Source organism: Sorex fumeus, unplaced genomic scaffold (assembly GCF_029834395.1).
Source record: "Sorex fumeus unplaced genomic scaffold, SorFum_2.1 ptg000058l, whole genome shotgun sequence".
In the NCBI taxonomy this organism is placed as follows: domain Eukaryota; kingdom Metazoa; phylum Chordata; class Mammalia; order Eulipotyphla; family Soricidae; genus Sorex; species Sorex fumeus.
Window position 1 is genome coordinate 23,011,753 of NW_026606115.1, and position 72,089 is coordinate 23,083,841.

Consider the following 72,089-nt stretch of genomic DNA (forward strand, 5'->3'; position numbering starts at 1 on the left):
GCTCGTTCACGGAACACAAAAAGCCTCAAACGAATGGTTCAGGGTCTTGATGAAGAAGTCTGACCATCTCATAGGTGGGCTGCCACGCAATCTTTTGACATCCTGTGGAATCCAGTTGATAATGGCTCTAGTCCAGGGGTTGTCTCCAAATCTCATTACGTGTCCAGTCCATCTGAATTTTCGATGCCTTGGCAAAGGAGACAGCATCCCTGATTCTCAATCGTTGATGGAGGTCAGGACTCTGGATTCCTTCTCTCACTTGAGTGAAGCATGATGCTCCAAGCACAGCTCTTTCAATTCCTCTTTGGGAGACCCAAATAGCATTCTCATCCTGTTTTTATAGGGCCCAGGTCTAAGGCATATGTTAATGCAGGAAGAACAGTGGAATCGAAGAGATGTGCCCAGAGCTGGAGGTTCTTTGTCCTCTTAGCTATTTCCTTGTCACTCTTGAAGGCGTTCCAAGCCGCTCTCTTCCTCCTGTGCAACTCAGGTGCCAGGTCATTCGTCATGTTGACTTCTCGACCTAGGTATAAATAACTGTTGCATTCTGAGATGTTTGTTCCAGTAAAAGCGAATGGAAAGTCAGGAATGAGACCATTTCTCATAAGCATTGTCTTCATGAGATTCAACTGAAGTACGACCTTTCCACACTTGCGGTCGAAGTCGACCAGCATTTGTGCTGCTTGGCTAATGTTTGGTGTTATTAGAACGATGTCATCAGCGAAGAGGAGATGGTGTAGTTGCTGACCATCTATCTTCACTCCCATTACTTCCCATTCCAATCATTGCATGACGTTTTCAAAGGTGGCACTAAAGAGTTTTGGTGAAATGGTATCACCTTGCCGAACCCCTCTCTTGACATGGATGATCACTTCCTTGTAGAACTGTGAGCTCCTGGTAGTGAATTCGTAATACTGCTCATGGAGGATCCTGATGTATTGAGTTTGAACGCCCTGATTGGCTAGGGCTTCAATGACCACTTCAGTCTCAACAGAATCAAAGGACTTCTTTAAATCAATGAACGTTAGACAGAGCAGCATCTTGAACTCCTGAGAAACCTCAATGAGCTTGGTTATCATGTTGATATGGTTGATCATGCTGAATCCTTTTCAGAACCCGGCTTGCTCACATGGTTGTCCTTCATCTAGTGTTCTGCCAATCCTATTCAGGATGACTCAAGTGAACAGTTTGTAGATGACAGACAACAGGCAGATCAGGCGATACTTGCCAATGTCGCCAATGTCATGTATTTCTCCCTTCTTATATAGTAGTACAGTCCTGCTGCTTTTCCACTGAATGGAACCTTGCATTCAGACAGGTAGCGTGTGAAGAGCTGAGCCAATATATTGATGAGTACTGACGGCAGGTTCTTCAGGTGTTCGGATCTGACCTTTTCTGGTCCATATACTGTGTGCTTCTTTACCGATTAAATGGTGTGTTGGATTTCAGAAGGGAGAACGTTGGAAACAATATATTCATCCTACGGAATTTGGTATGTGGACAGGTAGACGTGGCTATTAAAGAGATCCAAGTAGAAGTCATGGACAATCTTCTCCATTGCCCTTCTGGAAGATGTAATAGATCCATCAGGACATTGGAGGGCAGTCATTTTGGTCTTGTAGTTGGCAGGGGGCCATTGTGAATACTTTTCCTGGCTTCTGCTGCATCTGCCAGTACTGCTGCTCTTGTCTTTGAGGTCTTCCTTGATCGCTTCTCTGCACTGCTTTGTGAGTTGTGGTTGCCTTGTGAATGAGCTCAAGAGTTTTCGAAGACAGGCATCTTTTTGTGGCTATCTCTCTCGGCGTTCCTCACACAATCATAGAGGTGCTGAACCAGTCGATCGTATTCTTTGTCAATGTTGTCAACAACGGCATCTTCCCATGTTGCGTCAATAGTGCCAAAGAGCTCCCAGTTGGTGGTTGTTCTGGGAGTTCTCTTCTTAAATTTTGCAGCCCTTTCGCCCTGCTCCTTGACGTTGAATTTTGCACAAAGGAGACAGTGGTCCAATCCCGTTTGGAATTTTGGGACAACAGCGACATAGGTCAGGCAAAACTGTTGATTGAAACTGATGTGGTCAATTTTGTTGTGGAACCATCCACCAGGAGACTCTCATGTCCAACATTTAGATTCGGCCTTTTGGAGCTGTGAGTTACCATGAATGGTCTTAGTTGACATGATGAACTCAGTCTCTCACCCTGTTTGTTCAATTCTAGGCCATGGGTCCCGATGTGGAGTTATTTGGATGATCTTCCCATTCCTATCTTGGCATTAAAATCACTGACAGTGATCTTCTAGAAGGTGTTGTCTTCTTTATAGAACTTCTCCAGCTCCATGTAGAACTTCTCAATATCTCCTTCATCATAATTGGATATTGGTGCATTGACAATGAAGATAGAAACTGCTGACAGTGAGCCACATCTATTCAAGTGTAATCATCCGATTCGGGTTGTTAGGCATTCAAATGAATCAATTGCTCATGGCCAAGTTCATGTTGACAAGGACACCGACACAACTGACGCCTCTTTGGTCACATGTTCCAAAGAAGAGTTCTTCCCCAGTGTCGAAAACGGCGTAATGTGATTGATGCCTTCTCATCTCATTCAGACCAATGATGTCGTACTTGATCTTTTGTGCTTGTACCATCAGGTCCTCCATGCATGCATCTGATGCCAGCGTACATGCATTGAAAGTACAGACAGTCATTTTTGTCATTCTTTGTTTTGGCCGCCTAGTTCGGCCTTTTAATTTAATTACCATTTTAATTACAACAAAATGTTAATAATTAAAGCAGCATAGTATTGGAATAAAGACAGGCCCTCAGGTCGAATGACCTGAATATCCTGAGACAGACCCACAGGAATATTATCAGTTAATCTTCAGTAAACAATACCCAAAGACAGCAGAAACAAGGGCTGGGAGGATGATCGATGGTAGCAAGATTCTCACAAAAGGGTGGTTTGGGTGGAGAGTGCAGTTAGGACAGAGATTGGGCCACTATGACAATATAGCTGGAAATAATTACTCTGGACAAGAACTGAGTTTTGAAGGAGATAAAGTAATTTTATGATACCTTTGAGTAACAGTATTGGAAATCACAGTACCTAAAAGAATAAAGGAAAATGAGCGATTCCTCCAACCATCATTGACTTAGTGATTCCCTTTCCATTCCAGCTGTCTTCTCCACAGCAAATGACTGGACCCACCCCTCGAGTTTCTGATTCAAATATGAGTTGGACCTCAGAATTTATGCCTTTCATCAGTTCTCAGTGATGCTGATTTTACTTCTGCTCTCTGCCAAAATATGAAGGTGTTTTCTCCCAAAGCACTGTGAAAAGTAGTAGCACAATACAAAGTAATGTGATGCAGCAGAAAAAAACCTATAGCTTAAGGAACTTCAGGCTCTTAGTCATCATTCAGTCACTGGACCTGCATAAAAGACTTTATTTCTCTTATCCTTTCTCATCTGAAAAAAATTAAGAGACCAGTTTATGGTTCTTAGATATAAGTCTTTCAGGTTTTCAGATAAGAATCTAATTCTGTTATCTCTGATTTGAAAATCAATTACAGCAAATGTAATCAAATTATTTCTAAAACATTAGTGCAATCTCATTTGTGAAATATAAAGTAACAGAATGGGAGACTAACACCCAAGAATAGTAGAGGTAAGTACCAGGAGGATTACTCCTCAGCTTAGAAGCCATCCTCACATGCTGGGGGAAAAGGCAGCTCAGAGAAGAGACCACAAGTAAAGGGTGCTAGGAGAGCCCACTTGGGATGGGAAATGCGGGCTGAAAGTGGACTATGGACCAAATATGATGGCCACTTGGTACCTCTATTGCAAGCCACAACACCCAAAAGGAGAGAGAGCGCAAAAGGGAATGCCCTGCCACAGGGTGGGGTGGGGTGGAAGGGACAGAGTGGGGGTGGTGGGAGGGATGCTGGGACCATTGCTGGTGGAGAATGGGCACTAGTGGAGGGATTTACTCAATCATTGTATGACTAAGTCACAAGCACAAGTTTGTAAGTGTAACTGTAACTCACGGTGATTCACTAATAAAAAATGTTTAAAAAGTAGTGCAAGACTTTTTCTCTAGAATGCATTTGATGATTATGAAGAATGAAGAGTACAATAATCAGTACATACCCAGCAGTTAACATCTCCATTTTTTTCTTTTTGGGTCATACCCAGCGATGTACAGGGGTTACTCCTGGTTCGGCACTCAGGAATTATCCCTGGCAGTGCTCGGGAGACCATATGGGATCCTGAGAATCGAACCCGGGTCGGCCGTGTGCAAGGCAAATGCCCTACCCGCTGTGTTATTGCTCCAGCCCCCACATTTCCATTTCATGCCATCACCTTACACCTACTCCAATGATGCTGTCAATCCCCAAAACATTTCTGGAATACTTCTAAGACATAGCAATACAAGTTTTAAGATCACACAAGAAAATCAGATTCATTACTTTTAAATCACACCTCTTTGGCCAAATGTAACAATTCCCAGTTTCGTCACCCAATTTAACCACCGGTCTTGAAATAATCCATGGTTATTTCCAAAACCAAACTTGCCCTAGAAGTACAGAGCACCATCTTAGCAATTAGAAGGAAGAAAACTGACTTGAGGACTTGATAAAAGATATGGAATTTTCCCCAGAAAAATATAACCTACAACAACAAAACTGTATTTGCTTTTGGGGCCACACTCAGCAGTGCTAAGGGCTTATTCCTAGATCTGTGTTCAAGGATCATTCTTTGCAGGGCTTGAGAGACCATACTAGGGTGATGGGGAACAAACCTGGGTTGGCCACATGCAAGACAAGGGCCCTGCCCACTGTACTATCACAACAACAAAATTTTTTTGCCAACAACTGCAATTCCTAGATGCTAATTTAGCAACTCCTACTTTAAGAAAACAGATTTGCTATTGCCAAAGAAATTTAAAAATCCATTTATACGACTTAAAGAAGGCAATTACTCTAAAATAAATGTACAGTAGGATTTTGATGTTAATAAGGACCTCTGTATTTTGAATATATTTTTAATTGAATAACTGAAATAGACCCTCACAAAGCTATCATTAGGTTTTAATCATACACTGTTCCAACACCCATCCCTCCACCAGTGTACATTTCCCAGCACCAATGTCCCCAGTTTACCTCCTATCACCCCCAACCATCTCCCCTGCAGACTGCTTCTATGGCAGGCACTTTTCTTCTCTCTCTTTCACCCCTCTTTTGGGCATTTGTAATACAGATACTAAAACGTTATTATGTATATACTTTTACCTACTTTTAACACAGTTCTTGTCCACCTTGATCACTTACAACTATTACTGTCATACTGTAGCACTGTCCTCCCGATCTTCGATTTGCTCAATCAGACACCAGTAGCGTTTCCATTTTGAGACTTGTTGTTACTGTCTGGCATATCGAATATGCAATGAGGAGTTTGCCAGGCTCTGCCGTGCAGGCGGGATACGCTCGGTAGCTTGCTGGGCTCTCTGAGAGGGACAGAGAAATAGAAACAGGGTCAGCTGTGTGCAAGGCAAATGCCCTACCCACTGTGCTACTGGACCTCCATATTTTTAATTGACATGTCACTAAAGTTTTGAACAAGAAGTCACTTCCATCTTAATGAAAATTTCATTTTATAAATGGAGAGGCCTGGTGGATAGTGCTAAGGTTAGTATTTGACCCTCAGCATCACATGAAGTCCAAAGTATCTGTATGAAGAGAGGGACAGACATAGAAAGATGGCATTCATCTGGGGAACACAGAGTAATAAAATAGGAGACTAACACCCAAGAATAGCCTAGATAAGTACCAGGAGGATTACTCCATGGCTCTGAGGCCAGCTGCACACGCTAGGGGAAAAGGCAGCTCAGATAGAGAAGGGAGCACCAAATAAAGGGTGTTGGGAGGTTCCTCTCAGGATGGGAGATGTGTGATGAGAGTAGACTATAAACTGAACATGATTGCTACTCAATGTCTCTTTTGTAAACCACAGCACTCAAAAGGAGAGAGAGAACAAAAGGGAATGGCCTGCCACAGAGGTAGGGTGGGATGGAGGTGGGTGGGGGTGGGATTGATACTGGGATCAGTGGTGGTAGAGAATGGATACTGGTGGAGGGATGGGTATTCAATCATTGTATAACTGAAACCCAAGCACAAATATTTGTAAGTCTACAACTGTACCTCAGGGTGATTCACTAATAAAAATTTAAGGAAAAAATAAATAGGTAAAAAAGAAAATAAATCATCTAGCAACTGCTTATGGCAGGCAGGCTTGAATGCTGGTGAGAAAATTCGAAATAATGGTAGTGGGAAAGATTGAATGTAATAAATTAATGTGAACAACCTTGTGAAAATAAAATTTTAAAATTAGAAAAAAAAAACCCAAAGTATCTGTACGTGGCCCTTGAGACATCCCGCCATCACCTCTGTTAGAGGCCCGATGGACCAGAGCACCATTGACCACTCACCAGATGAGTACAAGTCATTGCACTGAGTTGCCTGTCTACCATGGATATAAATCCTGAACACTTCTTGCGAACCCACATTACATGCAAAAAATAGTAAACGGAGGCAAGGGAGCAAAAACATTGAGCTTCAGCTCTAGCAAAGGTTCCATGTGTTCACTGGACAGCAACATCAATATTATCTTGCAATTTGTTAAAAATGCAAATCCTAAAAAAAAATTTTTAAAAAAAGCAAATCCTGAGGCCCTACCCCAGACCTACTAAATTCGAAATTCCAGGTGTCAGACTCATCCACATGTGTTAACAAGCTTTGCAGGGGATTCTGATGTATACTCAGATCAGTAAACCACGAAACTAAATTGATGTAAGACATTCCAAATCCCTAAGTTCTATAATTTGTAAGGTATAAACTTCAGAAAATTAGAATATAAAACCAAAACAAATAGTCTAGTATTCGTTTTAAATGTTCTAATTTTTTGTGAGAAATTAAAAGAGAATTTATTTTTCCTTATATCTGGAGCGATAGCACAGCGGGTAGGGCGTTCGCCTTACAAGCGGCCAACATGGCCGACCCGAGTTCGATTCCTCCGCCCCTCTCGGAGAGCCCGGCAAGCTACCGAGAGTATTCGATATGCCAAACACAGTAACAACAAAGTCTCCAATGGAGACGTTACTGGGCCCGCTCGAGCAAATCGACGATCAACAGGAGGGCCTTTACCTTTACCTATATCCCCATAACGCTGGAGTGACAGCACAGTCATTTGGGCATTTGCCTTGCATGCGGCCAACCCGGGTTTGATACCTCCGTCCCTCTCAGAGAGCCTAGCAAGCTACCGAGAGTATCCCGCCCACAGAGCAGAGCCTGGCAAGCTCCCCGTGGCATATTCGATATGCCAAAAACAGTAACAAGTCTCACAATGGAGACGTTACTGGTGCCTGCTCAAGCAAATCAATGAACAACGGGAGGACAGTGCTACAGTGCTATTATCCCCATAGTAACCTAACGCTTTATAAGCACTAGGTACTATCTCTCCAGCCCACTAATTCTATTATTATGCTAACAAAACACATGGATTTTGAAATAAAACCAATGGCTATGGGTCTGATATTAAATAGATCAGATATTTGATATTAAGGCCATTATTACTTCTGGAGTTATGTCATATATATGTACCAAGCACTATTCTTATCTTTTAAATTTTTTTAAATTTTTATTAGTGAGACACCATGAGGTACAGTTGTAGACTTACAAATTTTTGTGCTTGGGTTTCAATTATACAATTATCAAATACCCATCCCTCCACCAGTTCCCATTTCCCACCACGGATCCCAGTATCCCTCCCACCCCCCCCCCCCCCATCTCCCCTCCCACCCTGCCTCTGTGCCAGGGCATTCCCTTTTGTTCTCTCTCTCCTTTTGGGTGTTGTGGTATGCAAAAGGGGCACTGAGTGGCAATCATGTTTGGTCTATAGTCTACTTTCAGCATGCTTCTCCCATCCTGGGAGGATCCTCCCAACACCTGTTATTTGGTGCTCCCTTCTCTATCTGAGCTCCCTTTTCCCCTAGCATGTGTGGCTGGCCTTGGTAGTACTTTTCATTGTTTTGGAGCCACAGCCAGGGGTACTCAGCGATTACTCCCAGCTCTCTTCTCAGGGATCACTCCCGTTGGTGTTTTGCGGACAATATTCAGTGTCAAGGATTAAATCAGTCAGCTCCATGCACGGCAAGTGCCTTATCCACCTAAAATATTTTTAAGTATTATTACCAAGGGTAGTATCATAAGGGCTGAGGTAAGATGAAGGAAAACAGGATTAGCAATTAGAGAAGTATAAAATATGTGTGAATGTATGAATTCACTGTGCTGCAATACTTAAGTTTTATAAGATGGGGAATGGAAAGACAGCACAGGAGTTAAGCTGCATTCCTAGAAGGCAGTCAACCTTGGTTCAATCCTCAGCACCACATATAGTTCCTGAGCAATATCAGGAGTAACTCCTGCACAAATAGCCAGGTGTAAGCCCTGAGCATTACCAGGTGTGGCCCAAAACACAATTAAAGTGTTTATAAAACTGGCATGGATGTGGCAAGAAAGGGACTCTCCTTCACCGCTGGTGGGAATGCCGACTGGTTCAGCCCCTTTGGAAAACAGTATGGACGACTCTCAAAAAATTAGAAATTGAGCTCCCATTTGACCCAGCAATGCCACTCCTTGGAATATATCCCGGAGAGGCAAAAAAGTATAGTCAAAATGACATCTGCACTTCTATGTTCATTGTGGCACTGTTCACAATAGCCAAAATTTGGAGAAAAACCGAGTGCCAGAGAACAGATGACTGGTTAAAGAAACCTTGGTACATCTAACAGTGGAATACTAAGCAGCTGTTAGAAAAGATGAAGTCATGAAACTTACATACAAGTGGTTCTACATGGAAAATATCATGCTAAGTGAAATGAGCCAGAAAGAGAGGGACATAGAAAGACTGTACTCATCTGGGAAATATAAAGTAACAGAATGGGAGTCGAACACCCAACAATAGTTGAGATAAGTACCAAGAGGTCTGCTCCAGGGCTTGGAAGCTGGCCTCACATGCTGGGGGAAAAGGCAGCTCAGATAGAGAAGGGAACACCAAGTAAATGATGTTTGGAGGACTCACTCGGGATGCGAGATGCATGCTGAATGTAGACTATAGACCGAACACGATAGCCACTCAATACCTCTATTGCAAACTACAACACCCTAAAGGAAAGAGTGAGCAAAAGGGAATGCCCTGCCACAGAGGCGGGGTGGGGTGGGGGAATGAGGTGTGCAGGTGGGAGGGCTACTAGGATCATTGGTGGTGGAGAATGGGCACTGGTGGAGGAATGAGTACTCGATCATTGTATAACTGAAACCCAAGCATGAAAGTTTGTAAGTCTACAACTGTACCTCATGGTGTTTTGCTAATAAAAAAAATTTTAAATAAGTACAAAATAATAAAGTTTTTAAAAAAAAGCTGTTGCCACTTTTCAAGAGAAAAATTGGCATTAAATGGGATCATGACAACCAAACAAGGATGTTATTACAAAGGGAAATAACATTGTACCTAAGACCTATTATCAACCTATTACTGAGAAAAACGGTCAATGTACTATATCATGACATATATGAAATCCAAACTGTTACAAAGAAAGTAGAATATCTTATCTAGTAACAGTGACCCCAAGGTTCTCGCAATACAAAAATACTATAACTTCACGCTAATTTCATAAGCATGCTTTTGTAAAGATTTTTAAATGGATTCTTTAAAAATGTCTGTTACAGCATTTCCACATAAGGTTGTTTTGTATCACATAAGGAAGAACTGAGAAAGCTGCATGTGGCCACTTTTTGCAAAAAGAAAAACTGAAGAGAAACTGGCATCAAATTTTTCACATTATTCAAACACTAAATATTATTCATAAAAAAGAATCTTACTCATAGTGAAATTAGATCATTATTTTTAAAAGTTCTCCATTAAATCGCCAAGTTCCCACCTTTAGTAGACTTTAATGAAACAGAAAATTAAATACAACTTGGTCTCCCTCTCACATCAATCACAAACAAATTAACTATGGGCTAAAGTTTTGAGTCATTGAGTACTACTCACTGGCAAAATGAGGATATCTATATAATCCATCAAATTGCCTGATCAACACTGTCTTGCAAAAGTTTCTATGCTAAAGAAAATGGAGGGCTCACTCAGGACAGTAGATGCGTGCTGAAAGTAGACTATGGACCAAACATAATGGCCACTTAGTACCTGTATTGCAAACTATAACACCCAAAAGGAGAGAGAAGAAGAGGGAATGTGCCTGCCACAGAGGCAGGGGTTGGGAAAGGGTGGGGGTGGCGGGAGGGATACTGGAAATATTGGTAGTGGAGAGATGGGTACTTGAACATTGTATGACTGGAACGTAATCACAAAAATTTGTAAGTAACTGTCTCTCAAGATGATTCATTAACATTAAAAAAAAGAAAATGAAGGCAGATTAAAATAAATGTTCCACATCGTGTGGTCTTCAATGTAGATGCTACTCATGATATGTGGTTAGTTACTGAGTATGTCAAATGTTGCTAATGAGTCAAGGGACTAAATTTTATTTAACTTTAACTCATTTAAATAGCCCATAATAACCATTAGGTACAACAATGAGCAGCAAAGAAAAACACACACATTTTACTTCATATCTAACATTTATTACAAATAGATTACATAAAACCATAAACAAGCTAGACTTGTTTACCAAACAAGTCTAATTAAATTATCTTAGACTAGCAAATGACAGCACTTAATATCACAAAAGGCATTTTGAGAATGAGGTTGATTCCAACTTTGGAAATTAAAAACAAAAGCAGCTGACATTTCCCAAAGGAGAGAGAGCAACCACAGACCTCCCTCTAGTGGCAAGAGAGAGAATTGCTGCTGTAAAGCTTAATTGCTTCTCTCTAAAACTGTTCACAAGACCAGACATTTCTTTTACATAATTATCACTTTAAGATTTTTGATAATATATAAGGAAAATAAAATTGATTTTTGTAAACAAAAGCAGAACTTATTTTCACATATATGACTGCTAATACTTCTAGAAATATCACACAAGAAAAGAAACAATTTGTTAATGACATTTGGGAAATTGGGGTTTTCATTAAACAAACATTTATGGAGGCCTAACCAAACTGTGAGCAAAGGAGAGGAACTTTTCTCTCTTTACAAATGTTCCTAGGTATATGTATGTTCCTTAAAAGATAGATTCAGAAGTATACAGTAGTAATAATAAGCAGCAGTGGGGTTTGTAAAAAATCAAGATACATCAAAAGAATCAATGCAAATTAGCGGTCTCATAACCAAAACAATACTTTCATTCAGATAGTCAGTTTCATAAGACAGCTCTGCCACATCGCCAGTTTTAATTACAACCATTTCGTTTAGATGCAAGTACTGAACTACTAGTTTCTAGTACAAGAAGAAACTCAAAGTAGAAACATGTCATAGCTTTTGTTTTTCTCTCACAGATTCAAGAAAAGCAGCTTGTATAAACACTAGTAAGTGCAGAATATACAGAAGTTATCTTTACAAAAGTGCATTAATGTAGTAATACATTTAGCAGAAATACAGGAAAAATTCCTTGTTAACAATCTAATACATTACAGTGTTGAAGACTACTTGAAGATTCTCCAAACTAGTCAACTTCCTACTTGCTTTGGTTATGATACTGATGCCATATAATTACATTCTGAAACTAAAAAAATAATTAAAATTTTAACCACCTATGAAATCTCTTACATATAGTTTAGTTTATGTTTAGTAGCTTTTGACAAGTCCATTAAACTTCCAACACAAAGAAGTAGAATGGATAATACCTACAATCTAAATTACTCAAAGAGGAAATTAAATTGATCCAGTATAGTAACAAACATGGTCTGCTCCATTCCTAAAAACCTCATAGAGACACCCTAATGCCAAAGTCTCAACTTAAATTCAATCAGTTACAATTAAAGAACAAGCAGCTCCACAAATCAGCATAGTTTCAGGCCACTGTCCCTTAGAACAATTCAAACAGTGTCAACTTTCATTTATACATATTTATTCTATATCTACCTTTACTTAGTCAAAATGCATTATGTATAATTAGAGCAATTTTCCCCTTTTCTACCCCCATCCCTCACCACACATACACACACAAAAAGATCAAAGATTTCCACAGGTTCCATTGACAACAAAGATTAAGAAATTTTGACAAGAAAAAGTACTATATATTGAAATTAGAGAAAACCAATTGGTTCTGAGTTCAGCAGCCAAAATTTTAAATTAAAAATTAATTCTTGGGCTAGAGAGATAATACAACAGGGAAGGTGCTCATGCTGCACACGGCTGACTGGGTTTGATCCCCAGCATCCCATATGGTTCTTACTAGCACTGTCAGGAGTGATTCCTGAGTTGCAGAGCCAGGAGTAACCCCTGAGCATCACTGGGTGTTCCCCCCCCCCCGAAAATAATTACTACCATGTGATTTAGGTAATTAAAAATCATCGTTATGTTTTATGTTATCTACTTAACTTAAAAGCAGTTACCATCATGTCACCTATGTTAGCCTTAACTTAAAATACGAGGGGACTCAAGAACAAATATTAGAAAAAAAATTTAAAAGTTTTAGTAAACTCTTAATAGCCAGTTGATCAGAAGAAATTTCTGAGTTCCTCTTAAGCCTTTCAAGTAAGTAAATTATCATACAAAGAAATTAAAAATGAGCATTTTAATAAGCGATGTTCCAGACACTATATTGACAGAGATGCCTAGGCCTAAATCTCCAGTGGTTATCACCCACTTAGCATAATCTGATTATTAAGATAAATTTTATCTTACTCTGTCAGACTTAAAATGAATCCAAAGTTACCATGGTAATATATATGTGTGTGTGTGTATATATATACATATATATATACACAAATACTTATTTTCTAACTCAAGTCCATTTAAGGATTAAATAAACCTCCAAGTTTAGACATACTGAATGTCAGTGTACTCTACATCAATACTATTGTCTGAATGAAACCGGGAATTTTCCTATCAACCCTTTCAAACTATAAACTAACTTTAGGTATCCTCCTATTCCAAGCAAATATTTTTCTTGTAGCTACAAGTGCTAGAAGGTAATTTGTTAAAGGAGAGTGTTCCAGCTATTACTAAAAATGAATTTGAATAATCCCTAAAGTTAACAAGAGAATTAACTTGTTATATATCTCTGTTCTTGAAGTCTTTTTGCCTTGAAACTTATCCTTCAAGTTCTTCATGGTTACCTGGTTTTCACAATCCTTCTGATTTATAACATTTTCTGGGGCAGGGGGTGGTGGAAAGAGGAATAATACATTAAGCTATATTTTAGAAATGTTTCATTGTTATTCAATGACCTTTCATGCTAAAAATAAAGTTATGTAAATTAAATTTAAGATCTGAAGATTTCTGCTTTGTTATATACTCTACTAATATTAATTGGCTCAACCTTGATGGCCTTATTTACTGATATCCAATATCCAGGGCATTTCATAAAATGAATGATAACATCTAAATTATCTGTTTTGGAAAAGTCTAAAATTGACAAAAACTACGGCATTTATCTTTAAGGCACATGAGGCTATATAGAGTTAAGTGACAAACAAATAGTTTCTGCTAGAGAATCCAGAAACAAGATAAAACTTCTATATTTGTCATATACTAACATTTTTCGCTTAAATATAAAGATGTTTTGATAAATTTCACAATTTTTAAAGCTCACTATATTTCTTGAAAGGTTTCTTCTTTGAGGTGGTTTAACACTTTGAAGAGCTAAATGAGATGTACACCTACTCCATACAGTCATTAAATTACGAGTCAGTTTCCTGGATTAATTTGTAATACCTAGTTAACCCAAAGAACTAAGAAAATGACAAAACTGCCACCACCTAACAAAAATAAGACAAATATCATTTTTACAAAAACATTTTATTCAAAGCTGTCTTTGTCTTGTTAGGACAGTCTAAATTCATTATACTCACTGAATACAATACTGCATTCATTCAGTTGTGAAACTGTAGATGTACCTTTTTAATTATAGGTTCATACTTTAAGAATTGTGGTGGTGACTGACAGGTTCCAAAAAATGTAATTTTTCTACTTTTGAGATATAAAATGACCTACACATAAAACTCTAATAATGTGTGTATGGATAAACCTGAGTGCACTTTATTATGCCCTCAGTTAACAACGTTATTTCTGGGACCAGAGATATAGTTCAGAGGGTAAAATATTTGCCCTGCATGCCAACAAACAGGGTTTGATCCTCAGCACTGCATATGGTCCCCCAACACTGCTAGGAATGATCCCTGAGCACAGATGCGTGCTGCCCAAAAACAAAATTAAAAAAACAAACCAAAAAAGAAGCGAGACAAAACCAAAGATAGTTCTGAAGGGAAGATTTATCTGCTCCAATGTCAATTCAATGTATATTAAAACACTGAAAAAAATTTCACATTTTAACTTGCTTATATTTAAAATGAGGCCTAGTTGGGGAGGGGTCGGCCACTCCAGAAAAGGCTGGAGTGATAGCACAGCGATAGGGTGTTTGCCTTGCACACAGCTGGCCGGCCGACCTGGGTTCGATTCCTCCATCCCTCTCGAAGAGACCCGCAAGCTACTGAGAGTATCTCGCCTGCATGGCAAAGCCTGGCAAGCTACCCATGATGTATTCGGTATGCCAAACACAGTAACAACAAGTCTCATGATGGAGACGATACTGGGCCTGCTCGAGCAAATCAATGAACAACGGGAAGACAGTGCTACGGACGGTGCTATATTTAAAAAGAAAAAATTAAGCTGGATTGCTTTAAAATTAACTGAGGGGTGGTAGAAACAGTATAGCGGGTAGAGTGCTCACCTTAAATGAAGCGGACCCAAGTTCAATCCCTGGCATCCCATATGATCCTGAAGCACTGCCAGGAGTAATTCCTCAGTGTAGCCAGGAGTAGCCCCTGAGCATTGCCGGGTTGGCAAAAAAAATGTACTCAGATATACAACAAATTACTTATTTTAAGAAGTCACAAAAAACTTGATCTGCATGAGGCATTGAGACAGAAAAAAAGTATACAATACATTAAGGGCAAGAGCTTTATCTCTTTTGTGCTATTTGAGGGGTTTTAAACTCTGTCTTTGATCATTAGCAAATGAAAATTAATGTTTTTCTTTCAGAGGAATAATTTTCAATCTCCAAAACAATTTTATGTACTATCTCTAATATATAATACTGTAAAAATATTTCATTCAGACTTACACAATTTTTTATGGAACACTTTCTTATAACCATTCAAATCTTTATAATCCTTAAAAACTGGCTTTATGGTACTTTGGTAAGCTCATTTATTGATGAATAAGGTCAAATCTAAGGTTTGGGTGTGGCGTTGGAATGATGCATCTATGAAAAGGATAATTAACAGTACATAAACCTGGTACCAAAATAAATCGTTTTTTAAAAAGTTAAATCTAAAGTAATAAGACTGTGTAACTTTTAGGAGGAATTGGCTTTATTATATCATGTCCATATTTAAGATTTTATTTTACTGGTTCCATGTATGTAACAGTTAACTTGCTTTAAGTATCCAAAGGTTGCCTAATTTCACTTAAGAGTGGATCAAGAAGAATCAATCTTTGAGAGTTTATTTTTGCTAAGAACAAGCAGAGAAGTCAGCTGTCTTTGCTCTTCTCTGCATTTATTCTTTTGCAAATTTACTCTTCTTATATGTAGAAGGAAAATACAAAGATGACCATTTCCCCATGCTTAAAGGATTCTGAGAACTACCAATGAATGTAGCAGTCTTAAAAATGTTACAACCCCATGGTGGTGGAAAATGGGCACTGGTGGAGGGATGGGTATCTGATCATTGTATAATTGAAACCAAAGCACAAAAAATTGTAAATCTACAACTGTAAAAAAAAATAAAATAAAATAAAGGGGAAAAAAAATGTTACAACCGTACCACAGAAATCAACTAATTGATCTATAGATCACTCTTCAATGGATCTATTTTTATTGGTTTCAATTCTTTAACATTCAGGATCTAAAATTAAATTTAAAAATTTTAAGTATGCAATGGTTAATATTAAGACTTGTGTCAACTGAGAATTAAGAATTTAATTGCTAATCTTTTCTCTAATGATAAAAGTATATAAAAATGAAATGAAATCCTATTATTCTCTAATTCTAGTTTAACTAATACTATAACTTCTACAGAACCATTCCAAAGGTTGTCCACAATATAAAAACTGTGAAACTCAGAAAGCAGCTTGATTGTCAGTAGTATCAGCTCCCATATTCTTTAACCCATGTGAATCTTTAAACACATAATAAAAGGAATCATCCTACTTCTTATGTTGGTAACAAATTCTACATTAAAACATTTAAACTCTATGATTTCAAAACTTGAAATCAGAATTCTATTAATAGTCAAAAAATTAAGATGTCTTCTATCTTTCTGCTCCATGTATTTCTAGCAGTTTAGAGAAATTTAGAAGAACTGTAAGGTTTTCTTTTAGTTATTTTTGAGCATAAGCTGTTCATATGTCAGAAATTTTTATTCCAAATCATTTAAAAATTTAGATCAGTACTGGGAAAAAAACATACCAGAAAGTAAGAGACTTTCTGCTTTTGAGATAGCCTAAAATTTTAGAGAACACTGCAAAAGCTGATTTGGTTGTTTTTCTTAATTGCTTCCTGTTAATACAGCATCAAGTCTAATAGTTCACCTACAAGTAACTATTTCCTCAGTAGTTATCACTTACGTAAAGGATTCTGAATTTACATAAAGTGAAAAATTAAAGTCAAACAGTAAAGACATTAGGGCCTGTTTTTATACCTGTTAATAATGAAGGGAAACAGGTAGAAATAAACCCAATGAAGGCACTACTGTAAACAGCAAACCACATCCCACTTCCACCACCTGAAAAACATTTCCACTAAGAATTTTTAATGATCCTAAGGCCCTCTAGAAAATGTAAACCAAGAAACTGCAACATAAAAAAGAACTGAACTATAATCTCTACACAAATTGTCAGCAGTACTTACACACCTTCTAAACTGTCAGAATATACTACTAGTCTTTGAAAAAAGTCCATTCAACCATGCTGAAATTTAAATAGTCAAAACATTTACCTAAATCAGTGGTTCTTAAAACAAGTGTGCCATAGAATAACCTCGTGCTCATTAAAAGACAATGGGGGTATCTGGTTACCCTGGGGTATCTGATTCACTAGAACTAGGATGGGACCCAATTCTAACTATTTCTCATAATGGTGTAGCTGTTGGCCCAGGGACCACCCATTGAGAATCACTGGCCTAAATTATTAATGGCACATTAGCAGATCCCTAACCAAAAAGTTTGGTCAAGATGCATGTAAACAAATCAAAACAGAATACATAAAAGCTTAGAAAGAACACAGATAAAGCCACCCTGATTACATCAAAACATCTACATCTGCATCATGGTCTTCCTCAGTCACTTTCAAGGACAACACTTCTTCATTCAGGAAGAGGCCACTGAGCCTCTCTTTCCGAGCCTGCCTTTGCTCTTTCAGCTGTCTTTTGCGTAAGGCCTTCTGCTGTAACTTCCGCTGTTTGGATCGCTTCTGTCAAAATGAAAAAAATCTAAATCAGTAAGGGTCAGTTATGTTCTATTCACTGAAAAACCTGAATCAAATTCAGTAATTTTTACAAATGAAACTCCATTTTCCCAATTTTAAAGAGTATGTTCAAACTCCTCTTCAGTATGATCTCAGTTGCAGTGAGTTGCACTTGAAAATGATTCTTTAAGATTTTATATTAATGGTATCTCATTGGTAAATATTCTGATAAGGAATGGTACAGATTACCAATCATTTTAGACTTTTTTTAAAAAATCAGTGTCGGTGCAGAAATCAAACTGTGTCAGTGCAGAATGAACATGTACTAAGGAACTCTGAACACAATATAGACAATACTGTCAAAATTTCTAATACTTATTATTTTAAGGTGACTTTTATCCAAATGCACTAGAAATTTTACAACAGAAGGGAATCACATTTTTATTACTCATTTTAGACAAATACCATCTTTATAGCCCATTAGATACTCTCTACCCCTTGTCACTAGTGAACTGATGCCACATAGGAACCGCCACACATCTAGAGGAATCTCTTGCAATCTACAAGACTGATTATGTTTCTGCTACTTTGGTAAGAGCTAGAAAACAGTGTATATCCTAGTCAGCACTGAGTTGCAGAGAAACCCTTACCATCCTTAAGTGAGCTCCAGACTGTTCCACTCCAAGGATCTGAACTACCCTGAGGTGGCAGAACCCATTTTATATATACTTACACCTCCTATTCTTTATGCAACCAATAGCATTATACAAAATATTTTCAAGTGTGAAGGCTAAACAGAAATTAGAGAAGACATTATTACATTTAAAAAGAGCTCAAAAAAACAGACAAGATGAAAACATTTACGAAAATACTAAACACACACAAAAGACATATACAACATTCCTGGGAGCTCATAGACAGCAACATTAGCAACATTATGCTATGTTTTCAGTAGTGAGTTGCAGTCAACATTGCAATCTTGAGACTCACTCATTATTTTCATCAATTCAATTTACTTAAAACAGAAATAAAAATCATATAAGATTTCATATAACTGTAGGCACAATAGTCCTACAAAGCACTTAGCCCACAGGGGTTTTGTTCAATAGCAGGAATCCTGCTTGTTCAATTAAAACCAAAACCCACGGCATAAATTTATGGCAAAACTTATCCATGGGAATAGGATAAGTTTAACTCTTCAAGAAAAATCTAGGATGGAGTATTAATGTTAATATTGAAAGGTAAAGTTTTGTATCGATTAGTCATTTTACTTTTGAATCCCGAATCCGTTCTGCTGCACTTGCAGACAAGTTGCTGTCACTGTGTGCTCGACTCATGTTGGCACTGGAGTTTGAAGCAGAGTTTCCAACACTGGACCCACTGCTGCTTGCAGAACTGACCATGCTGGCGCTGCTGCTGCTGACACTGGCACTGGCACCGCTCACTCCACTGATGCTGGCACAACTAAAGTTGCTTCTCTTCCAGGCCTCTCGTGTGGGCCGCTGGCGAGGGCTATGCTCCTTTATATAGTTTCTAACCTTGGAATCCACAAACACACACTATTTAGTTTTGTACCCTGAATACCTATCCTCAAAATACTGGATGAAAGAAGAAACGACATGGATTACCCCAAAATGTTAAAGAAAAAGAGGAGGGAAATTGACACTGATGGTAGGATTGGTGCTAGATGGATGATGAAAATTCAACTACAAATTTTATTGTGTTTGCATAAAATTAAAAAATAGAGTCACTGAAGAGGAAAAAAGGTGAAGAAAGATTAAATCATTATGTGTAGAAACAAGTACCAAAAATGACAATGTTATACAATTTAGTATGTATATTATGGAGATAGACTTTAAAAGCATATTATGTTAATAAGAGTCATTTACTAGTCTCCAGAATTTAGAGTTATAAGAAACTTACACTAAAAAAAAAAACAGAAAAAAGAATATAGATAAAATTCGGCCTTTTTAGAACTCTACTTGAGATGCTTCAAGTGAGTTGCTGATTATACCTAAAATTCAGGTGTCTACCAAGATAAATAAAACACAGACAGAACTCTACAAGAAAAAAATAATCCAACACTATCAAAAAATAGGGAGAAGAAATGAACAGGAACTTCTTCAAAGAAGAAATACAAATGGCCAAAATGCATATGAAAAAAATGTGTTATGTCACTAATAATCAGGGAAATGTAAATCAAAACAACAACAAGATATCACCTCACATCACAAAGACTGGCACTCATCAAAAAGAACAACCACCAGTGTTAGTGAGAATGTGTTGAAAAGGGGACCCTCATTCACTACTGGTGGGAATGTTTGCTGGTCCAGTTTTTTTTGAAGACAATATGGACATCCTTCAAAAAACTAGGAATTGAACTTCCATAAGACCCAGCAATTCCATTCCAGGGAATATATCCCAGTGCGCAAATGCACAAATCAGGAAACACATCTGTTCTCCTATGTTCATTGCAGCACTATAAACAACAGCCAAAATATGGAAACAACCCAAATGCCCAAGAACAGAAGAGTAGATTTGATCATTGTATGACCGAAACTCAAGCACAAAGATTTGTAAATCTATAACTGTACCTCATGGTGCTTCACTAATAAAAAAAAAAAGAAGCTATGGTACATATACACGATGTAATACTACGCGGCCTTAAGAAAAGATAAAGTCATGCGATTTGCTACTACATGGATGGATCTGGAGAGTATTATGTTGACTGAAATTAGCAAGAGGGAGACTAACAGACTCAGAATGATCTCTCTCTTATGTGGGATATAAAGAAACCTCACAGGAGCCACTCAATACCTCTATTGCAAACCACAACACCCAAAGGGAGAGAGAGAACAAAAGGGAATGCCCTGCCGCACAGTCAGGGTGGATGAGGGGGGAAGGGGGGGAGGGTGGGGGCAATGCTGGAATTGTCGGTGGTGAAGAGTGGGCACTGGCGGATGGATGGGTACTCGATCATTATATAACTGAAACACAAGCATGAAAATAATGTAAATCTGTAACTGTACCTCACGGTGATTCACTAATAAAAAGAAATTTAAAAAATTAAAAACATAAGTATATAAAAAAAGAAACCTCATAGGGGAATATCAAATGCACAATGGCAATAGAAACAAAGAGCAGGAGAACTGATCTTCATTACGAAGCTTAGCTCTGGTGCAAGGGTGAGGGGGATAAGTCAGAGAAGGGAACACTAGGCCAATGGGGGAAGGGAAAAGTGCCTGCCTCAGAAGGAGTAGGAGAGAAACTGAGGAGATTGGTGGAGGGTAGTGGGCACGGGTGAAGGGATTGGTGTTGGAACAATATACACCTGAAACTCAATTATAAATATCTTTTTAATTTTGTAATACATAGTGATTTAATAAAGGCCCTCCCGTTGATCGTCGATTTGCTCGAGCGGGCCCAGTAACGTCTCCATTGGAGACTTTGTTGTTACTGTGTTTGGCATATCGAATACTCTCGGTAGCTTGCCGGGCTCTCCGAGAGGGGCGGAGGAATCGAACTCGGGTCAGCCATGTTGGCTGCTTGTAAGACGAACGCCCTACCCGCTGTGCTATCGCTCCAGCCCAGTGATTTAATAAAAAAGACAAAAGAAAAATAAAATTAGTGTGTCTCTATATACACACAACAAAATACTATGCAGCTCTAAGAAAGAAATAGATCACACAATTTGCAGCAACATGGATGGAGCTAGAGGATATAATGCTGAGGGAAGTCTATCAGAAGAAAATTGATGGACACAGAATGGTCTCTCTCATATGTGGGACTGAAAGATACAAAGCAAGGTAGCAACAATGGTCCAAAGACAACATAACTGAGGACCTGATCCGCACAATTAAACTGGAGGTAGGGAGTTGGGAAAAAGGGGTTTGGAGATGACTGCTTAAAGAAACTTTGGTACATCTACACAATGGAATACTATGCAGCTGTCAGAAAAGATGAAGTCATGAAACTTGCATATAAATGGATCAATATGGAAAGTATCATGTTAAGTGAAATGAGTCAGAAGGAGAGGGAGAGACATAGAAAGATTGCACTCATCTGTGTTATACAAAGTAACAAAATGGGAGACTGACACCCAAGAATAGTAGAGATAAGGACCAGGAGGTTTACTCCATGGCTTGGAAGCCAATCTCAAATGCTGGGGAAAAGGCAGCTCAGAGAGAGAAGGGAACACCAAGTAAAGGGTATTTGGAGGACCAGCCCAGGTCAGATAGGACATGCAAGCTGAATGTAGACTATAAATCGAACACAATGGCCACTCAATGCCTCTACTGCGAACTGTAACACCCAAAGGAAAGAGAGAACAAAAGGGAATGCCCTGTCACAGAGGCGGGGTGGGGTGGGGTGGGGGGATGGGATGGGAGTGGTAGGAGGGATACTGGGATCATTGCTGGTGGTGAATGGGCACTAGTGGAGGGATAGGTACTCAATCATTGCAAGCACAAAAGTTTATAAGTCTGTAACTGTATCCCACGGTGATTCACTAATAAAAAATTGCTGAAAAAAGGAAAAATTCCAGAAAAAAATGTTTAAAAAAAAGAAAAACTCCAATTCCAGAGCTGGAGAGTTAGCACAGTAGGTAGGGCATTTGCCTTGCATGCACGCGGCCAACCCTAGTTCTATTCCCAGCATCCCATATGGTCCCCTGAGCACCGCCAGGAGTAATTCCTGAGTGCAGAGCCAGAAGTAATCCCTGTCTATGGCCAGGTGTGACCCAAAAAGGAAAACAAACAAACAAACAAAAACAAAAAAAACTACTCTAATTCCTCAGTTAAGATGTGCACTCAAGTACAGCAATCAGGGAGAGGGTTCGATTTTCAGCATCCCATATGGTCCCCTGAGCACCACCAGGAGTAATTCCTGAGTGCAGAGTCAGGAATAACCCCTGTGCATCACCAGGTGTCACCCCAAAAGAAAAAAAAACTGTACAGCTACCAATAAAGTACTCTGATTGTCAATAAATCTTTTGTAAGATGATTTAGAATAAATCTTTATCTTAGCTTAACAAATCGATAAGTAATAAAACTGCTTCAGCGCCTACATGGTTAAAAAGCAGGTTCTAAACTCACTTGATCCCATAAAGGATAGCTACATATAAAATCCTCTAAAACCATGTATTATCACATATTAACATCTTTTTTTCAAAAAATACATTCAAAGTAGTTTCTGACCTAAATTATCCATATATTAAAAATTATACAAATCTGTGTTTTATCAACCAATTACATTTTCAATAGCTGTACATTTATTCTTTTCTTTACATACCTGTTTCAGTTTTTCATCTGTGAGACAGTTAAGTTCAATAATAAACTCACTGTCTGTAGGCGAGATTTGAGCAGAAGGATCAATTATTTTAATAATATCCAGTTGCTCCCGAAGACCCATCTCAGTACTGACTTTACGACTTAGATATTCAATATATTCAACCTATGTGATGAAAATAATTACAATAAACAAGATCAGTGTCAAAACCTATAATCTTTTAGTGTTATTTATAATGTGCTTTAAATATCAAAAGCAAGAAAAGGACAGGGAGGTAGCTCAGTGATACCTGAGGTATTGCATATGTGAGGCCCTGGGTTTGATTCCCAGCACCACTCCAAAAAAGAACTTAATATATTTGTTCCCTACAAAATTTTTAATATTCAAACTCAGATTCACTAAGAAATTCATATTTACCTAGCAGTTTTATACAGGCAACAAACTGGGTATCACATATTCTCCACACATACGAATGAAAAAAAAACAGTCAAGATCTCTACCTGCTCATCATTTGTCATAGCACTCCAAGGAAGTTCATCTAAATTCTGGTGCTTGTTTTTCTTTTTAGGAAGCAGGCAAGGTGAACTTGGAATACTGGGTATGACATCAGAAAACACATCACTCCCACTGGCAATGTCACTGCCTGGTAACTTCATTAAAATAAGAAGAGTTAGTGAAAGCAAAATTTCTTAAATATATTTAACATTGTATAAAGTCAAAGTGATTAACATTTTATTTAATAAGACAAAGAGAGCATAAAAATATTCTGACTGACTCATGTTTAGACAAAGCAGCAACACTTCTTTTAAACAGCAATGTTCATATAGTCACTTGTCCAATGAAGAAACAGTTTCCAAAAACTTAAAAATGTAACAAAGACTTGATAAAATGCTAAGAGCCAGTCATCAATAAGATTTTAAATTCATAACACAAATAGAGGCTAGGTTCCATACAGTTATATGGCCAATATCAACACAAATCATGACCTTTGACTTCATGTCTATACTAACAAACTAGAAAATTAAAATAATTTAAAATATGTTGATAATATAAAACAAATCACTTTCAAACCCTGAAGCACTGTTTGTGTTTTGGTTTTCACGCCACACACAGTGATGCTCAAGGCTTTCTTCTGGCTCTGCAGTCAGAATTACTCCTGGTGGCGCTGGGGACACCATTTGGGATGCCAAGGATCAAAATAGGGTTGCCACATGCAAGGCAAATGCCTACCCACTGACTATCTCTCTGGCCCCAAGACTAGAAGCATTATTTTTTTTAAAAAGAAACAAGAAACATGCTAGGGTATTATGTATAAAAAGAAAAAAATGCAAAGTCTCAAGTAATTTAGAACGAGATGAATAGGGGTTGAAGACACAGCTCAAGTGAGAGAACGTCAGATAGCTGTTACCATATGTCCCATTCCCACGATCAAGTGCGTCCTGGTGGCCCCCAGACACCACTGCGTGTGGCCCATATGGCCACCCAATCCAACCACCCTAACTCCAACACGACTTGGTAGCCCAGGCAGAGCTCTGCTAGGCATAATACCTGGAAAAAATGTTAATAAGGTGAGATGAACAGCGAACTAAAAAGTGCCCTAATTTTAATTGCCTATTAAATGCCAGTTGGATGTATTTTATTTTTTTAGCAACTTTGTTGAGATATAAGTCACAAACTACATTTACAATTTGATAAGTACACAATTTGATGAGTCTGGACATATCCCAGAGAAAAATAGCACAATCAAGGTTATTAACATATCCATCACCTCCAAAAATCCCAAATATTATATTTCTATGACTTAATTTTCCCCTTTCCTTTCCCTCATTGATGATGTCTCAATGACTGGGAGTGGCACTGTAGTACTGTCCTCCCATTGTTCATCGATTTGCTCGAGCGGGCCCAGTAACATCTCCATTGTGAGACTTCCTGTTACTGTGTTTGGCATATTGAATACATCACTGGTAGCTTGCCAGGCTTTACCGTGCGGGCAAGATACTCTCGGTAGCTTGCTGGGCTCTCCAAGAGGGGCAGAGGAATCGAACCTGGCTCAGCCAGACCAGCCGCACACAAGGCAAAATCCCTACCGCTGTGCTATGGCTCTGTCAGGAGTGGAACATGTTATTGTTTACTTTTTGCGCACACACGCTTATCAGATTTGTGGTGCCACTAGGGGTCACTGTCCTTTAGTTGTGATGCTCACATACATTCTGGTTGTAGTGATCAAGGAGTCACTGTAGGGCTCATGCCTGTACTTGCTGAGGGTCGCACTCCTGGCAACAGATCTCGCATATTATTTATCTCGCATATTGTTTTTAACTGCAGTAATCACTGGGAGTTGCACCCTTTAGCTGAAGTACTCCCACACTCTTGGCTTCAGTATGGTCAGAAATTGCCCATGGCACCAAGAATCTCAGACAGCAGGACTGTCAGGCACAAACTGTAAAGGATCACGTGTGGTACATACTGTGGATCAAACTGTAGATCAATCAGTAACGGCACACGTGATTGCACTCTGGATCAAATTCAAAGCCTCACACTTGAAAGCAAGCACTTCAACACTAAATCAACTACTGAACCCCCAAAACAGATTTGAAATAAATGTGTTAATTAAGTCACTGTTCAAAAAGATAAAATACTTTATTCTATGAATTCATGATATAATGCTTTCATTTTTACAAAGTACAAAATAGTACCCTGTGGGGAGGTAGTGTTCTATAAAGACAGTAGTGTATTAAGTATAGACTTTGTAATTAAGCAATTATATCTGATTTTAGATTATTTCTAGGCTTCTAAAGTTATCACCAGAAATACTATTTTAGGCACAAAGATTACTACAATCACAAGTATATTTGGTTTCCTGTCATACCGACAGTATAGAGGATTCAAAAGAGTGTAAGTCATGATCCTTACACAAGAATCTTGTACATGGGAATAATAGCACTGTAGCATTGTCCTCCAGTTGTTCATCGATTTGCTCAAGTGGGCACCAGTAACATCTCCATTGTGAGACTTGTTACTTTTTTTGGCATATCGAGTATGTCATGGGTAGCTTGGCAGGCTCTGCCGTGTAGGTGGAATACTCTCAGTAGCTTGTCAGGCTCTCTGAGAGGGGTGGAGGAATCGAACCCGAGTCAGCCGCTTCCAAGGCAAACGTCCTACCCGCTATGCTATCGCTCCAGCCCATGGGAATAAATACCACATAGTACATGACAGATGCTAAGTTTGGTATGACAGGTCACAAATGAGATGACAGGTCATAAATGGAAATATCTATCAATGAACTGAAACTGCAGGGTTACTGCTTAGAAAACAAAGAGGCACAGGCATTAGGGAGTCAACTGAGTCATAAAACAGAGGTGATCACTATGTAAAGTAACAGCACATTTTCACTTTAATGAATGACACTGGTCAATCCAGCACATAAATTATTTCTAACAATTTGCATGACTGTCTTTAAAATCTCAGTTGCTAACACCAAACTCTTCATCCTTGGCTCTAATGTTATCTTTGGTATAATTAGAGAATTACTGCTGAATATACAAAGGCCATCTCTTTTTCAGCTTTATATAAAAGAGAATGCTTTTGTATTTTTTTTTTTTTTTGCTTTTTTGGATCACACCCGGCGATGCACAGGAGTTACTCCTGGTTCATGCACTCAGGAATCGCTCCTGGCAGTACTTGGGGGACCATATGGGATGCTGGGAATCAAACCTCGGTCAGCCGCATGCAAGGCAAACACCCTACCTGCTATACTATTGCTCCAGCCCCTGTTTTTGTAATTTTTACCTTAAAAACTTCCAACATTACTAAAAATCTTCTGTGAAAATAATAATTTTGTTTAAATAAAAAAATAGATGAAAGGCCTCTCCTACTCCAAATTCCTTTAATAAATTTGTTATTGAAAAGAACTCTAAAAATACGTGTATCCTCAAAAATTTAAGATCAACTGTTATAAAAAAAGTCTCCAGTGAATACTTACTAGGTACCAGATTATCTGTCTTTATCACTGGTTAAATGCTAATAGGAAAATCAGCAACTTTGTGGAAAAAAAGGTTCTTTCACTCAGGGAGAAATGAAACAATCCCCAAATGTACTCAAATCCAAGCTCCAGTGTAACTAGCCCTATAATCTTATAAAGGTCATTGTCACTGTTCTCCCGTTGTTCATCAATTTGCTCAAGCGAGCCCAGTAACATTGTGAGACTTGGTGTTACTATGTTTGACATATCGAATACGTAACAGGTAGCTTACCAGTCTTTGCCGTGTGGGTGAGATACTCTCGGTAGCTTGCCTGGCTCTCCGAGAGGAGTGAAGGAATCAAACTTGGGTCGGCTGGGTCAGCCGCGTGCAAGGCAAATGCCCTACCTGCTGTGCTATCACTCCAACCCCTTTATAAAGGTAAACTTGCTTATTTGCGCCTCAGAGATTTGGGCAGTTAGGACTAATGCCATCGATCTCAAAGTAAAAAGTTTAAATGAGGTAATATGCCTACAAGTAAGGTTACATTTAATAATAAATTAGTGTACTTTTCTTTTCTCATATGTTGTCAGGGTTTTGAACTCTTACAAATGATAGTACAAACTCTCAAAAAGTGTCACATGTTGTTAAAGTGGCTGTGTTCTATTTCACAAGGTAGTCTCTAAAAATGTTGGGAGAAAGGTAAAGGCATTTGGTAGGAAGTATAATTTAATAAAAGCATAAACAAAAAACACAGAGTGGGAATGATATCACTGTCACTGTCCTCCCGTTGTTCATCGATTTGCTCGAGTGGGCCCAGTAACGTCTCCATTGGAGACTTTGTTGTTACTGTGTTTGGCATATCAAATGCATCACAGGTAGCTTGCCAGGCTCTGCCGTGCGGGTGAGATACTCTCGGTAGCTTGCCGGGCTCTCCGAGAGGGACGGAGGAATCGAACTCGGGTCGGCCATGTTGGCTGCGTGCAAGGCAAACGCCCTACTGCTGTGCTATCACTCCAGCCTCGGGAATGATATCAATATAATTAAAATATAAAGGAAAGACTAGGGATTTGAAAGCTCAATGAAAGAACCAGAAAGCTGTTCTAGAAAATGTAGAAGTAGGCCAATTATATTTTCTTACATGTAACTTAATGAAACTGAGGTTGAGGGAAGATGAATAAAAAGCAGCATGTGGACAAAAAAGAAAAAGCAAAGATAGGAATGAAGACAGGAAATTCTTCTGATGTGGGGCTAGATTAAGATTTTTAAAACGGGAAGAAAAAAATAGAAATTTTCCCAGTGAAATAACTGGGAAACAGAGAGACAGTACAGAGGTTAAAGCATAAGACTTGAATTTTATCTAAAGCACCATATGGTCCCTGAAGCATCACAAGGAGTATCTCCAGAGTCTCCTAGACACCACCAGGGGGGTCAGAATAATCCCTGGCACCAAAAGGCCACAGCAACCCTGCATCATTGTTCCTAGAACTGAACCATCAGCCTGGTCGGTAAAATATCACCAGTAGGGGCCCTGGAGCTACCTCAGCACTTTTTGGGTAGCTGGGAAAAAGTCAAATAAACACCAAAGATGACTTACAAGATCAATTTCTAAAAAACAGGATAACTGAAAACTGATGACATTTCACTGTTATATAACCCATCCAACATGATGCATGTAAAGACCTCGATTTTTTATAGCAAGATACTTGAAGCAACTAGATCTTCTTGTCCAATACCCTCATTTTATAAATATGGAAAACTTATGAGCAGGTATGCTCATTTAATTAGTGGCAGTACTTAAAGTAGCACACTAGAGGGTTGGGGAAAAACTTTTGTGGTAAAATACTTGTCTTGCATGTTTGAGGTCCTGGGTTCAATTCCCAGCACAGTCAAAAGAAACACAATAAAGTTTTGGGGAACAAATTTAGTGTTTTCAAGTATATCAGGGTATTTTCAAATGCAAGTAATTTGGAATGAGCAAATAATACCACTTTGGAATAAAGAGTAGAGTGATACTGAGAGAAGCAAATGTCCTTTTAAATAATAGGTCATTTTCACTACACTGTAAGACATGTCACAGAGCAGTCTATATTTTTCCTATGGAAATGTTATAACTGGAAGATGCACTGCTGATCAGATAATAGGTTAGCATTAAATAATAAGGTTATCCAAGTGGAAATGTCAAATAGTCATTATTGGAGACACTGTATTAGAGTAACAGATGTTCAGCAAAATTTTATGAGCTCCTGTATATTATTAGACCAGCAATTTTCTATTTTGTAACTGATAACATATTTCAAGATAAAAATGCTTAATAATTCTTACCCCAGTATTTTCCATGGGCAATAGTATTTGGTAGGGCTTACAATCAGTAACTGTGACAAGCAGGGAAAATTAAATCAAACCTCTGCCATATTTTCTGCAGTATGCGACAAAATTTTATGAGTTAGCTCATTTATGCAACAATTGATGTGTAATTTCAGATTGTAGCTCTAAGGTTTCAAGTGTGACAGCTAAATTACTCTCTCTTTAAATTTTCTATGCTTAAATTTCCTGTGCTTTCCGGCTCAACAATAAAATAACTTCTCAAATTCTAAGAGTAGTCAAATATATTTTGATAATAAAAGAACGGCCAATAAAATTATCAGCAAAGCAAAATTATTTTAAAAAGCAGTTCTATTTCTGTTTTTCTTTAGTGTCTTTGTTGGGCTATACCTGATTGTGTTCCGGTATTACTCCCGGCTCTATGTTCAGGAGTCACTCCTAGCACACTCTGGGACTATATTTGATGCTAGAGATGTAATCCAGGTTGGCAACGTGCAAGGTAAACACCCTACCCACTGTACTATCTCTCTGACCCCACATTTCTACTTTTCTAAAGTGAAAATCTGCCTTACAAATAACAAATCATTACTGTCCCAGAAAATATACAGATCATTTATATTTACTTTAGTAGTACCTGAAATATGTGTTTAAAAAGAAAGATATAAATTAAGAAGGTTCTCAATCTAAAAGTAATAGAAAATTTTAAACTATAGTAAAATATTTTAGTACGTATTAATACTAACATAATTTCTAATATCTTCTCAAATAATTTTTCATCATCATAAAGTTCCAGTAGGACAAAAGAGCATTTTAAACCTTTCACCATATTTAAACAGCAAATCTCCATGGTAACAGAGTATCCACACTATAAGTTTACAACGGGGAAACCACATTATTATTACCTTAGGCCTTATTTTTGTCTAAATACTGCAGTAAATCAAGTACATCAATACAGCGGGGCAAGGGGGATAGATTGTAGAGACCACTCTTGATGTGCATGCTGCCAAATTGGTTCGATCCCTGAGTTTCATCAGGAGTGATCCCTGAGCACAAAGCTAGGAGTAACACCCTGTGCATTGCCAGGTGAGACCCCAGATGAAAATAATAGGAGGAGGAGGAGGAGGAGGAGGAGGAGGAGGAGGAGGAGTAAGGATACTGAATGATTAGGAATTGTCTTTACTCATGAAATCAGTGAGGAAGTCAGCAATTCAATTTAAAGCATCTGTAACTTGCAAATTGTGGCTTACAGGAACTCTAAATCACATCTAATAGGAGAAAATACATTTCTTATAATTTTTTATTTTATTATTTTTGGCTTTTTGGGTCGCACCGGGCAATGCTCAGGGGGTCACTCCCGGCTCTGCACTCAGGAATTACCCCTGGTGGTGCTCAAGGAACCATATGGGATGCTGGGAATTGAACCCGGGTCAGCAGCGTGCAAGGCAAACACCCTACCATCGCTCCAGCCCCTCTTAGAAATTTTTAAACTCCATATAATTGAACTTAAGAATCCTTCACCCACACCCAACTTTTTCTAGCATATAAATGGCCCAGCTCCATAATTAATCTTAAAGATACAGGAAAGTTCTGAATCACCCCAGCTCCACAGCTCCTAGGGCAAGCATCCACATAAGCAGCTGCACAACAACTCCAAATTTCATAGTACTGACAGCCCAGTAGGATGAGAGCAAATAAGATGGAAAATTGGGTAGCAGCGCACTAAGTCAATGAGAGAAAACAACACAGAAGGTTCAACTAGCACCTAATAGCTCAGTAAATCCTCAGAAAATGACCTTCACAATACCATATGAGACAAATGTTGCAACAAGCTATATCAAGTAAATTCTTTTGTGTCTGCTAAGGAAAAGGCATGGCAAGTGAGGTGGGAAATAACTAGGGACACTGGTGGAGGGAATGCCAGACTGTTGGTGGGACTGGTGTTGGAACACTGAATACCTGAAACAGCTGTATTATGAACAATTTTGCAAATCATGGTATTTAACTAAAGTTCAAATATTAAAAAAACAAGTTCTTACAATGTGGTTTTAAATATAAAAGTTACTTAAAATTGAAACAGGGCTGGAGAAATAGTATAATAGGCACTGCACTTGCCTTGCACGTGGCTGACCTGGGGTCATTCCCCAGCACCCTATATGGTCCTCCAAACACCACCAGGAGTAATTTCTGAGTGCAGAGCCAGAAGTAAACCCTGAGCATTGCCAGGTATGACACAAAACCGAAACAGAAAAAGATGAAATAAAAAATGAAATAAAATATTAAAAAAATAGGAAAAAAATGAAAGGTACTAGACGTAAGAACTCACTACTATATTATTCGTAAATATAAAATAAAATGAAGCACATAGTTATGGAAATGACTTCACAATCTCTGGCACAAATACTACCAATAATGTAATTATTAAAAATTTGTTACAAATTTCATGATAACGTTTGTAAATTAAATGATAAAAATCTTATAATATTCAAAAAAGAACTTTTGCTAATTCATTCTATCAAGGTTAAAGTCATACAAAGATATGACAAGGAAACCACAGAACACTATCTCTTATAGATCCTCAAAAAATACTAGCAAACAAATTGATCAGATTATTCTTAAACATATAACATGATATGATCATTTAGAATTTATTTCAGGACTGTGGTGCTCCTTCAATACACAAAAACAACTGCCATACTGTGTCATTTTAAAAAATATTGGGGCCACACCCAGCTGTATTCAAGGCTTAATCCTCACTCTGTGCTCAGGGATTCCCTCCTGCCAGTGTTCGGGGAACCAAATGGGGCGCCAGGGTTGAACCCTTTTGGCTACCTACAAGGCAAGCACCTTACCTACTGTACTATCTCCTCAGTTTCCTGTAATATATCTTATTAATAAAGGAAAGACACTGCATCATCATCTCAATGAATATAGGAAAAGTACTTGAAAAACAATGCAAGGCCCTCTTGGAAATGACCAAATTTAGAATACAACAGGAATCCCCAAATATGACAAAGGAAAATTACGGAAAAACAGCTAACATTATTCTCAATGGGGAAAAGTAGAAATCACCTCTCCAAGATTACTAAAGAATGCCTGATTTTTTCCACTTATATTCAATAATATATCAGAAATGTAACCAGGGTCAGTAGAGTCAGAAGAGGAGGAACAGGTGGAGGAGGAGAAAGAAGGGAGGATGAGGAGGAGGGAAGGAAGAAGCTATCAATGTTGGAAAGGTAGAAGGAAAATAATACGTATAGACAACATAATCCCAAATATAGAAAATCAAAAGAAATCCATATAGAAAAAAATCAAAGTTAACTAGTTCAGCAAACTGCAGGATAAAAATTAAACATACAAAAATGAGTTGTATTTCTATATACTAACAGTGAACAATCCAAAAATAAAGAAAACAATTTCACTTACAATAGCATAAAAAAGTAAAATATTTAGGAATGAACTGAAGTAAAGGAAGACTTTGACACTGAAAACTTAAAACTAATTTTAAGAAAAAGTGAAAAAAAAAGATATTCCATCTTATGTTTGTGAAATGGTACACTTAATATTATTAAGATGGTAACATTCTCCAAGTTGTTTTTCAGATTCAATATAATCCCTACCAAAATTCCAATTATGTTTTTTGTGGGAACTGGCAACATGATCCTAAAATTCACGTAGAATTTTTAAAAATCGCCCTATCCAGCCAAAACAATCTTGATAAAGACCTACAAAGTAGAGCACTAAGATATTTTTATTTCAAAACTTACTACAAAAGTTAAAGTAATTAAAAGTGTGCCACTGACATAAAATATAAAGAATGAGGCTTGGCAATATAGTGCATGCTTTTTTGCATGATGCCATGGGTCCAATCATGCTACTGACATAAAATATAAACATTAGAACAAGGATGTGGCTCAGCAGTAGAGTGCACGCTTTGCAAAAGGCCATGGGGGAAAAACAACAATATAGACATATGTACCACTGGAATAGAACTGCAAGTATAGAGATAAATTTATATACTCATAACCAATTATTTTCAACATGAGTGCCAAGGCCACACCAGTGAAAAAAGAATAGTCTTTTCAACAAATGGTGCTGGGAAAATAGGTTACACACAAAAGAATGATTATGGACCCTATCTCACATCATATACACAAAGTGTCTTATCCACTATACTATCTCTTCAGTCTGTTGTTTTTGTTACAGCAACTAGAGCTGACTACAAAATTAAGTACAAGTCACAACATGGATAAAGACTGAGATTATGTTTAATGAAGCAATACAAAAAAGGCCATAAATTATGAGCTCATTCGCCTTCTCCAGATGGAATCCCAAAGACCATGAGCTTCTACAAGCATGGCTCCGGTATGGGGGTGCCAGGACTATTCTTCCGAACCGCGCGGCCACGTGATATCTCCTGATATGCAAAGTGATCAATGGAAAGTAAATGATCTAGCGTTTGTCCCTGAAAGACAGGCCTGAATGGTGCAGGGAAAATCTGAGCAAAATATAATGTCCAACCGAAATACATCTGGACTGCGCATTTAATTACGGTGCTATGCCGCCCTGGGATGAGAAGGGTGTTTGTCCCTCCGCCTGACCCCCTTGCAGCGGTGGCATGGTGGTCTCCATCTTTTAGAGCCTAATGAACAGCCAGGTATGAGACTGCATTGACAAGGCACGTGGGGCTTCATGGGATGGGGGGTGGAATCAGCCCTGCTCCCTGCCATGACAATGCCCCAGGTTGCCACCCACAAATGCCTCCTCTGGCTCCTGAACGACGATGATTCCAGAGGCACACAAACCAATCTAGAACCCAGGGGCTTTTGGCAGCAATACCGCTAGGCTTATTACTAAAATATCAGAAATCCAAATTCACGTGGCTGCTATTGCAGCCACACGACATCATATGCTCTTCCTAATCAGCAATAAAAAACAAATTATCTAATGATGTCTTTTTGGCAGGTCTGAATGTTGGGGAAAATTCCATAATTTAATGGTGGGTCTTTTGTCATAATATTGAATGTGATCAACGTAGAGAGAGAGTAAAGTGGAAATCTGCCACATAGGCAGGAGTGGGAGGGAGGGGAGTATTCTGGGGTTCTTAGTGGTGGAAAATATGCACTGGTGAAGGGACGGGTGTTTTATCATTGTATGACAAAGACTTAAACTAAAAGGTTTTGTGATTGTTCTCACGGTGATTCAATAAATAAAAAAAATTATGAGCTCATTTAAAAGAAATTTCCAGAAACGCAAATCTATAGAGGGAGTAGATTAGTGGTTACCAGGTGATGGGTGTGGGTGTGGGTGGGGGGTGGGTATGGTAATTCGGACTATCTGCTAATAGGCATAGATTTCTTTAGAAGTGATTGAAATGTTCTGAAATCATAGTGGTGATGGATGTATAACATTCTGAACATATTAAAAATTGCTGAACTTGAAACTGCTTTTACAATGATTAAAATGACAAATTTCATCGCAAATTTTTTGAAGCTAAAATTTTTAACAATTCTATCCAAGTCATATTCATAACTACATATAAAGTAGAAGAACTTGAAGTAAAATATGAACAGAGGATTGTGGATTAATTTTTTCCTCTTCAAAAATTCTTCAGGTGGGACAGATAGTACAGCAGTAAGGGCTTGCCTTGCATGCAGCTGACCTGGGTTCGAAACCAGGCACCCCATATGGTTCCTGAGTCTGCCAGGAATGATCATAAGTCCTAAGCTTATTTCACCAGTATGGGCCAATTTTTTTTGGTAATTTTTATTAGTGAGATACCATGAGGTACAGTTGTAGATTTACAAATTTTTGTGCTCGGATTTCAATTTACAATGATCATCCCTCCACCAGTGCCCATTTCCCACCACCACAGATCCCGGTATCCCTCCCACCCCCATACCCCCATCCCACCCTGCCCCTGTGGCAGGGCATTCCCTTTTTTACTCTCTCTCCTATTGGGTGTTGTGGTTTGCAAAAGAGGCAATGAGTGGCAATCATGTTTGGTCTGTAGTATAATTTCAGCATGCTTCTCTCATCCTGGGAGGATCTTCCCAACACTCTTTATTTGGTGCTCCCTTCTCTATTTGAGCTCCCTTTTCCCCTAGCATGTGTGGCTGGCCTCCAAGCCATGGAGTAAAATTCCTGGTACTAATCTCGATGGGCCAACATTTTTAAAAATTAACTTAAAAAACATTAAAAACTATTCATTATCAGGGACTGGAGAGATAGCACCACAGGAGTAAGGTGCTTGATTTGCATGAAGCTGACAATGGTTCATTCCCAGGTACTGCATGGTCCCCAAGAAGAGTGGAGAGTAGCCCCCCCAAAAGGCTTAATATTCAGTATACCATAGTTTATAATAAGAAAAATAGGAATCCAATTTAAATATCCATTTTTGTGGAACTGATTATATAAGTTATGACTCAGCTATCAAAAAGAATGAACTGTATTAACTGTCAAACAGCCAAAAACTAAATAGTGATCCCATCTGCATGTTTCTGATGCCATGAAAAATTACTTATATCTTCACAAGCTCTTAACAGTGGTATAACAGTCGCAGCGAAATGGGGTTTAGAGACTTATCCTTAATTGTTTCTTTGATGGTATTTGATATTGTAATAAAATGATTTGGGCTGGAGCAATAGCACAGCAGGTAGGGCATTTACCTTACATGCGGCCGACCCAACCGACCCAGGTTCGACTCCTCCACCCCTCTTTGAGAGCCCAGCAAGCTACTGAAAGTATCTTGCCCAAACGGCAAAGCCTGGCAAGCTACATATTCGATATGCCAAACACAGTAACAAGTGTCACAATGGAGATGTTACTGGTGCCCACTCAAGCAAATCGATGAACAATGGGAGGACAGTGACAGTGACAATAAAATGATTTGAAATAAGACATTTGATTCCTCTTTTAGAATCTAATTTCAGAACTTAGTCTTATACTAAGTTCTTCTGGGCTGGGGAGTTTCTTCTTTCCTTTCTACATTCCAATAAGTCTTTCTATTTCAAAAAAATTTCAAATACTTAGATGTCTATCAAACAAAGAAGTTACTAGCAGGCATTCAAGTGCCTACTGAATATATATGTAAGAAAAGCTTTTTTAAACGTTACTTTCTTTTACAATGAGAATGTGCATGCTACACAACCTAAATTTTCTGATATGCTGCATTTATCGTAAGGCAGCACTATCAAACAATTTTTTACAAAATCATTTTACTTGGTTTATGTGCCACAAGAAGAAATAAACAGTCAGGCAAGAACTATCACTACAAACAAAGGGAATACAAAATAAAAATTATACTTTATTTCTGAGAACAGAACCAAAAATACCTACTTAGGACAACAATGGTTTGTAAATCCCTAAATATATAATTTAATCCCAGTGTAGCTTTTTATAAACACATGAGAACTATTTGCTATTTTATACAAACAGTAACTTTGCTTGCATTCAAGAATAGAAAGGCAGGGATAATAAATAATAAAACATTATGCCAGAATCAAATTATATTAAAATCTCCAAGACTATTGGTAGCATCAGAAACCGAAAGGGTATAGTAGCAAAAACAAAGGACACACATTCACCGAATATTTTTGATGAGTATTCTCGATTATTCCAAACAAATTAGCATTTCCTTGCAATAAAAGACTCACTAAACCCACATCATGCTCTTCTTTATCAGCATCCCTATCCTAATTGCTCATTTGTTAACATCAATAAACCAACACTGACAATAGAATAATCACCAAATTTTCATGACTTATATTACAGTTCATTTTCAGTGTTATACATTATTTGGGTTTGGATAAATGTGTAATAACATTAATCACTATGGCATCAAATAGTCTATTTTCACATTACTAAAAGCTGTCATATGACTATTTATCCTTCCTCTAAACCTAGTTCCTGGCAATCACTGACAATTTTTTGGTACTTGGGGCACAGGAAGCAATGCTCAAGGGTTACCCCTAGCTTTGTACTCAAAACTCACTTCTGGTAGAACTTGGAACCATACGGGATGCTGGGGATCAAACCCAGGTCAGTTACATGGAAGGCAAGTGCCATATTCACCGTATTATCTCTCCAACCCCTATCGCTGACAATTTTGACTGTCTTCATAGTTTTGATTTTTCCAATAATAAAGCTGAAATAATGTGTAGCCTTTTTGGACTGACTTGTTTTTCTTATTAACGTGCATTTTAGATGCCTCCATAATGGCCTGATTATTTCTTTTATCACTAAAAATAATTGTATAAATGCATGACAGTTTATCCATTCAGCTATTAAAAGACATTTTGGTGGCTTCTAGGTTTTATTTCCCTTATCTATGGTATATATAATATCAAGACAAGGAATACAAGGTATCAAAAGTAGACAAACCTCTGGCCCTAGATTATAAAACTGAAAAGGCAGGGGAAGAGAGAAATGGAAGAGTAAAGAAAAAAGAGGAAGATGAGAGGTACCAGGGGCAAGGGGCAGGGACCTTGGAGACATCAGTGACGTAGAGGTGTGGTACATGTATATATGTGAACCACAGAGTCAACAATACTATAAGCATAGGCATAGGACCCAAACTACAATATCAAAATTTTAAAATGTACCTATTAAAGAGGCAGGCTGCAGAGTGGGAAGGAACCTAGAGATATTAACGGAGGGAAGCTGACACTGGTAGTAGGACTGACACTGGAACACTATATGCCTAAATTTTATTATGGCACATTTGTACCTCATGGTCCAAAAGAAAAAAATATTTATCTAAAACACTGTACACATATATCTATTCAGTATTCCCTAAGCATTTCACCTAATTATTAGTGTTGTTAAAGACTTTCTAGGACTGGATAAAAATATCAAAATAGAAATTTATAGTTCTACTTTAGTAATGGTAACAATTTAAGATTATAAACTTACCTGCCATTCAAATTCACTATCAGACCAATCCCAGTATGTACTAATGGAAGAGGATACATCACTACAGACACTCCCTTCAGGGAATAAATCAAAAGAAGTGAAATCTTGATCATCTAACAGAGAATAGCAATCATCTTGGTCTCCAACAGAAACTGATGAAAACAGCTCCTCACTGCATTCTGAACTGGCAACACTTGTTCCACAGGAAGTTAAATTCCACCTTAAAAACACAACACAAGGGAAATTACAGTAGGAACTGCAGAATCCAGACAATTTTAAAATAATAAGAAGCATAAATCACATTTATAAGATGTGATAAATCACATTTATAAGAAACGTAAGTATGTGTGATTGTCCTCAAAGAGCGCTAATCGTTTAAGTACATATACAAAAACATTTATAAATATGTCTTGGATTTACCCTCCAAAAGAGCAATTGCTTGAGGAATGAGTAGGGATAGATAAAGAACACTGCCACATGCTGAAAGTGAGTTATGGGTTTACAGGTTTCATTAAACTACTATCTCTTAAAAAATATCTCTACTTTTGTCTCAAAAATTATATTTTAAAGAGAGCTTCATTTGAATTAGGATAAAGCAACACCTTCATCCAAAACCAAAATATATATAATTACAAGAAAGCTCTCCAGCGCATATGCTGCCTGAGCCTATGTGCTGCTTGTGCCCATGTGGCCAAGCACGTGTGGTGCCTAAGCACATGTGTCGCCCGCATCTCCCCTCTTGAGATGTATACTTTCATGTTTTCGTGTCTAATGCTGGGATGTGTGTAGGGGCTCTCTCCGCCCTCGGAGAAGCCCACATTCTCTCTTGAGCGAGTTACTTTCTCTTTCACCCTCTCTCTCTGCACACCTTAAAACCCTCCAAATAAAATCTGTTTTACTTCAAAAAAAAAAAAAAAAAGAAGAAGAAAAGAAAAGAAAGCTCTCCAGAGTAAGTTCAAACAAATTCTTGCTCTGTGCCTTGCCTGTCTAATCTGAAAAAACACTCTCAAAGTTTTTTCACTTAAAATGTATCATGAAGACTTCATGAAATGCATAAAGAACATTTAGTAGACATAAAAAATTCTCAATACATGACAGATTTTTTTGTAGAGCAAAGTACTAACAGAATTCATGGGTAGCGAGGAAGAGTGTACAGCACGTGCCTTGCATACAGCCGACCTGAGCTGGATCCCTGAGCGCAAAGAGAGGAGTAAGTCCTGAGTATTGCCGTATTTGGTCCAAAATCAAACAAAACAAAAAAGACTACATCAGTAGCAGTTCAAGTGTTTCGTGTAAATAACTTTTCCATTTTGTTTTTATACCATATCAATGCAAATATGTTGGAATAAGAAAGTAATGGAGAAGATAAAAATGGCCAGCAATTCCATTACCAAGCTTAAATAATTCTAACAGCCTGGTACTTATTTGAACATACTTTTTTTTACAGAATCAACAACAATCTGAATATATATGTTTTGGTATCCTGCTTTTTCCCCCACTTAATGTTACATTTCTCCAAGTATACTACTTGAAACCATTTTAATATCTATATACTTTTCAATTCACTGAATGTGCCAAGTTATATAACCTTATTCTTTAATAAAAGATGCAGGGATGGAGAGATAGCACAGTACGTAGGGCATTTGCCTTGCAAGCAACTGACCCAAGTTTGATACCCAGCACCCCATATGATCCCCCAAACATTGCATGGAGTGGTTCCTGAGTTCCAAGCCAGGAGTAACCCCTGAGCACTGCCAGATGTGGCCCCAAAACAAAACAAAAAAGACAAGTAGATTGTTTATAAATATTTTTGGTATTACATGTAATACTGAAAAGAATCTTTTTTAAAATTTAAAATTCATGGTATTTAATTACTGAAGCTCATATTTCTTTTCTGATAAACTGTTTTGATGGAAGAATAAAGTGAAGAAATTAAAATATTGGATTTTGACAAGTGGCATATTAAAACAACTTCTGACTTTTTAAATTTAATTGCTTTATAGTAATCTTATAGATAAAATAATATAAATGTTTATTTCTACATTTCCTTCCTTTTTCTTTTATAATTTATTTTTAATTGAATGACTATGAGATACAGAGAACAAAATAATTTTTTATATTTGTCTACATATATGTCTTTTCTCAGTATAGATTACTTGAATTACTGAGTCAGAAAATATGAATACTTCTAAGGGTCATAGTATATATATATATACACACACATATATTTAAATATCTTTCTAAAATGTGGCACTAATTAACACTCTTCAAAGCAATATGTAAAGGTGCTCATTTTACCACCACAGTAACAGTATTGGAGCTTTCACTTAAAAATTACCTGAGGGGCCAGTGCAATAGTAAAGCAGAACGGGAGATTCCCTTACACAGCACCATCCCCAGCACCCCACATGGTCCCCTGAGCACTACCAGGAGTGATCCCTGAGCTCAGACCTAGGGGTAAGCCCTGAATACTGTCAGGTATGGCCCAAAAAATCAAAAAATTTAAAAAGTGAAAATAAAAAACTACCTGACAGACATACTCATATAATTTTTTATTTCTTGTATTACTAGCAAGATCATGATATAAATATTCCACTTATGGAGCCCTGTTGGACTCCAGGCACTATGTCTCAGCGACAACTGTCAGACTGGCTCTGGCAGGTGGAGCAACAACTGCAAGAGGTCATACATGTCCCCCAGTACCACCACTGAATGGGGCTATTATAAACATTCAAACTAAAAATAGTATTTTTTTCTTTAAAAAATATATCTATAAATAGTCTCCTTATTGATTTTATGAGTTTCTTGTGAATTAAAATATAACAGTCTGGGCCAGAGAGATAGCACAATAGGTAAGGTGTTTGCCTTGCACGTGGCTGACCCAGATTCTACCACTGTAACACATATATATGGTATCCAAGCCTGCCAAGAGTGATCCCTCAGTGCAGAGCCAAGAGTCAGGATGTTTCCCAAATCCCAAAAGTATTTAAAAAATTCTGCCTGCATTATTTGATACAGGGTTATATGAAACCTGAGCTTGACACTAACAAATCTGTTTTCTTATGTAAATTTCCTCTAGCTTTATAATAATAATTTTCATTGCTTTGGCAGTATTCTAGGGAACTTAGGGAACTAGTCCTTAAAGTAATTACTTAGTAAAGTTGTGAAATAACATCTTCCCGAATACAAGCTTATTTACATATCCAATTATTAGGTTATTTCTCATCCTTCACTAGAGAAAGAGAAAAAAGCGTCTGCCATAAAGGGTGATGGGAGGGAAACTGAGGAAACTGGTGCTGGGAAACATACACTGGTGGAGGGATGGGTGTTAGAACACTGTATGACTGAAACCTAACTACGAACAGCTTTGTAAGGGTCTATCTCACACTGATTCAATAATAAAATCTTACAAAAGATTAAAATTAAAAAATAAAGTCAGGGGCTGGAGTGATAGCACAACCGGTAGGGCGTTTGACTTGCACGCAACTGACCCAGGTTCGATTCCCAGCATCCCATATAGTCCCCTGAGCACAGCCAGGAGTGACTCCTGAGTGCAGAGCCAGGAGTAACCCCTGTGCATCACCGGGTGTGACCCAAAAAGCAAAAAATAAAAAATTTAAAAAAATAAAAAATAAAGTCAACATTTTTCTTGAGATAGGTACTTCATTTTTATTATTAGTTTCTTATCCTTCATTAATTCCAGTGTTCGGGGACAGAGAGATAGTACAGCAAGCAGAGCACTTGCCTTGTGACTTGCCTTGTGACTGAGCCAGATTATATCTCTGGCACCTTACATGATTCCTCAAGGCCTGGCAGAAGTGATCCCTGAGTGCAGAGTTAGGATGAAGTCCTAAGCAATGCAATGTGTGACTCAGAACCAAAAAAAAAAAAATTCCAGTTTTTCTTTGAACTATGCGTTTATTTACCTCAGCCTCTTTAATCTTACAGATAACCTTAATTCTGAAATTCTTGATTTTAAAAAATTGGGGCAACAAGAATTTTTGTTTGATTGTTTCTGGGTCACACCTGGAGGTGATCCGGGCTTACTCTTTGCAGTGCTAAGAGGACCATAGGGTAGGGGAGGACTCAAACACAGTTTGGCCATGTACAATGCAAGCACCCTACATGATCTACTATCACTCTGGTCACAAACTGAAAATTTAATGACAAGGTTTATTTTTACCTGAAAGTATATTTTGGAAGGACACTCTGGTGGGTCTGATCCAGTAACACTATACACCTAAAACTTTAATATTTTAAATACTATTGTAAATCTTATTGCAGTGACATAATTAAATTAAAATTTCAAATAATTACATGCACTGATGAACTACTATAGTTCAGTAACTATAAAAGTAGATTTCAAGATTTATAATCAGGAAAAAACTTTAAAAATTCACGTAAGAATCCAAGAACACTCTAGATATACAACAGACTCATTTCTAACAAATTTAGAATTAGCTAAATAACCCATGCAAAAAGGCACTATAAAAGCAGTAAATGGCAATCACCATATCCATGCTAGACATAGAAAACCAAATCTACATTGTATTTTGAGAGGCTATTTTTCCTCTTATACTTTCAAATTGCATATGACATTTTTGACCTTTATTTATTCAGTCATGGAATAAATATTCAATTCATATATTCTTTATGCCAGGTCCTGTGTTATATAAAAGTTGTTAGATAACTGTGCTTAATGAGAATTTCTTTTCAGCCAAACTCTGCAGAAATGTGCTCCCCTCCATGAGCAAATAACAACTTTCCTTATTTAAAAAATGCCTTATTTAATGATCTGATTAGATCACTGGCAGGGGAGTCAGGAACTTGCTTGATTTTTTGTATTCTTATATTAGGGAAAAATTATTATGTTCCTCTATTTTCACAATCCATGATTTCATTTCCTGTATATTTTCAGAAGCTTCCCCTATGTTCTTCTCTCAAAAAATTAACAGTGAAAGGTCATTGTGATCACAGCTGAAAAATCATTTGCAAATAAGAAAACAGTACGTTTTACTATTAAAGATGTTAAATTTTCTATTATATTTTAATTTGCTAATATTTTTATTGTTAAGACAAATATGATTAAAACCCAAATAGTTACTACTGATGGAAGTTTTAAATTGAAACAAAACTAAGAAGGGTGTTAAATTGGCATTACTTAATGAAAAGCAATTTGTAGAACATATAAGGACCTTAATTTTCTTTTTAAGAGGCAGAGAATGGTCTATATTTATTACACCTCATGTCACTGTTTATGTGTGTGTGTTTTTATTAAATCACTGAGATAGTTACAAGCTTTCATGTTTGAGTTTCAACCATACAATGATCAAACACCTATCCCTCTACCAGTGCACATTCTCCACCAACAATGTCCCCAGTATACTGCCCCTTTTCAATCTTCCCCCTGCCTCTATGGCAGACAATTTTCCCCATACTACAATTTTCCCCATACTCTCTCTCAACTTTGGGGAACTGGTTGGCAATACAGATACTGAGAGGCTATCACGTTTGGTCCTTTATCTACTTTCAGCACACATCTCCCATTCCGAACAATTCTTCCAACCATCATTGTCTTAGTGATCCCTTTTCTATTCCAGCTGCCTTCTTCCCAGCTCATAAGACAGGCTTCCAACTATGGGGCAATATTTCTGGCCCTTGTGTCTACTTAAGGACCTTAACTTTCTTGCCTTTTTATTGATAGTTGGAAATAATCACTCTGGACAGGAACTTTTTTGCTTTTGTTACGTGGGGAAGGGACCAGACCCAAGGTTTTATATATTTAAAATATGTGAACTTTTGCTAAACTACATACCTAAGCTTCGTATCAAGTGCTATTAAAAAAAAACTTATTCCTTTGGACTCAGTGTGTGTGTGTGTATACACACACATATTTATATCACTATCATCCAGTTGTTCATTGATTTGCTCAAGCGGGCGCCAGTAATGTCTCCATTTGTCCCTGTCACACGCTAGTGTAGCCCGATGGCATATTGAGGGCTGGCTCTTTCAGGGTCAGGGGAATGAGGACCATCATTGTTACTGTTTTTGACATATCAAGTATGCTACGGGTAGCTTGCCAGGCTCTGCCATATGGGCGGGATACTCTCAGTAGCTTGCCGGGCTCTCCGAGAGGGATGGAGGCTTTTGGGGCAGTCTCCAATCACCTTTACAGGTGTTCCCAATCAGGCATATATGTGGCCAGGATACTCTCGGGAGCCTGCCAGGTTCTCTGAGAGGGAGAACTAGACTATAAGGGGTCACACGGCCACAAATGTGTCCACACACTTCCGGAGCTTGGTTTTATAGTCTCTGGATCTTGGCCATTAATGGGGTTACATGGCAGTTGGTGGCTGTAACTGTCTAGCTACTGGAAGATGGGGGATCTGGGTGGAGGAGGCCATATATATATATATATATATATATATATATATATATAGATTTATATGCACTGTCCTCCCGATGTTCATTGATTTGCTCGAGCGGGCCCAGTAACGTCTCCATTGTGAGACTTGTTGTTACTGTGTTTTGGCATATTGAATATGTTGTGGGTAGCTTGCCAGGCTTTGCCGTGTGAGCGAGATACTCTCGGTAGCTTGCCGGGGGCTCTCCAAGAGGGTGGAGGAATTGAACCCGGATCGGCTGGGCTGGCCACATGCAAGGCAAATGCCCTACTGCTGTGCTATCACTCCAGCCCAAAGCTTTATATATAGCTTCCTTCTAGGAATCTATTCCCAGTCCCAAATACAAATCTGGGAGAAAGATGATTATGTAATCAAAGCGTCTATCCCATTTAAAAAGTGTCCTAAAATATCAAGTACCTAGGAAGCAACTTAACAAAACTGGTGAAAAACCTATACAGTGGAAACTTCAGAACACTCAACAAAGAAATCAAACATCTCAGGAAATGAAAGAAACATGGACTGTAAGAATCAACATTGTTAAAATGACCATCTTACCTAAACTACTATAGATTCAATTCAACCCCTAATCAAATTCAGATAACATTCTTGAAGGGCTCAGAACAGTAAATTATAAAACTTGTGTGGAGTCACAGAAGACCACAAGTAGCCAAAACGATACTGAAAAAGAAGAAACCATGAGGCATCTCACTATCTTGAATCTATACTATGAAGCCATTGTGATCAAAACAGGAATAAAGACTCTCAGACAAATGGGTCAGAACAGAATATCCAAGGATAACCCCCATATATATGATCAGCTACTTTTGACGAAGGAACTGAGAACATGAAATGGAATAAAGACAGTCTTTTCAACAAATGGTGTTGGCAGAATTGGATAACCACATGCAAAAATAAAGCTGGATCTGCATCTCACACCTTATACAAAAGTCAACTCAAAATGGATCAAAGACCTTGAGATCAGACCTAAATCTATAAAGTACATCAAGGAAAATATAGGCAGAAAGCTCCAAGACATAGACATCCAAACTCTTCAATGATATGATGCCACTGGCAAAGGCTAAAAGTTAAAACTAAACAAATGAGACTACATCAAACTTAGAAGTTTCTCTATGGCAAAAGAAACATGGGCTAAAACTGAAAGATGGTAATGGGGGCCATGTGAGTGGAGTCAGGTACTAAGGTAATGTTAAGGAATGAAAGAGCTAAATATCCAAATCACAATGTCAACAACTCTGAAATCAAGAAACTCAAACTTTAATGACCAAACTTAAAAAGGTGCCTGTTCAGCTGGAATAGAGACGGGATCACTAAGAAAATGATGGATGAAGAAATCAGTCGGGATGGGAGATGTGAGCAGAAAGTAGATAAAGGACCAAACATGATAACCTCTCAGTGTCTGTATTGCAAACCATAATGCCCCAAAGTAGAGAGAGATTATGTGGAATAATGTCTGCCACGGAGGCAGAGGGAGGATGGGAAAGGGGGGAGGGTATACCTAGGATATTGGTGGTGGGGAATGTGCACTGGTGGAGGGATGGGTGTTTGATTATTGTGTGATTGCAACCCAAACATGAAAGCTTGTAACTATCTCACGGTGATTCAATAAAATTAAAAAATAATAATAAAAAATAAAAGAAAGGTGCCTGTTAAGAGGGCAGGCTATGGGGGTGGGATGGGAGGGGAGAGGCAGGGGATAGAATATGGGAGGAAACCTGGGAACACTGGTGAAGGGAAATAAACATTGGTGGTGGGATCAGAGCTGTAATACCATTATGTCTAAGACTCAGCTATGAATAACTTTGTAAATGACAGTGCATTAATAAAACATGAAAAAACTATTATTTGTAAAAACCAGAAAAGAAAAATATATACCTAAGACCACGGAGAATAATTAAATAACATGTGAATAAGTATTTTTTTAAATTATTAAGCACCACATTTTTTAATTATTAAGCACCTCATTCCTAGAACAAAGAAAAAAAGACAACACTATGTAAGTGCAAATTACATGGACACAAATTAAATATGTAGCCTGATCTTGATTTTTTAAATTGTATTTGAATATAAAAAGTCTAATATCAACATGGACCCTCTTCTCTTTTGGGTTTTCTTTGGGGGGGGGGTCGAGTGCCATACCAAGTGATGCTCAGGGGTTTATTCCTGGCTCTGAAGTCTGGTGGTGTTAAGAGACCATATAAAATGTCGAGGATGGAACCCAGGTAGTCCATGTGCAATGCAAGCCCCTTACCTGCTATATTATCACTTTAGCCCAAACTATTATTTCTTTAAGAAAAGGAATCAGGAATGGTTCTGCTTAAGAATGCAATTTTCAGGGCTGGAACAAATAATATAGAGGGTAGGACATTTCTTTTGCATGCAGCATGCCTAGCTTAGATCCCTGGCAACCCATATGGGCCCCCAAGTACCACCACAAGTGATGCCTGAGCAAGCCATGAGCACAGCCGGGTGTGGACAAAGAAACAAACAAAAAGAATGCGATTTTCTACAACGGGCTTTTGTGATTAAAAAACTTAGTATGAGTCTTTTAGATTAGTCTATCCATGTCACACATGTAAAGAATGCCTACTGTGTGCATGTACTTAGCAGTAAACCATTCAAATTTACAAAGTCCTTATCTCTTATTTCACTAAGAAAAAGCTAACACTAAGGTCCTAGGTATAGCCAAAAAATTACTCACATTGGACTGTCTCCATATATCAAAAGAAAAGTGTTGATAAATTAAGGTTATTAACTGGTGGCAATGGGGAGATAGGGGAGGAAGAGGCAAACCAGAAGTGACATAAGGACAGTGGTGAAGGGCCTTGGGGACTTTGGCGGTGGTGGTGAAATGTAATAAATTTACACTCCAAAAGTATAAATGTTAACACTATTACAAAAGTAAGGAGAAAAGAAACCTGGTAAAAAGAATGCCAAAGAAATGGAGTTTAACACAATCCAGAAAAGCCATGTGCACTACTACCTTTATTGCAGCACTATTCACAATAGCCAGAATCTGCAAATGACCCGTGTGCCCAAGAACAGATGAATGGATAAAGAAACAATAGAATACTATCTATACTATGGAATACTATGCAGCCATTAGGAAAAATGAGGTCATAAAATTTGCCTGTGTATGGATGGACATGGAGAGTATCAAGCTGAGTGAAATGAGCCTGATGGAGAGAGCCATGCATAGAATGATACACAATATTTTTTAAAAACATAGTATGTGAATTATATTCAAAGACAATAGAAATAAGGGCCAGGAGGACTGGTCTATGGTACGAAGCTTGCCAGAAATGGGGAGGGTGAGTACAGTTAGGACAGAGAAGGAACCACTATGACAATGACAGCTGGAAATGATAACTCTGGACACAAACTGAAGCTAAACGGGGGTAAAGTGATATGCATGATACCCTTTCAGTAACAACAGTGCTGCAAACCACAGTGCCTAAAAAGGAAGAAAGGGGGAAAAAGAGAGAAAGAAGAAAAACGTTTGCCATAAAGGCAAACTGGGGGGGCAGGGGGCAGAGAATAGAGACACTGGTGGTAAGAAATGTAGAGTGGTGAAGGGATAGGTGTTGGAACATTGTATGACCAAAACTCAATCATGAATAACTTTATGACTGCGTATCTCACTGTGATTTAATTTTTAAATGGATACAAAGAAATGGGTTTTAAGTCAAAAACATGGTATAACAGGCAAATTTTAATTTTTTTTAAAAAGTGAAGCCAAGAGCACTTATCTTCATGGCTTTTCATAAACAATACACACAGGCCTGGGCCCAGAGTGATTGTACAATAGGTAGGTTACTTGCCTTGAACATGACCTACCCAAGTTCGTCCACGGCACCTTATATGGTTCGCTGAGCACTAACAAGAATTATTCCTAAGAACAGAACCAAGAGTAAGCCCTGAGTGTTCCTGTGTGTGACACAAAACCAAAAATAAAATACACAGGTTTTTCCTGATCCCTTGATACAATTGAGAAAAGCATCTGAAAGAGCTGGAGAATAGTACAAGGCTAAGGCTCTTGCCTTGCATGCAACTGAGCCATTTAATGCCCAGTACTGCATGGTCCCTGAGCTTGCATATCATGTACATATTCTTCTGGAAGCTCTTCCTCTCTGGAGTACTTCTAACCATTACCTATCAGGATGAGAATCCAGCAAATGGGCTCTGTCAAATGAAATCTAACTATCAAGTAGCTACAAACCATTCCAAACTCATGCTGGGTATTCAGTTCAGAAGACAGACACCTAGCATCACTTATATTCATCACTGACTTCCTGCCAAAATCCTCACTCAGCCTCCTTAACCTTTGCAGCTCAGAAATCCATGAAGTCCAAGTAAGAGTATAACTTCCCTATTCCACATAGTTAAGTTCCCAACTCTGGGGACTCAGCTGATAATTCAAGGGGCTTGAGTGCATGCCTCTTATGCATAAGGCCCCAAGTTCAATACCCTGGCACGACATGGCTCCCTAAGTACCAAATGGCTCCCTGCTGACCCCAAACCTCTGAACCCAAGCAGCACTACACTTCCCAAGCCCAAGCACTAAACTATCAGCTTGGTGAGCAAGAATCACCAGGAGTGCCCTCCGGGTTCCTTGTCAACTGGCTAGGAGACCCCCAGTCATCACCTGGAAAAAAACCTCTCCTTCCAGTGAATCAAATTATCTTCTATTCTTTACCCATTTTTCCTACCTCCTCTAAATCCTCTGTAAAAAGTACTCTCTTAATTTCTAAGTTTAAACCTTCCATTTGGCTTGGAAGGTTATTATCTGATGTCTGACATTACCCTTCCTTGCATTTCAATTTCTCCCTTTCCTAATGGGTTGCTTCAAAAGACACAAAATCTCTATTCTAGAAAAAACAAAGTAAAAGTCAAATGAAAAACAACTTCCCAACCAACCAACCAACCACACACACACACACACACATACAACACACACACCCTCTCACTCTGCCCCAACCACTGCAAATACTGCATCTCTTCTCCCACACTGAATTTACTGAAAATTTTTTTACACAGTCTCAAATTTTGTAGTCCTATTCTATTAACCCTCTACTGGAACTTGGTTTTCAATACTCCAAGATTTATATTTCAAGCCTAGACTAGTTCTCCAAAGCCCAGTCAATATTCTCAATTTGACTCAGCAAGTCCCTAAGTCAAATTTTCTCTCCCTCTTTTGCCAGCATCACTTCATGGGAAGTAGTTCTTCCACCTGCAATTCACAGCTCTTCTGTAGTTGGAATTCTATAATGGGAAAGGAAAACAAGGTGGTACAAAATGTACACAGTGGTCTTTAGATCTTTCTGATGAATGGTAACTGATAACAGGGCTCTAAGCCAACATAACTGAATCACTGATTTATACAACAGTTTCATTTCGTACTCTGCCAGTAGAGTATACAAAAGTGGGGCACAGTCTTCCCACACACATTTTACAATTGTTTAATGTCAAAGTAGTGACACACAGCTGAAAGTTGAAGAGAATGATACAGCAAGTAGTTCATATTAAACTGCTTCGTCTCACAATTACAGGACCTACCATTATTATAATCTTTTCAATCTGCTAAATGACACCACTTTTTGAATGCCAGTAGAGGTTACAGTGGACAAGTGCTACAAAATAAAAATCTTGTCCCCAAAACAAAATGTTTTCTGTGGGTCAGTGAGACTGCGAAAAAAGCACTTGCCTTGAATGTCGCAGAGCAGGGTTCTTTCTATCCCAGCATCCCATGTGGTCCCCTGAACACCATCAGGAGTGATCTCTAAATGCAAAGCCAGGAGTAACTCCTGAGCATTACCGGGTGTGGCCCCAAAACAAAACAGAACAAAACTGCTTTCAACATTGGGTCAGAGAGATAATATAGCAGATAAGGCGCTTGAATTGCTTGCAGCTGGCCTGCGTTTGACCCCCAGCACCATATACATTTCCCTAAGTACCACCAGGAGTTCTCTCTCAGCACAAAGCCAAGAGTAGGACCTGAGCACAGCCAGCTATGGCTCCAAAACACAAAGCAAAAAAGCAGAAAAATAAACATGTATTCTATAATGACACTGTATTTAAATGTTAAGATTCTACTCTCCCCAAATTACAGACAAAACCAACTCAGCCCTAAAATACACTCATCCGAAATTGCGAATTATTAGAAAACTAGCTGTGATCATATAATTTATTTTCCACTGAACCTCGATCACTGACAATCACTTAATTCAGAGTGACTCTAATCTTAGCACTAACAATATTCAACCTTAGGCATCCTAAGAAATAGAGTGGGAAACTTTCAATTAATGAGAATTGCAAATATATTCCAGAGTCCAGTATATGAACAGATACAAATTTGTCATCATAAAGCCTTTATCAAGGTTGCATTTACAAGCTTCCCTTGGTATCTGTAAGTAAAGTGCACCTATCTGGTTAATTTATTTGGGGGCTCTGGAAATACTAAAATACTCCATTCAAAGCAATTGTAATAGTGCTCTCAGACTTAAAAGATCAATATCTCAGACACAAAAATCTCTGAGATAGCAGGAGCAAACTGTATGTAAACAAAAGACAGTTTTATTATTAGGTAACGAGCAACAAAATAAAGGTAAATCACTATCATTTCTATCCACTAACAAGCTTTCTACTTGAAATGACATTTGCTTTTTTATTTGGGGACCACACCCAGCGATGCTCAGTGGTTACTCCTGGCTCTGCACTCAGGAATTACTCCTGGGAGTGCTCAGGGGACCATATGGGATGCCGGCGATCGAACCCAGGCCTGTCCCACACAAGGCAAGTGCCCTATACAATGCACTATCTCTCTGGCCTCCAAACGTTTGTTTAGTAATGAGACCAAACCCAAAGAAGAATATCAGTACTTACTATCCCAGATTTGATTTGGAGAGTGCTGCTTGAATTGGGGAATGTGATGTGAGGGAAAAGTGCCAGATAAAATCCCAAAACAAAAGAGCTGCCGAAACCAAACTGTACCCACATATTTAATTTAGCTATTTGCATCTCCCTGAAAAGAAATGGCTGGAAACATATGTTCCTCTCAAATGCCATCTTGAGGAGGAGTAAGAAGGCAGAACATTCCAGGAGAAAACAATGAAAAAGCAAGGTAGCCTAAGGCAGAAATATTCTGTAGTTACTGCTAATTCCAATTCCCCCAATCTCTGCAGAAAAGAGTAAGGAGCAAGATCCATTAACTCCCCTACTGCCACTTCAAACCTTGAAAAATTAAGGGTAGGAGAGGAAGGTTTTAACAAAGCAGCCTGTATCTTGGGAAATGTCTGGCTCGGACAAATTAGGCCTGAACAGAATTCTCTCCCGCTCATCTTCACTACCCAGTCTGTGAAAACAACTTTGACCTCACTGAGAGGTAAGAGAAGGGTTAGGGAAAAATAGGGAGGAGGCAAAACAACAGAAAAAGCTGTAAGAAATATATTCATCTCCATAATTCATTTCCCCATCACCTCTACCTGTTTAGGTAGTGCTTATTTTTATCTTTTGTCCCCAGTAAACTGCACTCATCAGTGCTGACCAATTTTGGAATGATTGGTGGAAGGCACACCCAGAGGTACACTGGGAATATTCCTGGCATGCCTTAATTCCTGGTCTATCTTTCTGGTTCCTGATATCATTTTGTCTTTCCTTCGTAAGCTTTACTTGCTCCAATGCTGCAAAACTTAAATATCTACTATGTGTAAAAGTAGTCTGAATTATTTTCCAAAGCATACAACTCTAACCACACTTGATTTCATAAATATGCTAAATTTCACCCCAGTCACATGGCCTGAACACCTTTTGTTAGTAAGCATTTATAATATCGGACCCATCAATTCTGTTCCAAGTTTCATCACTGCCTCCAAAGCAAGCAGTCTTTGTTTTGCCTAACTATTAGGTTTTATGACCTTGAACTCTCTCTGGGCCTCATTTTTGTAATAAAGATCTGGCATAGTCTAACAAATATATGTCCACTCATTTCTGAAATGTATTACACTGCTGTTCAGCATAATTAGTATTTTAAGAATAATATCTTAGTTCCAGACTATAACTTTCAGGCAAAAATTATGTCTTAAATATATCTACTATAAACTCAGTAAGCTGATTTAAAGTGGGACACTAAAAGGAGGAATCAGGGACCACAGATAGTACAGAGGTTAAAGTGCCTGTCACATACCAACCTTGGGTTCAGTCCCCAGAGCTGCTGCATATGGTCCCCCAAACCCCACAAGGAGTAATTCCTGAGCTCAAAACTAGGCTAGGTGTGACCCAAACAAGGAGAAGCATTTGTTTATACTCATATTGTAAACCTAAATCAGATTTAAGAACTAGGTTCCTATTTCATCTCTAGTATTTTTCATAGCTGAACCTCTGTGTTGTGTGTGTGTGTGTGTGAGAGAGAGAGAGAGAGAGAGAGAGACAGAGAGAGAGACAGAGAGAGAGAGAGCGCCTATATTAAAGGTTGGGGAAATGAGAGAGAGAGAACCTATATTAAAGGTTGGGGCAATGTATAAAACATCTTTAAATCCCCCTATTTTGGTGAAACAGTGAAACGCCTGCATGAGACAGTTGTACAGCACACTGTACCTTCCATTAAACCAATTAAAGAATGCACCCTCTGAATGAATTTGCTTTAGAAACCTATCCTTAGTCTAGAATATTCTATCCTAAGGAAACCTATGCTAAGTCAGTCCTGATTCCACCACGGGCGGTTCAAACCAAGGAAACATTCCTTCAAGACATCATCCCAACTGAAGCTTACACATTTTGGAAAGGCCTAAAGCGCCGAGGCAGAGTTCAGGAAGGAGAGGAGGGAGGGAGAAAAAGAATCGCCTGGTTTCCTCGAGCTGCACTAAAAACGGGTGGGTGGTGTTGCGAGTGGAAACGGGGCTGAGACAGACTACACACGGAGAAACACACGGGCAGATCGAGCGCCGAGAAGCGTCACCTTCCCCAAGAGCCCTCGGTTGCCTGGCAGGAAGTGGAAGGGGTTAAACTTTTGTGGCTTGATGGAAACCGGCGAGCTTCTGAAAATCCCGGGTGGGGGTTCGGGCTTCGCCTGCTACAGATTTACCGTGGTGGGCCGGGAGGGAAAAATCGCTAGGCTCGGTGGGGGGGGGGGGGGGAGCGAGAGAGAGAGAGAGAGAGAGAGAGAGAGAGAGAGAGAGAGAGAGAGAGAGAGAGAGAGAGAGAGAGAGAGAGAGAGAGAGAGAGAGAGATGGGAAAATGCCGGCTGGTCGGGCGGGAACGGCAGGGAAACCGGCGGGCCAAGGCGAAAGCGCGGGGCGTGCGGGAAGGGCCCGAGCGGGAGGCAGCCCGGGGAGAAGGTGCGGCCAAAGCCGGGAGGAAGGGTGCGCAGAAGGCAGCCCCGAGCCCGGGCACGGGGCCGAGGGTCCCCGGCGGCCGCCGCCGCGCGAGCGCCAAGGCGGCGCCCGTACCTGTTGGTGTGGAAGCGTCGGAGCGGGTCGGTGCGGTGGCAGGAGGAGAGCTGGCAGCCGAAGTCGCTGATGTCCAGGCAGCCCGGCTCCTCGCTCGGGCAGGTGCCCACTCCGCGAGGGGGTCCCAGGAACGGGTAGGGCTCCTCCGGCGTGAGAAACTTCTCGAACGAAGTCGTGGCGGCGGCCTCGTCGGACATGGTGGGAGATAGCCGGCCCCGGGGGCTCCCGCGCGGCTCCCCGGACGGCGCCCGTGCCCTCCCCTGCCCCCACTCAGACGCGGCTGCGGCCGCCGCTCCCCGGCGGGCTCAACGCCGCCAGCCAACGCCGCCGCCGCCGCCGCCGCCGCCGCAGCAGCAGCAGCAGCAGCGAAAGGGGCTGCCGCAGAGCACGGCGGCCCGCGGCCACCACTCGGCACCCCCCCGGCGCCTCTGCGGCCACCTCGGGGTCGCCGCCAGCCCAGGACCCGGCGGAGCCGCGCCGCCGCCGCCGCCCCGCCCACTGCGCTCGCGGCTCGGAACTGCAGCTGCAGTCGGCCCGGCGCCCGGCGGGAGGGAAGGGCGGCAGGAAGTTGTTCCCCGTGCCCTCTGCTGGAGCGGAGGAGGAACTGAACCGCCGCCCGCCCTGCGCGCCCTCGAGCCCGGCCCCCGCCCCCGCCCCCTCTCTCGCCCCACTTCCCAGGCTTTCTCCGCGGCGATTGATGCCCGAGCCGGGAGCCACAGTTCCGAGAAAACGGTCTTGTCCGAGCTCACACGGTGGGTGCGTGAGAAAGACACCGGAGCTCGTCACCCTGCCCCAACTCAACAAGTACTGATGGAGCTCCAAAGCATGAGTGCGCAGCACCGATGCACAAAGCTGGGGAAAAGGCACGGGCCGGGAAAAGCAGTCCATATACCTCCTCCCCGATCTCGTGAGCCCGGGAACTCCAGGAGATAGCTACCGGGCTACTCAGGGCTGTGGGACGATGCAGTGCTCTACGTTCTCATTGCTGCTTGTTAGGCCTTCTGCTTCGAAAGCCCTGCCTGACTCTGGCTAATCAAAGCCCAGGTTCAGATGTTACCTCCTCTGTGATCCCACCCCTGACTACTGAACAAAACGTCAGTCGGTGTTTCTGCCAATGCTTCCGTGAAAAATGCAATCTGACGCCTAACTTGTTCAGCTTGAATCAGTTCAGAAGTTGTCACATACTGGTCTTTCTTCCCATTTCTTCTTCCTTTGTATTCTAGACAAATTGGCCCAGATTTTGGACATGTGCATTTTTATTTCAATATTCAGAGGAAAATAAAAGGTTGAGAATTCATTTTAAGACAATTTACAAAAACTACTATCTTTTTATGAAAGGAAGCATATTTCATATGAAATGATAATGCCATAAACTTGAAGCAAAAAAATCAGTAACATTTATTTATAGGAAAAAGTTATTACACTGAAACTAAATGCAAGCATAAAACTAGGTGGTTTAGGAAGGAAAAGGTGAAAACACAGGAGGAAGGTGAAAAAGAAAAGTGGAGCCATACAAACAAGCCCTCCAAATTTGTTAACTCCTTGACTTGTCTTCTTATGAAAACAATTCTCAAGCACCTTTAAAATTTGTCATCTTAATTCGGCTATTTGATGTCATGACTGTTGAGCATGTCTATTTTTTTATTTAGATTGTAAGAAGGTATGATGTATTGTGAATGTGGCTTACAAGGCAAGCATTTACAGATAAGGCACTGGACTGTCCAGGGTGAGCTATTTGTCACAGCATATGGTCCCCAGAACACCATAGGAGTGATCCCTAAGCACAGAGTTAAGAGTAAGCCCTGAGCACCCAGAATAAGCCTGCAACATCCCCTTCAAATAAGCGAATAAAAATAGACCAGTTTAAAAATGATGGAGAAGGGGTCAGAGCAATAGTACAGAAGGTAGGACATTTGCCTTACCCACAGCCAATCCTGGTTCGATCCTATCCCATTTGGTACCTGGGAAACTGCTAGGTGTGATTCCTGGGTGCAGAGCCAGGAGTAATTCCTGAGTATGTCTGGGTGTGGCCCAAAACCAAAAAAAAATCATGAAAGTAAGAATGATGATGGTTTGAGTTCTGGTACCAGTATACCAATTCCTAGTTGTCTGGGACTAGTGAACCTGAAACCACCATGGCTTAATCCCCACAAACAGAAGACAGTTGACCAAGTAAGTCAAGTGCTACATAATCATATAGGTGCTCAGGTAATATCACCAGAAAATATTAATAAACTAATGAAAAAATTTCAACTTAACATACGTACTTTCACAATACTATAAGACAGGGTTTCATTATACAGTCTAAGGACAGCCTGCTAGTTTTGTTCAAGTAAATTTTACTTTTGCTTTCAATTTTAAGCATATTCTGTAGTGTCTGAATGACTGCATGATAACAGCTGCCACATAATTATAACATGTATTTGAGTCTTCTTTTACAATCAAGTTGGCACAAAGTACTACTACTTTAATTGTCATCAGCTGGTAAGGAAGCAAATAAGGTGAGCCTCCTACTACATGGTTTGTAATATGAACGAAAGTCTTGCAACTGATTGAAAAGAGGAAAGTGTCAGGAAAACAGAATCTTTGTAAGGCACAGAATCATGCTGACAGCCAGGAACATCTGTTGACCAGTCAATGGTTTGCCCAAGTTTGGGTTGAGAAAACATCATATGTCACATGAAATTATATTTGCTTAATTTGTGTACTTCTTGTATATTTGTATTTTGGTATTCCTATAAAATTTTATGAACATTCAAGATTTATATTTAGTTTTGTGGTTAATAAATATTATTATGAGGAGGTAAAGTGATATACATGATGACCTTTCAGTAACAGTATTGAAAACAACAGTGGCTAAAAGAAAAAGAGTGTGTGTGTTTGAGAGAGAGAGAGAGGGAGAGGGGAAAAAGTATCTGCCCATAGAGGCAGACTCAGGGTGGAGGGGGGGGGTGTTATTAGGAGGGAAATGGGACATTGGTGGTGGGAAGTGTACAGTGTTCTCATGGATGTTCATTTGAAAATCAAGTTTAAGGAACAATATTAGTATGAAAATAGTTTACATAAATGTTTGGATATATTTTCCTTTAAAAGAGGTCCTTCCATGGTCAGGGAAATAGAACAGAGGTTATGGTACTTATCATTTAGGTGATTGATCCTGGTTCAATGACCAGAACAATAGGTGGTCTCCTAAGCACGGCCAGGAGCGATACCAGAGCACAGAGCCTTGAGCCTTGAGCACCACCAGCTGTTTCACCATGCGAAAAGAGGTCCTTTCAGCCAGTAGGAGAGGACATAAGGAGACAAAAGGATAGAGACGGTGATAGATGGTGATGGAGGGATTTCATCACTTTGGTGGCAAATGTGGCATAACAGGTTATTTTTGAAGAGATGTGAAAAAGCACTATTGAAACATATACTATGATGTAAACAAATGTTACTTAAAATACACATGGAGGGAACTTAAATGAATTCTACTAAGAGAAAAAAATTAATCTGAAAAGTGTATGTATTATATAATTCCAACTATCATCATCAATTTGCTCATAAGACATGCAAAAAAATCAAAACTATGGAGACAGTAACATAAGTGTTTGAGGCTGTGGGAATAGTTCATATGCTTTGATCACTGCATGATCCCCTGTCCCTGAGCACCTGAACATCTGGAAAAACCCCTGAGCCAAAGAGCAGGAAGTATCCTTAAGCATTGTTGGGTGTGGCCCCCAACAAAACAAAACAGATCAATGCTTGCAAGCTTTGCGTATAAAGAAGGATGAACAAGTGGAACACATGATATGTTCAGGACAGTGAAATTAGTTTATAATTGTAGTGGTAGAGTTGTAATTATAACTTCTGAGTTTTTAGTAATGGTTGTTTAAATCAGCTTTCCTCGGTCAGAGCCATATTGCCCCTGGTATGGCCCCCAGGATATTCCATGAGACCACAGGTAAAAATCACTTAAATGGGAGATCCATAGCAGGAGAGTAGGGATCAACCAGCAGATAAGGGGACCACAGGAAGAAAATAAGGCCAGAAGCAGACCACAGTTGGAAGAAGGTTGATAAACACTGCTTAAAATCTCTGTAACAGGTTTTTCTGCTCTTTTTTGCTGTGCAGCTATTTAATGAGATACATGAAATAATGAAGATAATATGTTTAAAAGTGAAAAACAAAGGGCCCTGTAATTCACATGTTTTAGTTGCTCTTACCAAAAATCTTCATTTAGCCATTGCCAGTCATAAGTTAGGAAAGTTAAACTTGCTAGTATACTTGTGTGTTAAGCAAGTAATTATTCTTTCTTATGTTAGATAGGAAGTCTTGCAAAGAACAAAAATACTATACAAGACCTGTAAATATTGAGATTTATTTGAGAAATGTAAAGAGTTTTCAGAAATAACTAATCTTTCTCATATCAGTAAAAACTTTCATTTTTAATAGATAATGATATTTTCCTCTTATGAAATACAGTAGCACTGTAGCACTGGCCTCCCGTTGTTCATCAATTTGCTCGAGCAGACACTAGTAATGCCTCCATTGTGAGACTTGTTGTTATGGTTTTTGGCATATCGAATATGCCTTGAGAGGCTTGCCAGGCTCTGCCATGAAGGTGGGATACTCTCGGTAGCATAGTGGGCTCTCTGAGAGGTACAGAGGAATCGGACCCGGTTCGGCCGCGCACAAGCCAAACACCCTACCCGCTGTGCTTGCTTCGGCAGCACATATACTAAAATTGGAACGATACAGAGATGAAATACAGTAACACAGTTTATTTCCATCAGCAAATCAAAATAGGCCACTTTATTACTTACTTTTTAAAGTAATGTTGGTTGGAAAATCTGTACAATCACACTTTTCAAAACTAATCAGCCAATTGTGTCAACTACGCTCCACAAGCATCCACTGTACTACCTCAACACTATCAGATCTCTCCCTTTCCCCTTTGGTAATCTCAGTTCTGTGGACAGAGTCAGAGGATTTCAATTGATTTGGTTCTGTCTGTTCCTTTGGTTTGTTATTATCATAATTTTACATCTGAGTAGAATCATCCAGTATTTTACTTTCTTCCTCTGACTTCCTTTGCTTAGCATGACACCTGCCAGTTCCATACACATTATTACAAAAGGCAAGATTTCATGCTGTTTAGTACATGGGTAGAGGACCACACCTATCTCTTCACCCAGGGATCACTCCTGTGGACTGGGGAACTGTATGTGGTGCTGGAGATCAAACTCAGGTCAGCCATGTTCAAGATAAGTAACTGACATATTGTTCTTTCTCCCCAGCCTAAAATTACATAAATCAAGTCTTGGTACAATCTTATATCAATCAATTTACATTAAAGACCACTATGCATATCACTTTACCTCCTTTCAGGACCCAGTTCTTATCCAGAGTGGTCATTTCCAACTATCATTCTCCAAGTGGATTCTCTTCTGTCCTAATTCACTGTTCTGAATGTTGTAGGACTGATACTAAATCATGGACTTTTTTTTATTGAAGAGCCATGATTCACTAAGTTACTGATAATTGAGTTGTAGGCAAGGTCCAATCAACTCAAATTATAATCCAATCCCTCTACCAGTATCAACTTCCCTCCATCAATATCCCCAGCTTCCCTTCTCCCAAGGCCCACTAATCATAAACAAGTTTGTAACTGTGTACCTCACAGTGACTCAATCAAAATTAAATAAAAAAAAAACATGGTGAGAAAAAGGGAAAATTTTGGCAAAATGCTACATACCAATATGTTATTATTTACATATTATGATCCTTTAAAAATTTATGCTATCAGAGCCAGAAATATAGTACAAGGTAGAATGTTTGCCTTGCATGAGGCCAACCTAGGTTCTATCTTCGGCATCACATATAGTCCCTTGAGCCTCACCAGGAGTGAGCATCTCCAGTGTGCCCCCCCCCCCCCGGAATAAATAAATTAAATGAATGAATAAAACTTAAATAAAAAAGAGCACTATGGTATTCTTACTTAAACACATGCAAAAAGTATTATTTGAAATACATGTTCCCTTCAGTAAAGCGGAGGTGGTGTAGTTGCCGACCATTTATCTTCACTCCCATTCCTTCCCATTCCAGTCGTCGCATGATGTTCTCAAGGGTGGCACTGAAGAGTTTCGGTGAAATGGTATCACCCTGCCGAACCCCTCTCTTGACATCAATGATTACTTCTTTGTAGAATGGTGAGATCCTGGTAGTGAATCCGCAATACAGCTCATGGAGGATCTTGACGTATTGGGCTTGAATGCCCTGATTGGCTAGGGCTTCAATGACCGCTTCCGTCTCAACAGAATCAAAGGCCTTCTTCAAATCAATGAACGTTAAACAGAGCGGCATCTTGAACTCCCGAGAAACCTCAATGAGCTTGGTTATCGTGTGGATATGGTCGATGGTGCTGAATCCTTTGCGGAACCCGACTTGCTCGCATGGTTGTCCTTCATCTCGTGTTCTGCCAATCCTATTTAGGATGACTCGAGTGAACAACTTGTAGATGACAGACAATAGGCAGATCGGGCGATAGTTGCCAATGTAATGGATGTCTCCCTTCTTGAACAGTAGCATGGTCCTGCTGGTTTTCCATTGGGACGGAACCTTGCATTCAGACAGGTAGCGTGTGAAGAGCCGAGCCAGTGTATTGATGAGTACTGATGGCAGGTTCTTCAGGTGTTCAGGTCTGACCTTGTCTGGGCCGGGTGCTGTTTGTTTCTTTACCGACGAAATGGTGTGTCGGATTTCGGAAGGGAGAACGTTGGGAACGACATATCCATCCTTTGGAATTTGGTATGTCAGCAAGTGGACATGGCTATCGAAGAGATTTGAGTAGAAGTCATGGATAATCTTTTCCATTGTCGTTCTGGAGGATGTGATGGATCCATCAGGACGTCGGAGGGCAGTCATCTTGGTCTTGTAGTTGGCGAAGAACAGATGGGCGTTACGAATACTTTTCCCGGCTTCTGTCGCATCTACCAGCACTTCTGCTCTTCTCTCTTTGAGGTCTTCCTTGATCGCATTTCTGCACTGCTTTGTGAGCTCGGACGTTAGCTTGCGGTTGCCTGAGGCATGCGCCAAACCACGCTGGCGAATAAGCTCAAGAGTTTTCGAAGACAGGCGTTTTTTTGTGGCTATCTCTCTCTTGGTGTTTTAATAACACCAAACATCAGCCAAGCGGCACAAATGCTGGCCGACTTTGACCGTGAGTGTGGAAAGGTAGGACTACATCTGAATCTTATGAAGACAATGTTTATGAGAAACAGCCTCGTTCCTGACGCCCCATTCGCTCTCAACGGAACGACCACCTCCGAATGCAACAGCTATGTGTACCTAGGTCGAGAAGTCAACATGACAAATGACCTGGCACCTGAGCTGTGCAGGAGGAAAAGAGTGGCTTGGAACGCCTTCAAGAACGTCGAAGAAATAGCTAAGAGAACGAAGAACCTCCGGCTCCGGGCACATCTCTTTGATTCCACTGTTCTTCCTGCATTAACATATGCCTCAGAGACCTGGGCCCTACGTAAACAGGATGAGAACGCTATTCAGGTCTCCCAAAGAAGAATTGAAAGAGCTATGCTTGGAATATCACGTTTCACTCAAATGAGAGAAAGAATCCGGAGTTTCAACCTCCGTCGATGATCAAGAATCCATGGTGGTGGAAAATGGGCACTGGTGGAGGGATGGGTATCTGATCATTGTATAATTGAAACCAAAGCACAAAAAATTGTAAATCTACAACTTTAAAAAAAATAAAATAAAATAAAGGGGAAAAAAAAAAAAGAATCAGGGACGCTGTCTCATTTGCCAAGGTGTCAAAAATCAGATGGGCTGGACACGTAATGAGATTTAAAGACGACCGCTGGACTAGAGCTGTTACCGACTGGATTCCACGGGATGTCAAAAGACCGCGTGGCCGCCCACCTACCAGATGGTCAGACTTCTTCATCAAGATCATGAACGATCGGTTTGAGGCTCTTCATGTTCCCAGAGCGAACAGATGCCATTGGGCTACACTAGCACGCGACAGGGACAAATGGAGACGTTACTGATGCCCGCTCGAGCAAATCGAAGACTAACGGGAAGTTAAGTGATTAAGTGACATGTTCCCTTAAAGATAATCTCAAAAAATCCTAAATACTCAACAACAACAACAACAACAAATAAAAACACTTTTACCAAATGTAGAAAATAATTCTGAACACTTTCCCCCAAATTTGACAACCTATGAAAGATGTTGCTATTCAATTGTGGCAAACAAGGGCTGGAGATACAGCACAGCTGATCGGACAATTGCCTTTCACACAGCAGTCAACCAGGGTTCAATCCCCTACATCTCATATGGTCCCCCAAAGCACTACCAGAAGTAATTCCTGGGTGCAGAACCAGGAATAATCCTGAGAATCACCGGATATGGCCCTAAAATGAAAAAAGAGTCAACTGTGGAACACAAATTAACAGAGAAACTTTTCTAGTACAGAGGCCCTTATACTGAAATACCCTCATACCTTGACCCTCAAATGTAAAATTATGCCTTCCCCATTAATGCTACTGTTATCAACAAACCTAAATTACAGGTAACCACGATCTTTAAAATTATTGCATAAAAATGGAAGTAGTTAAAGCTCTCAGAGAAAATCAGTAAATTACAGTTATATCAAATCAGGTTATAGAAAAATTAGTACAATTTTTAAAATTACATTTAAACTAATTAGCACTTTTGGTTTTCTGTTAAAATTAATAATGGTGTTTCATGTTCTAATAGGTATTAATGTTTATTTCCCAGCATAAGTGACTTCTTGGTTCTACATTCCATATCATAAATTTTTTGATGGAGTTATTTTGCTGTTGTTGTTGAATGTTGTAAGTCCTTTATGTATCTTTGTCAGAATCATGATGTGAAAAAAATTCACTGATTCCTCTGTCCCTCTCGAAGAGCCCAGCAAGCTACTGAGAGTATCCTGCCGGCACGTCAGAGCCTGGCAAGCTACCCGTGGCATATTCGATATGACAAAAACAGTAACAACAGGTCTCACAATGGAGACGTTACTGGTGCCCTCTTGAGCAAATCGATGAACAACAGGAGGACAGTGCCACAGTGCAGTGCTATTTTGTACCATCTCTCTTAGCTTGATAATAATTTGGAGGAGGCTGTGGTGTGTGGGTCATATTTGTCTGTGCTCAAGGCTTACTCTTGGCAGTGCTCAGGGGACCAAATGTGGGTTCATGGAAAGCGTTTTAACCCCTGTGCTACTTCTCCAGTCTCATGGTGATAATTTCTTTATCTCTGATATTTAGTTGAGTGTAATTCCATTTGTTCAATTTTGCTTTTTCCACCATTGTTGTTTGAGTCTACTCCCTTAACTAATCATGAATGTATCATGGAATGTTTTGCCGATGTTTTCTTCAATATATTTTATAATTTTTGGTCTGACATCCAGTCTTCAAGCCTTTTATGATAGCTTTTATTCATATCATGAAGGAGCAATTCTGTTTTATTCCATTTTTTGGTGGGGGCCATTCATTGTTGCTGTATGCCACTCTTCGTAGTGCTTGGAGGGCAATGTGGTATCAGAGATCAATCCCAGAGTTCTTGCATGCAAAGTATGAATACTAGTTGTGTGAGCTATTTCTCTGATCATCAGTTCCAATCTTTTGTATGTGACTATTCAATTTTCCCAATATAATTTATTGAAGAGACTTTTCTTTCTCCATTTTATGCTAGTGGCACCTTTGTCATAAATTTATTGTCCCCATGCCTGAGAGTTACTTTCATCCTATCCCATTTATATGTAAGTCTATTCTAGTCCAATACTGTACTGTTTTTATTATTATAGATATGTCATATAGTTTGAAATTGGGGAGCATAATTCATATTTTTTTCTTCTTTTTTCCCTCAGTTTCTTTTTTTTCTTGGGGCAGAGGCAGCATTAAGCCATATCTACTGATGTTCTGCAGTTACTCCTGTCTCTGTACAGGGATCAACCACTTTTTGTAATGTTTGTGGGACCATATATAGTTCCATGGATCAAAATTAGATTGACTCTGTTAAGGCAAGCACCATAACCCCTGTACTATCTCTCCAGTCCATCTTAGGATTCCTTTTATTGTTCCGGATCTTCTGTGGTCCAGTGATGGAAGACTTAATGATATTTGTTCTATGTCCTTAAAGAATGCTATTGAAATTTTGATAGTGATTGCACTGAACCTGTGTGGTGCTTTGGGTAGTATTGTCATTTTTACAATGTTAATTCTTCCAATTCATGAGCATGGAATATCCTTCCATTTCCTTATGTCTTCCATTTCTTTCAACAGTGGCTAATTGTTTTCAGTGTTGATGTCTTTCACCTCCTTTGCAGTTTATCCTTTGTGTTTCTTTTTAAAGAAATTCTAAATAGAATTTTAAAAAATTATTTCTCTTCTAGTTTATTGCTTGCATATATAAATGAAATAATTTTACATAATTGATTTTGTAGTCGACCAAGTTACTGTATTGTTTTTGTCTCTGATAATTTTTACAGGAAATAGCATATTCTTTAGGGTTTTAATATATATTATCATGTCATCTGAAAATAGCGATAGTTTAGCTTCTTCTTTTCTTTTTTCCTTTTCTTACCTAATTGCTCTGTATAGAAATTTCAATAGTATGTTGAATTATAGTGGTGAGAATGGATGTCAAATGCAACCACTTTAAAAGTTCTCCATAAGTTGATGGTGCTGAAAGGAGGTAACGTGTTATGTATGAAACCCAGTCAGCTAGAGTACTGTAAACCACAATGCAAAACCCTGTTTTAAAAAGTACCTCTCTTGGGGGTATGCAGGTCAATCTGTACCTGTGAGGTGAGTGCATCAGCAGCCTGATGGTGCCTTCAGATTTCCAGATACCCCAAAATTGCTGCTGTGCCTTTGGCAAGACCCCAAAAACTTGGGGCAAAGTTTACCAAGAAAGTAAACGGCCAAAAGTAAGGTATGTGGTAAACACACCCACAAACCACTTCCGGCTCAGCTATATAATTGGAGGCATGGCCTCTCTGGTTCCTGATTGAACTGCTTAATGGCCATGATCCCAGAGACTCAGAAACAAATCTCGAAACCCAGTGGCTTTTGGCAGAAATGCGTCTGGACCACACAGTAGGTTACTGTCGCCGGGCCACCCCAGGGGGGAAAGGGTGCTGTCCCTCCGCCTGCTTCCTCCTGGAGGCTCGGTGGCCATCATCCTCCAGAGGCCATTGGACAGTCAGGTTTGGGCCTGAAGTGATAAAACTTGTTGGGCCTCACGGGATGGGGGTGTGGGGGAGCCGGGCTTGTCCTCCCCACCCCAAGGAGTCCCCAAGTCATTGCCCACGAACGGCCTCTCAGGCCCTTTATCAAGCTGCTTAACGGCCATGATCCCAGAGACTCAGAAACAAATCTCGAAACCAAGCAGCTTTTGGCAGAAATGTGTCTGGACCCCACAGTAGGTTACTGTCGCTGGGCCACCCCAGGGGGGAAAGGGTGTTGTCTCTCTGCCTGCTCCCCCTTGGCGGCTGAGTGGCCATCATCCTCCAGAGGCCATTGGACAGTCAGATCTGGGCCCTCAGTGACGAGACATTTTGGACCTCACGGGATGAGGGTGGAGCCAGGCCTGTCCTCCTCACCTCAATGAGACTCCAAGTCATTGCCCACGAACGGCCTCTCTGGCTCCTGATCAAGCTGCTTAACGGCCATGATCCCAGAGACTCAGAAACAAATCTCAAAACCCAGTGACTTTTGGCAGAAATGCGTCCGGACCCCACAGTAGTTTACTGTCGCCAGGCCACCCCAGGGGGGAAAGGGTGTTGTCCCTCTGCCTGCGCCCCCTTGGTGGCTCGGTGGCCATCATCCTCCAGAGGCCATTGGACAGTCAGGTCTGGGCCCCCAGTTACGAGACACACAGGGCCTCACGGGAGGGGGTGGAGCCGGTCCTGTCCTCCCCACCCCAACGAGACCCCAAGTCATCGCCCACGAATGGTCTCTCTGGCTCCTGATCAAGCTAATCAACGACCATGATCCCAGAGACACAGGAGCAAATCTCGAAACTCAGTGGCTTTTGGCAGAAATCCCTCCAGATTTAAGTGTTAAAATTTCGGAATTTCGAAATCACATGGCCCTACTACAGCCACGTGACATCATATGTTATTCCTAACCAGCAATAGAACACAAATTGTCTACTGTTGCCTTTTCAGAAGATCTGAGTGTTGGGGTAAAATCTCAAATAATAATGGTGGGTCTGGTGTCAAAATATTGAATGTGATTGAAAGTTATTGAAAGTAGAGAGAGAGTTATGTGGAAATCATCTACCCCACAGGTAGGGGGAGGGTGTGGAATGGGGGTATACTGGGGTTTTTGGTGGTGGAGAATGGGCACTGGTGAAGGTACGGGTGTTTCATTGTATGACCGAGACTTAGACCCGAAAGCTTTGCAACTGCTCCCATGGTGATTCAATAAATAAAATTACCAAAAAAATGTACATCTCATAGAAGCAGACTATTGGGTGGGAGACAAATAGAGGTGGGGAGAGGTATTGGAGGTAAATGGACAGTGGTGAAAGGATTGCTGTTGAAACATTGTGTGCTTGAAATCCAGTCGTGAATAACTAATTTCAAGGTGACTAAAAACAAAGATTTTCCATAATTTGATTGTTTGTGTAGAGAGGAGATGATTAATATATTTTTCTAAAAATTCATTAAAATAAAAAAATATAATGTAAGTAAATTAAAATAATTTAAAAGGGGGCTGATTACTAGTGGCCAATCAGGGGTATATGTGTATGGTAGAGTACATGCTTGATATATTTGAGGCCATGAGTTTCATCCTTGGCACAAACAAAAATTGTGAACCTCAGGTCTGGAGAGATAGTACGGGGGTAAGACACTTGCCTTGCATGTGACCAACCCAAACTAGATACCTAGCACCCCATATGATACTTTAAGCCTGCCAGGAGTGACCCTTGAGTGTAGAGACAGGAGTAAGTCCTGAACAGGTGTGACACAAAAACCGAAAAATATGTGACTCTCATAGTGAGGTCCAATATGGCATCCATCAATGCTGCTATTGACAATATTGTGAGAAATTGTCAATATGATTCCTACCTGCTATACTGCCTCCTAGTTATCCTATAATTTCTTATCTCCTGCTCCAGTCTTCTAAGTATAGAGTTGTATGGTTGAGATGTCATTTTTTGATGCAAATCCTACTGGCAAGGGAAGAATTCCACTTCAGACATCTCTTACCAGTTGCAATATAGCACCATCACTGTAAGTCTTCTTGACAAGGGCATCTCCCTGTTTCCAACCAATCTGGTATATAGCCTTCTGTTATTTGCTAAAGAAGCACTGTTTGTGGGAAGGTGCAGGTAAGTTTCCATGTAGATGATCTCAAGCTTTAGTGTTGATTTTCCATGATCATGGGAAGATATATTTACTTCTTATTTGGCAATCTTGCTATAAATGCTCTCTAATACTTGTTAATTAATAAAGGCATTCATCATATATCACTGTCCTCCCGTTGTTCATCGATTTGCTCAAGCGGGCCCAGTAACGTCTCCATTTTGAGACTTGTTGTTATTGTGTTTGGCATATTGAATATATGTCACGGGTAGCTTGCCAGGCTTTGCCGTGCGGACGAATATTCTTAGTAGCTTGCCGGGCTCTCCAAGAGGGGTGGAGGAATCAAACCCGGCTCGGCCGGGCTGGCTGTGTGCAAGGCAAATGCCCTACCACTGTGCTATCGCTCCAGCCCCATCATATATCAGATATCAAAATTTGGATTCATATTTAACCATATTCAACAATTTATGGCCAACATAAATAAAACTATGAAGGCTGGGTAGATAGTACAGAATATAATGCACCCACTTTATATGAGGTCAACCTGTAGTTTGATCCATGTACTACAGATGGTCTTCCAAGAAAAGCCAAGGGTTATTGCTAAGAACAGAGCCAGGATTAGTTCCTTAGCACTGAAGACGGCCAGAAATGTCTCCCAAACCTGAAAATCGATTTGCTTGAGCGGGCCCAGTAACGTCTCCATCATGAGACTTGTTGTTACTGTGTTTGGCATATCGAATACGTCACGGGTAGGCTCTGTCGTGTGGGCAAGATACTCTCAGTAGCTTGCCGGGCTCTCCGAGAGGAGCGGAGGAATCGAACTCGGGTCGGCCATGTTGGCTGCTTGTAAGGCAAACACCCTACCGCTGTGCTATCGCTCCAGCCCCAACCTGAAAATAACTGAATAAAACTCAAGGTCTTAAAATTTTATTATTCTATCACAATAGCAAAGCTTTCACAAAATTACAATTGAACCATTTTTTAAAAAAATTTTATTAGTGAAACACCACGAAGTACAGTTGTAGACTTACAAATTTTTGTGCTTGGGTTTCAGTTATACAATGATCGAGTACCCATCCCTCCACCAGTGCCCAATCTCCACCACCGCTAATCCCAGTATCCCTCCCACCCCCATCCCCCATCCCACCCTGCTTCTGTGGCAGGGCATTCCCTTTTGTTCTCTCTCTCCTTTTGGGTGCTGTGGTTTGCAAAAGAGACATTGAGTGGCAATCATGACAATTGAACCATATTTTTAAGAAGTAGCTTTAGGACTGGAACAGAGCCCAATGAGCTGATAACATTCTTTTAAATTTTTTTAAAAAGTTTTATTGTATTTATTTTTTATTGAATCACCATGAGATACACAGTTACAAAACTGTTCATGGTCGGGTTTTATTCATACAATATCCCAAAACCCATCACTCCACCAATGCACATTTTGATAACATTCTTGTGCGAAGATTTGATTCCACATACTGTATGGTCCCCTTCATAACAACAGTAGCAACCTCTTAGCACTGATATAGACATAACTCAAAAACCTAAAAAAGTAAAAATAAATGCCACATAGCTCTTTATAATAATTACAAGATTTTTTCTATATTCTTAGCCACAGGAATTTAAGGCCCTCTCGTTGATCATCGATTTGCTCGAGCGGGCCCAGTAACGTCTCCATTGGAGGCTTTGTTGTTACTGTGTTTGGCATATTGAATACGTCACGGGGAGCTTGCCAGGCCTGCCGTGTGGGCGAGATACTCTCGGTAGCTTGCCGGGCTCTCCGAGAGGGGCGGAGGAATTGAACTCGGGAGGGCCATGTTGGCTGCGTGCAAGGCAAACGCCCTAATTGTTTGTTTTCATGTGGCTTACCTTGGTTCAATACCCAGCACTACATGGTAACCCATATACAGCCAGGAATGACTCCTGAGTAGAGTCAAGAGCAGACACAGAACACTACCAGATATGGCCCAAACTCCCCCAAAGAATTTTTCATTGTAGTAAGGAAGTATTACAATGAAACATGAATACATATGCCTTCATTTATAATTTGACAGTTTATGATCAACTGATGTTAGCAATAGAGATTTTGGGAAAAAGCAGGACTTCATTTTCATTTGAATTATATTATAGATCCAAATTTGATTTGAGGTGTGTCCCTGCCTTGCTGAATCTTAACTCACTTCTGACTTTCCCAGAGGTATCTATAACTGCTCTTCCTATTATGAGGGACTTTTTTAATCTTCTGATAAACATGAAATATGAATGATACATAGGGTACCTAGAAGCACTGCATGAGAGAGGCATGGTTCTTGGGCATGTGATTTAGTCGGGAGTTCTCTGGGAGCACGGGGGTGTGGGCAGCAGAATAGGGCAGTGGGGGAAAAGAAAACGAAACCAGTTAGAAATCAGCTTTGTCCTGACCACAGAAGTAGTGCTGGACCTGGGTTTGTGCCACAGGTTGGTTCACTTTGAGGAAAGGTCTCTTCCACTTTGTACCCTCATCTTCAATCTGTCAGTGACAACCTACTGGAGGGTTCTATAGGGATAAAGGTGTTTCAGGGTATTGGGGCTCTTATTCTGAAAAGTATGATTCTCTGGAGAAGAAAGCAGCTTTAGTTTATTACTTACAACCAAAGTTACTGAGAGATGGGTCCATCTGCCTCTAAATGGGTGCCCACATAAACTGGTCACTCTGTATGCTGTATGCATTGCAGTATCGTAACACTGTCATATGTGTTAGACCCCAGAACAACCCTTAAGAATCTTCAGAACCTGAACATCAAACTATGCATAATGTTCTTCCTAAAATGTGTCACAGGTATAACTAGGGATGGTAGGTACACACCTCTCTTTCTAACACTAGGCCTGGGAATTTCCTCTCCCATTACTCTTTGCTAAGTAGTAACAGCTAGTAGTGGTTTCCATTATGAGGGAAATATGCCCAGCAATGAAAGAACTGGGTTGATTAGAAAGGTGGATTTCAACCACCGCTATTCCAATAGGTACCAATATGCAGGTGTTATGTGGTTGAAAATCAATGGTTTAGAAGAATTTAAAACATGTGAAGGCTCTTGAGTGGCTCTAGAGCTAAGGACAAAATGAACCTGAAGGATCAGGTCTCTTGCTGGTATCTGAGATTGGCACCCCACCTTTCCCAATTTGTTTTTCCTACTACTATAGAGATGCCCTTGTATGCTTGTTACACCTGTCCACAATTTTCCTTTGTGCAAGGATTTTGCCTTTTCTGGTTCAGAAGCTTAAAGTAAGCATCTCCATGAATAGCTATCTAACAAAGTAGCAACTATTTTTATGCGAGTAAATTTACAATACAAATACAGAAAAATGCTCAGTGATGGCTGTAAAAGGACAGACTTGTCATCTCAATGACAAAAGTCATCCTAGTATGTCTCTACCTAGTAAGTCCCCAAGCTTTCCCAGTCAACAAATCTCCTCAAGTTTCTGAATAAACTGCAGCAGGAAGAGGTTGCCAGCTTTGGGGGGCGGGGAAAGAGGAGGCGAAGAGGATTGTATTAGTTCTCTCATAAGTCGCTCCGTAGACTTCTGGGAAATATTTAGTGCGCTTCTCTATCGTGACCCATTTTAATCGGAGGGCGGCAGGCAGGTGGGGGGTTGTCCAGTGCCGCCGCGGTCGTTTGGTGAGGTCACAAGTGGAAGGCCGGTCGCCGCCACTCGGACTGTGGACCAGGCGTCAGCTCTGCAGCGCTGACGGTGCAGGTACATCCCGCCTCCAGCCCCGCACAGCCACGGAACTGAAGCGAGGTGAACCGAGGTGTCGGGGGAACAGACAGGCCGTCGGACCCGTGGCGAAAATGAACGGTGTCGGTGTGAGACCGGAAAGCAGACGTTGTTGTGTCTGGGTTGAAATTGCCAGTCATCTGGTTATTTGTGCGATGGAGAGTACAATCTGCAGAGTGAAAGTAGATTTTCCACTGGGGACTGATTCGATTGCGTTGAATTTATTCGGGATGACTGTGGTAATGATTCGGGGGTAGGGGAGAGCTAGCTTCTGCTTTTGGTGGGTTGATTCCTTCCACAAATTACAAATACCTGCGTATTCTGGGTACAGCCCTAGGGGCTCTTTTATTAGGGAGGGGTCAGATAGGTCACATCCGGTGACACTCAGGGCTTGCTCCTAGCTCTGTGCCCCGGTGGTCACTGCTTGTAGTCCTTGGGAGACCATAAGCGGTATCAGAAATTGACCAGAGGTTAGCAACATGCAAGGAAAGCACCTTAACTCCTGTACTGTATCTCCGGTCCTCGCACTAGTTGCTTTTGGTAAGGATGGGAATTAGTCTCTGTCACTTTGGGGCAGGGTGGGAGGAGGTGGGGCGCTTTCTCAGGAATATCACTTCGCTCTGCACTTCAGAAAACACTCCTAGTGAACTCAGAGGACCATGGGATGCCGGGGTCAACCGTGTGCAAGGCCTTGCCTGCTGTACTATCTCTCCGGCACCCTCTATCACTTATTTTTATAGCCCTTTATTATACATATTTGGGTATAGTCAATTACAAAGAGATAGATGCATCATGCGTAATGAAAACATATGGGGGGCATTGAATTCACCTGTGGATGAGATATGGATTAGTTTTTTGATATGATCATTTGACATAATTTGAAGGTAAAATAAACAGTACAGTACTATATTCAGTTTTCTTCTTGACACATTACCTTCCTGTTGAGTTCAAGTACTGATTAGTGTGTAAAACTCAAAGTGGTTAATTTCCCATGGGAGTAT

General features: G+C 39.8%; 1 protein-coding gene across 2 annotated transcripts; it reads right to left on the reverse strand.

Moving 5' to 3' along the window:
- Positions 1-14,060: 14,060 nt before the first annotated feature.
- Positions 14,061-54,205, reverse strand: FAM199X (family with sequence similarity 199, X-linked). Of its 2 annotated transcripts, none has more exons than XM_056125731.1 (6): positions 53,990-54,205; positions 38,125-38,344; positions 23,431-23,580; positions 22,934-23,095; positions 18,916-19,182; positions 14,061-17,650 (listed from the first exon to the last, which is right to left on the reverse strand). In XM_056125731.1, the coding sequence occupies exons 1-6, from the start codon at positions 54,184-54,186 to the stop codon at positions 17,480-17,482; spliced, it is 1,167 nt and encodes a 388-aa protein (XP_055981706.1). In that variant the 5' UTR covers positions 54,187-54,205; the 3' UTR covers positions 14,061-17,479. The 2 variants fall into 2 exon arrangements, with proteins under 2 accessions (XP_055981706.1, XP_055981707.1); XM_056125732.1 differs by having other exon boundaries at positions 14,062-17,650; positions 19,045-19,182.
- Between the last annotated feature and the right edge of the window lie 17,884 nt (positions 54,206-72,089).

Coding starts and splice junctions, on each gene's coding strand:
- FAM199X (XM_056125731.1), bottom strand. CDS start 54,186: ATGTCCGACGAGGCCGCCGCCACGACTTCGTTCGAGAAGTTTCTCACG. Junction 23,581..38,124: donor ATAGTGAATTTGAATGGCAG/GTAAGTTTATAA, acceptor ATTTTAATGAAG/TTACCAGGCAGTGACATTGC. Junction 23,096..23,430: donor CTATGACAAATGATGAGCAG/GTAGAGATCTTG, acceptor TTCATCACATAG/GTTGAATATATTGAATATCT.